General features: G+C 47.3%; 7 protein-coding genes across 7 annotated transcripts in view; all 7 read left to right on the forward strand.

Annotated features, from left to right (window-relative positions):
* The window catches only part of LOC102458893 (olfactory receptor 52R1-like), an 8,801-nt gene extending 4,284 nt beyond the window's left edge, over positions 1-4,517 (forward strand). Inside the window, exons 2-3 of the mRNA XM_075896963.1 lie at positions 3,187-3,242; positions 4,497-4,517. Of these exons, the coding sequence (XP_075753078.1) occupies positions 3,187-3,242; positions 4,497-4,517 (77 nt within the window). The remainder of the gene's footprint in view (positions 1-3,186; positions 3,243-4,496) is intronic.
* Positions 4,518-9,757: 5,240 nt separating this feature from the next.
* On the forward strand, positions 9,758-10,717 carry LOC102459375 (olfactory receptor 52M1-like). Its single transcript, XM_006116208.2, has one exon. It carries the CDS (start codon positions 9,758-9,760, stop codon positions 10,715-10,717), a length of 960 nt encoding a protein of 319 aa, XP_006116270.2.
* An 11,197-nt stretch (positions 10,718-21,914) lies between these two features.
* LOC142818306 (olfactory receptor 52M1-like) lies at positions 21,915-22,874 on the forward strand. Its single transcript, XM_075897147.1, has one exon. It carries the CDS (start codon positions 21,915-21,917, stop codon positions 22,872-22,874), a length of 960 nt encoding a protein of 319 aa, XP_075753262.1.
* Positions 22,875-31,301: 8,427 nt separating this feature from the next.
* LOC102453475 (olfactory receptor 52K2-like) lies at positions 31,302-32,261 on the forward strand. Its single transcript, XM_006113782.4, has one exon. The coding sequence runs from the start codon at positions 31,302-31,304 to the stop codon at positions 32,259-32,261; it is 960 nt and encodes a 319-aa protein (XP_006113844.4).
* A 14,594-nt stretch (positions 32,262-46,855) lies between these two features.
* On the forward strand, positions 46,856-47,815 carry LOC102453210 (olfactory receptor 52M1-like). Its single transcript, XM_006113781.2, has one exon. The coding sequence runs from the start codon at positions 46,856-46,858 to the stop codon at positions 47,813-47,815; it is 960 nt and encodes a 319-aa protein (XP_006113843.2).
* Positions 47,816-55,653: 7,838 nt separating this feature from the next.
* LOC142818332 (olfactory receptor 52L1-like) lies at positions 55,654-56,595 on the forward strand. The gene is made up of 2 exons (XM_075897392.1): positions 55,654-55,806; positions 55,963-56,595. Exons 1-2 carry the CDS (start codon positions 55,654-55,656, stop codon positions 56,593-56,595), a joined length of 786 nt encoding a protein of 261 aa, XP_075753507.1.
* A 9,485-nt stretch (positions 56,596-66,080) lies between these two features.
* LOC102451235 (olfactory receptor 52R1-like) lies at positions 66,081-67,022 on the forward strand. Its single transcript, XM_006113773.4, has one exon. It carries the CDS (start codon positions 66,081-66,083, stop codon positions 67,020-67,022), a length of 942 nt encoding a protein of 313 aa, XP_006113835.4.
* Positions 67,023-70,457: the final 3,435 nt, after the last annotated feature.

Raw genomic sequence — 70,457 nt, forward strand, 5'->3', positions numbered from 1 at the left:
AGCAGGACCCACCTCAACTCAATCATTCCAGCCAGGGCTTGGTCAAGCCAGGACTTAGACACTTCTAGGGTTGGAGATTCCACCCCCTCCCTAGGGGACCCATCCCAGTGCTTCCCCACCCTCCTAGGGAAAGAGTTTTTCCTAATATCCACTCTGCCCCATCCCTGTTTGGGCACTAAAGTCACAGGTCCGGAGCGTCGGCCATAGGCCCTTAGGTGCTGCAATGCACCCCTTGGCAACAGTAGCTAGGCCAGAGCCTGGAATCCCAAAGAGGGCCCAGTCCTGGCATCTGCTGGGCAGGATGCCATGGGGCCTGGTGGGTCCACAGCTCCTATGGGAATTCAGCACAGGAACAAGAAGCTGTCCAGGCTGCTGGGTTCCCGCTGCTGTAGGCCATGTGCCTTGTGCTCCCCTGATTTGACAACTTTGTAGCCTGGCCCTGCCGGACTCCTGAGACCAGACTCTTGGTTTGCCTCAGGCCTTTCTGGGACTCTGACCTTCCGGTATCTGCCCTGGCCCAACTCCAGCTTTCAACACTGGGCCTGAATGCCCAGAGGAGGCAGGTAACACCAGGTGCTGAGAGAGCAGAAGCTTGACCGCTTGATCTGTCTAATAATTTCATATTTTCTTTCTTACTGGTTAAATGAAACCATTCCCCCCAGCTGCAGCACTGGCAAAATGGCTCCAGTGCAATCTTGTAATTAACGGCGAGTTTCCATTGTTGTTTCACAGAAAGGTTTGCATTGAGCCAGGTGGCCCACGGGCCAAACAGTTTGAGAACCACAACCTTAAACATGCCCTTCTTTTTGCAAATGTCCTTGCTTATTGGAAGAAAACAGAAGAATGACCTCAGTCCTTTTCCTATGTGTTAATTTGTGAGGTGGCATACCTCAGTTTCCACGTTTATACCACAGACTCACTCTGCATTAGTTTCCCAACAATGCCGACCTTTAAGGTTAGTTACAGATAATACCTGAATTATAGTATTTCTATGAGACCGTTACACATGAAAATGTATTTTAATTACCATTGAAAGTAGGAATAAGAGATCCTCCGGAAAAGAGCTTATTTTCCGGAGGATCGCGTCCAGACTGGCGCTTTTCTCTGGCTTATCTACAAGCCGGAAAAAAGCGGCAGCCATGATAATGCAAATTCCGTGGGGGATATTTAAATCCCCCGTGGATTTGCCTATTCCAAAGTGCTACATTTGCATCCCTATTACGGAATAGGGGCCAATGTAGACACAGCCTAGTAGTTTCCTTTCTAGCTAGTTCACAGTATTGCTGTAACCATGTTGGTCTCAGGATCCTAGAGACACATTCTGGGTAAAGAAATAGAGATGAGATTTCATGTGTACTCATTGGAAGTACATCGTTACAACACCCCTAGGCTACGTCTACACTGGCCCCTCTTCCGTAAGGGGCATGTAAATTTCAGCAGTCGTCGTAGGGAAATCCGCGGGGGATTTAAATATCCCCCGCGGCATTTAAATAAACATGGCCGCCGCTTTTTTCCGGCTTTTAAAAAAGCCGGAAAAGAGCGTCTAGACTGGCCCCGATCCTCCGGAAAAAGCGCCCTTTTCCGGAGGGTCTTATTCTTACTATTTACTTCAAAGTAAGAATAAGACCCTCCGGAAAAGGGCGCTTTTTCCGGAGGATCGGGGCCAGTCTAGACGCTCTTTTCCGGCTTTTTTAAAAGCCGGAAAAAAGCGGCGGCCATGTTTATTTAAATGCCGCGGGGGATATTTAAATCCCCCGCGGATTTCCCTACGACGACTGCTGAAATTTACATGCCCCTTACGGAAGAGGGGCCAGTGTAGACGTAGCCCTAGAGTTCATAGAACACCTAGTGTTAATTTTCAAGGGTATGCCTACACTACAAAGTTAATTAGAACTAGGAAGCCTAGTTCGAACTACCTAGTTCGTGCCCCGTGTAGCCGCGCTGCACGGGGTTCGAACCAGTGGGGTTTTAAAAATGTCGGCTCCCCGCTTATGCAAATGAAGCCCGGGAAATTCAAATCCCGGGCTTCATTTGCAAGTGCGGTATGCCTACATTACCCTCCTAGTTCGAGAGGGTAGGCATACCCTCTAAGGGTATGTCTAGACTACATGCCTCTGCCGGCAGAGGCATGTTAATTAGACATACTGACATAGTCAATGAAGCGGGGATTTAAATATCCTCCGCTTCATTAAAATAAAAATGGCCTCCGTGCTGTGCCGGCTCAGCTGATCGTCGGCACAACGCAACAGTAAAGATGCATATTGGTCAGCAAGGAAAGACTTTGCTGAACGATCCCTTAAGCCTCGTGAAACAAAGTTTACAGGATCTATTGCTCCAGGCCTCAAACCTCACAGCAGGCCTGCGATACCTGGGTTTATGTGCCAGGCCTTCATGTGACAACACTAACCTGACTATAGGGAACCCGTTTCCATAGCAGCTCTGGGGGATGGGAGGCTTCTATCTCTTGGACAAGCCCCAGCTGCCCTCCACCCACTCTGTTGGAGCTGCATTTTCTAAGTCTGTTTCCCCGAGCAGGCCCCACTGGCAGTGACCAGTTGGCAGGTCTTTGGGCGGGAGCATATGTGAGACTGGGGAGCTCACAAACCCCAGCTAGTTCTTTAATTCACCTGGAGAGGATGGTTCAGGCTCAGGCTTCCTCATCCAGCCTTTCCTCAGCCTCCTTCCCAAGCACCAATCCCCACTGGCGTGGGAGTCCATTTCCCTCTCCACAGGACTGACAGAGCCTGGGTATGGCCGGGAAGGCAGGGCTCCTGGATTCTCTCTGTCATCTGGCCTATTTTTCTTTGGGTGACCTTGTTTAATTCACATCCCGCTGTGCCTAAGTTTTCCTATCTGTAGAATGGGGCCATATTCATACTGACATACAGACATTACTGCCGCTTCTTAAGATCCTACAGTGCAGGGGGCTGCACAGGATCATGATGGTTACTGATCAGTATTACTGATGTGTGATACCTTAACGAGAGCCCCATGTGCCTGCAGAAAGTCTTGTGTCTCCTGTCACACTTCTGTGTCCAGATCTGTGTCTCTATTATCTACCCATCCCTTTTGGCACTTACGGGGCATCACACTAAACCTTGTTATTTTTTTCCTAATCAACACAATTTTAAAAATACACAAATGCTCAGAGCAGACGATTCCTTGCTGACTCAGTGCAGAGCCCAGGAGTTCTCATCTACCTCTGGGAAGGTCCCTTAATTACTCGTTATGCCCACAGCTGGGTAAATAGCCCAGGGGCACAGACAGGCTGGTCTCCAGGCGGTTTACATTCAGGTCCCACTTCTCCTCTGGCATCTGAGCAAACCCCACGGGGCTGCCCAGAGCCGTGTTATAACCAGCGCCCACCCTGCCTCGGCACTTAGCAGAGGAAGCTGCTGCAGATGCCGGGCTGAGGGGAGGGGCACACACCTGCCTGAGGAAGACGCGTCCATCTCAGGACTCCCAGGTAACAATCTCGTGCTGAGGAGCTCCCCTCTGTTCTCTGCAGCCCGGCCCACCCCTGGTGACACCTCCAGCTCTGAGGTGGCTGCATGTCAGGGGCACCGGGGACCCTACAGGGTGACAGGTGTTTCTGGGTGTGCCGTACAAGGTGCCATTTTGAGCCCCAGGCCCATAGTTTACTCAGGTCATGCTGAGAGAGATCTGCCCTGGAGCCTCATGCAGCCTGAAGCAGACGCCCCACTTGGGAAATTTCACGCCATATGCTTAAAGTTTCGAAAATGTGCAAACAACTGGAAATTAAGTTTTCTCATTGAAGGTGTCAGGGATCCTTAACACAAGTCAGTCTGACTAGTGCCACCAGCCATGGCCAATCCATCAGTGAGTCCCTTTCAGCTAAGCACTTCAATCCAGTAATGTCGGTGGGAAGGAGTTCCACAGGCCAAATGTGGTTATGTAAATAGATTTCTTTTATCAGTGTTACATGTTCACTCTCAATGGAGCAGAGTGTTCCCTTGTTCACGTGGAGTGGGACAACGTAAAAACAAATGCCGGATCTACTTTTTTTATGCACAGATTCATAGGGTTTTAGATGAGATTAGACCATTAGATAGAAACATAGAAGAGAAAGGGACCAGAAAGGTCATCTAGTCCAGTCACCTGCCCTCACGGCAGGACCAAGCCCCGTCTAGATCATCCCTGACAGGTGTTTGTCTAACCTGCTCTTAAATTTTCAGCAGGGTAGGCATCTTAGTCTGTATCTAAAAAAGCCTAAAAAATAATTAGTGATCTCACAGCACTTTGGAGACTAAGAAGAATGTTGAGTTTTCATGAGTTTTCCTGGCCGCAACCCACTTCTGCAGTTGACAGGAGTTTAAGGGGTCTAATTTCCAAAGACATTTCAGAGAAAGGAAGAGGAAGGGGAAGGTAAAGATTTGAGAAAAAAATGAGTCAATGAGTGTCCGTGATAATTGAAGCTGACGGAGTGGGTTCTAAGTACCCTTAAGTATCTCGTGTTTGTCCCTTTCTGTCATTAGGAAGTGGGATATAGCGGGTAATCTGGGTAAGGTCTTTGTTTAAACCTCTGTTGTAGCCATCACACTTGTAAATGAACTTTGCAGGGTGTACAAAACAACAACAGAACTCCTGCTGTAAATGAAATTAAGCCCTGCAGCTTCCCTTTGCAGCGTTTTTTTTAATTGGCTTGCAATGATGTGATCACTTTGAGATCTGTTAGTGAGAGCCAGGATAAGTTAAAATGTTCCCCAACAGGTTTCTGTGTGTTGTCTTTTCGAATATCTGTTTTGTGTTCATTAATCCCGTTGCAAAGAGACTGTCCAGTTTGGTCAATATCTGTGGCAGAAGGGCATTGCTGGCACTTGATGGCATAGATCACATGGGTGAATGTGCAGTTATATGAGCCTCAGATGTGGTGGTTTATGTGGTTAGGTCCTGTGCTATTTATTGGGAACTTGGACCCCTTAAACTCCATTTATCTGATGAAGTGGGTAGTTCCCAGCAATACCATCTACATTTTTATTAGTCTCTATGGTGCTGCAAGAATATTTGTTATTTTTAAACTTTCTTCTGCTCTTAAATATCTCCCGTGATGGAGATCCCACAAACTCCCTGGGCATTTTAGTTCAGCGCTTAACCACCCTGACAGGAAGTTTTCCCCCAAGTCCATCCTAAACCTGCCTTCCTGCAATTTGAGACCATGGCTTCTTGTCCTAGACTCGGAGGTTAAGGGGAATACTTTTCCCTCTTCTGCTTGTAACCATGTTTTAGATACCTGACAGAAGATCTGCCTCAGGGATTGTCAACCCTGCCAAGGGAGGTGGTGGAATCTCCCTCTCTGAAGATATTTAAGAACAGGTTAGATAGACATCTGTCAGGGATGGTGTAGACGGAGCTTGGTCCTGCCTTAAGGGCGGGGGGGTGGACTCGATGACCTCTCGAGGTCCCTTCCAGTCCTATTATTCTACGATTCTATGATTCTATGACCCTTAAATGCCACCGCTTCAGTAGAGACAGGACACATCTCAGCAGCAGGGTGCTCCCTGCAGCACAGCCAACCCAACCCAACCCCCAGAGTGATGCGAGGCCAATGGGAACGTTCGGTTATTGCTCTCATGCTGCTGACACCGGCCTTAGGCTGAAATAGCCCCCAGCACTCAGGGTGTTTTGTTGCTGAAGGAACTGGTGGAGATTAAAGGATGCGTGAGAGCAGCCTGAAAATCCTTCTCTGACTGTATGTCCAGAGATGGGCAGTTGGAGAATCCACCACTTGCCTTTGCACTTGGTTCCATTAGTTACTCACCTTCCATGCCCTTGTTACTAAAAGCAACTTGTGAGATTTTAGCTCCTCCCTCCCCCCCCACCCCCCCACATTGCGTCATTTTCTGCTTTACTCGGCTAGATTCAAAGCCCATTTTCACAGTGTACGATAAATCGATGAAGTTCTTTCAGCCTCTCAGAGTCCAGAATCTTCCCCAGGTTCCATAATTTGTGTGGCTCTTTTCTGCAGCCTCTCCAATTTCTCAACACTCCTGTGACATGCCAACCCCGGGGCTGTACGCTCTTGGTTCCCCAGTGCCAAGTACCGAGGGAAAATACTCCCATTACTCCAACTCACCCCTCCCCTGTTTCTGCATCCTAGGATTGTATCCGCCCTTTGGCCCAGGCATCGCACTAGGAGCTCACAAGGAATTGGGTCTGCACTGTGACCCCAATCCCATTTAGGGTCCTTGCGTTCCGTAACTCAGTGCCCTGGTCCGTGTGTTTGTCCTGTATTCTCAGTTCATCCCCTCAGTCAATTTGCCAGCCCCGGCCTCAACGTTACACGACTGAGCCTGGCTTTCGGTCACCCACAATTTATCTGCAGTGAGTTTCTATTTTCTATTGACTTCTGGATAATTGATGAAAATATTGAACAACATTAGGCCAAGCACGGACCCCTGCCGAACTCCCCTAGGAACAGCCCCATTCACTGACAGTGGCCCATTGGCAATGGCTTTCTCAGATCTCTCTGTTAACCAGTTTTCAGTCCACTTTGCCCGTGCTCTATTGGCACTGTGCAGTGCGCATTCTCTGTGTGAATATTCATCCCTTGTACAGTGGAACCCTCCCAGGACAAAAAATCTGTTGAATTTGCCTGGTTCTGGGCACCAGATTTCAGGTATTCTGGGGCAGCACCAACGACACTCCTTGTAAAGATGAGATGTTACGAAAACCAATCCCATCAGATTAAAAAAGTTCTTCTGATTCCAAAGCACCAGCCACATTCCGAGGTCAATTTATGACTTTCCCACAAACCTGCTGGAGCCTTTAGGATCTCAATTCTAAATCTTTATGTAAAGGGAAAGAAAGAAAGAAAGAAAGAAAGAAAGAAAGAAAGAAAGAAAGAAAGAAAGAAAGAAAGAAAGAAAGAAAGAAAGAAAGAAAGAAAGAAAGAAAGAAAGAAAGAAAGAAAGAAAGAAAGAAAGAAAGAAAGAAAGAAAGAAAGCTATAATTGGTGTGTATGGGTGGTAACAAAATCTTCCTTGATTCAACAAGTGGTGGATGCTGAACACTTTTCCTCCCAGGCTCCAATGACTGTCGGAGTAGCCAATCTATCTTGATGTAGTGGGAATCTCTTGCACGACTATCCCATTCACAGAGAAAACAGCAGTACTTTGTGTATCCAGTCTTCAGACCAAGCAAGAAAGCAACAACCTTCAAATCATCACAAAGCTGCCACTAATGATGGTCATAGTGTATGCACCTCAAATTTGTTTCATGTTGTCACAGGTTTCCTTCATATGGACTGCATGACCAACTGGAATTGATGGCAAAACATTGCCATTGTGCAGCAAAACATCCATGACTTCTAGGAATAACATGATGCAATTCACATCGGCTGTGTCTACACTGGACCCCTTTTCTGGAAAAGGGATGCAGATGAGACAAGTCGGAATTGCAAATGAAGCAGGGATTTACATCTCCTCCGCTTCATTTGCATGAACATGGCTGCCGCTTTTTTCCGGCTCGGGGCTTTGAAGGAAAAAAGCGCCAGTCTAGACGGGGATCTTTTGGAAAATAAAGCCTTTTCCGAAAGGTCCCTTATTCCTGATTTTAAGAGGAATAAACCCGTGTCCAAACCCAGTCATTCATAGATCCAGTCAAAGATGTATTTTAGTCATTTCTGGTTTAAATTGAGATCCCTTCCCTTTATAACTCACTTATCCCCCACCATTCGCAAGTCAAGGGTCATATACTGACCCAATAGCACATCTTGAAAACAAGAGCCAATCAACAATTTTAATCATCATTTTTGTTCTCAGTGACCCAGAATTAGTAAAGTTTGACTACATTTATTTCAGAAGCATTTTGGCTGTAGAGCAGTGTAATTGGTGAAGGAGTCAATTACAGTCACCAATTGCAAAGATCTTGGTGCAGGCTTGTAGCAGGGATGGGATAAGCTGCTGGCTTAAGTCCTGTTCCCGGGGCAACTGGGATTGGTGGACAGTCCTTTGTTCAAAGCTTCAGGACGAATCCTGAAGAGGTGAGGAGCAGGATCCAAGGCAAATGGAGGGATTTCCAGGGTACTTTATGTATCCTCAGCCATGGGGTGGGAATCCCATTGTGCTTACTGTGCAAAGCACATCCCAAGGTGGGGTTCGGAGGCACAAGAGTAAGTCACTTTCCACGGGTAACACCAATAGGCAGAACGGACCCTGAGACTGCAGTGCATGAGACTGAGGCTGTAGAACAGACTCATTCTCATCTCTCTGGAAGTAACCTCAGTGCCACCCCATGGGCAGTGACCCACACCCAGTGGGTGTGTGGCTTCCACGTGCTTGGCTCCGTTCTCTGTGGGTGGACGCTTGGACCCACACTCCAGACGGAGGGTTTGCAGGAAAGTGTTTAGTCGAGTTGGCTGCCTCCCAACCTCCATTATCCATTGAATGTTTCTTGAAGGACCAATAAATCTGACTAGACTTTCCAAACACACTGGCTAATGATTCTGTTGGTGCTACTCCAGGATATAACCTCTGACACACAGACCCATAGCTAAGGCCTGTATCATCAAGGATATAAATATGCATAATATTTGCATAACATGCAAATGCTACAACCGTAACTAGGATATGAATAACACAGATAGGACACCCATAACCAGCCAACCATGAGCTCTTGGGAGACATCTCACTGGCAGACTTTGTGCTAGATTTCTTTCCAATATATTGTAGGGGTGTCAGCAGCGCTCTGCATGTTCCAATTACAACCCAAGGCTGTGTCTACACTGGCCTTTTATACTGGAAAATCAGTTCCTTTTCCGGAATAACTTGCCAGCTGTCTACACTGGCCCCTTGAATTTCCGAAAAAGCACTGACGATCTACTGTAAGAAATCAGCCGCTTTTCCGGAAATACTATGCTGCTCCCGTTTGTGCAAAAGTCCATTTTCCGGAAAACTGTTCCGGAAAAGGGCCAGTGTAGACAGCACAGTAGTGTTTTCCGCAAAAAAGCCCCGATCGCAAAAATGACAATCGGGGCTTTTTTGCGGAAAAGCGCATCTACATTGGCACGGACGCATTTCCAGAAAAAGTGCGTTTCCAAAAAAGCATCCTGACAATGTAGATGCACTTTTTCCGGAAATACTTATAACGGAAAACAGTTCCGTTTTAAGCATTTCCGGAAAATCATGCCAGTGTAGACATATCCCAAGAGTATCACAGAGGTATCTGAAGATTGTGTTTGCTTTGAACGCTATTTGTGTAACACTGCTATCACTAACAGCCAGGACTTTCCCCTGAAGTGTGTTCTAATTGGGGGCTTTCCCCTGGCACTTGACTTGTCAAAGTTTTGTATTATTTCTCCATTCTCATATTTTGAGTAACCAAGTCAATGGGGAATCTGTACGACATGATTGTCTCTCCAGGGTTTCTTTTCAGTAAGGGGCGATGAGGAAAACATGTATCCACAGCCCTGTTGCCCACTAGTAACTATTTTATTTTCTCTCATGATTCTGCATAGGAAATACTGACACATAAAATATAGAATTCTCATTAGTAGGGCCAGTGATTAATGATTCATATGTCCAAATAATGGAAATGTCTTTTTGTTGTGCAAAGAGCAGGGAATGTGCTTTACCCATGAAAAGAGTCTCCTGTAGTACGTGATGTTAACATTGTCTCTCCATCCAGGTACTGTGACCAGCCCACTAGAGCCTAGGCATATAAAGGAAGTTAAGGGAACGTACGGCACATGCAGGAGACACCGTTCTGCCTCAGCTTTGGATCCCTTCGCCCCTACTCCATGTCATATTCCAACGCAACCGACTTCACCAACCCCTCCACCTTCATCCTGCTGGGCATTCCTGGCCTGGAGGCGGCCCATGTCTGGATCTCCATTCCGTTCTCAGCCATTTATGCCATAGTCATCTTAGGGAACTTCACCATCCTGTTCATCGTGAAGACAGAGCCGAGCCTCCATGAGCCCATGTACTATTTCCTCTGCATGTTGGCCGTCACCGACCTTCTGTTGACCACGTCCACCCTCCCCAAGATGCTGAGCATCTTCTGGGTCAATTCCAGGGAGATCAGTTTCAGTGCCTGTCTCACCCAGCTGTACTTCGTTCAGTGCTTCTCAGCGATAGAGTCTGGGATATTGGTGGCCATGGCGTTGGATCGCTACGTGGCCATCTGCCATCCCCTGAGACATTCCATCATCCTGACACACCCTGTGGTGGCCAAGATTGGCCTGGCCGTGGTGCTGCGAAGTGGCATAGAGTCACTGCCCATTCCCTTCCTGCTGAGGCAATGGTCATATTGCAGAACCAACATCATCTCTCATTCCTTTTGCGCCCACATGGCTGTGGTGAAGCTGGCCTGTGGCGACACCCGCATCAGTAATTCCTACGGGCTCTTTGTGCTGTTTTGTGTGTTGGGTCTGGATGCGATATTTATTGCAATTTCCTACATGCAGATCCTCAGGGCCATCTTCAGCCTCCCCACAAAGGAGGCCCGATTCAAGACTTTTTGGACTTGTGGTTCACATCTCTGCACCATTGTAATCTTTTACATCCCAACTCTTTTCTCCTCCCTCATCTACCGTTTTGGACAGAACTTTCCTCTGCATGTCCATGTTCTCATTGGCAACATGTACCTCCTGCTGCCCCCCATGCTCAACCCCATCATCTACGGGGTGAAGACCAAACAGGTTCGGGGGAGGCTGCTTCGGCTCATTACTCAGAAGCAGTCTAACGTTTTCTCCTAGGTCCATGTCTTTCAGACAAAGCTCCTTGCTTTCCTGGCTGGTATGATGGCGCTGGGCCCCCTTCCCTAAATCACAACCTTTGCAGTCAGACTGATGTTGTTTCCTTCCCTTACTGTGTTGGATCAGGGTGACTCATGGTGGAATCAGTTTGCTTACGGCTCCATAACTCTCAGGGGGTATGTCTACACTACCGTCCTAGTTCGAACTAGGAGGGTAAAGTAGGCATACCGCACTTGCAAATGAAGCCCGGGATTTGAATTTCCCAGGCTTCATTTGCATAAGCGGGGAGCTGCCATTTTTAAAACCCCACTGGTTCGAACCCCGTGCAGCGCGGCTACACGGGGCACGAACTAGGTAGTTCGAACTAGAATCATAGAATCATAGAATAATAGGACTGGAAGGGACCTCGAGAGGTCATCGAGTCCAGCCCCCCGCCCTCAAGGCAGGATCAAGCTCCGTCTACACCATCCCTGACAGATGTCTATCTAACCTGTTCTTAAATATCTCCAGAGAGGGAGATTCCACCACCTCCCTTGGCAATTTATTCCAATATTTGACCACCCTGACAGTTAGGAATTTTTTCCTAATGTCCAATCTAAACCTCCCCTGCTGCACTTTAAGCCCATTACTCCTTGTCCTGTCCTCAGAAACCAAGAGGAACAAATTTTCGCCTTCCTCCTTGTGACACCCTTTTAGATATTTGAAAACCGCTATCATGTCCCCCCTTAATCTTCTTTTTTCCAAACTAAACAAGCCCAGTTCATGAAGCCTGGCTTCATAGGTCATGTTCTCTAAACCTTTAATCATTCTTGTCGCTCTTCTCTGTACCCTTTCCAATTTCTCCACATCTTTCTTGAAATGTGGCGCCCAGAACTGGACACAGTACTCCAGCTGAGGCCTAACTAGTGCAGAAATGAGCGGCAGAATGACTTCACGAGTTTTGCTTACAACACACCTGTTGATACAACCTAGAATCATATTTGCTTTTTTTGCAACAGCATCACACTGTTGACTCATATTCAACTTGTGGTCCACTATGACCCCTAGATCCCTTTCCGCCATGCTCCTTCCTAGACAGTCGCTTCCCATCTTGTATGTATGGAACTGATTGTTCCTTCCTAAGTGGAGCACTTTGCATTTCTCTTTATTAAACCTCATCCTGTTTACCTCTGACCATTTCTCTAACTTGCTAAGGTCATTTTGAATTATGTCCCTATCCTCCAAAGAAGTCGCAACCCCACCCAGTTTGGTATCATCTGCAAACTTAATAAGAGTACTCTCTATCCCAATATCTACATCATTGATGAAGATATTGAATAGTACGGGTCCCAAAACAGACCCTTGAGGAACTCCACTTGTTATCCCTTTCCAGCAGGATTTAGAACCGTTAACAACAACTCTCTGACTATGGTTATCCAGCCAATTATGCACCCAGAGAGAGGCTGAGGGCCAGGTGACCGGCTGAGACCAGAAGAGGCCAGGAAGGGGGTATAAAGAGGCCATGTGGTCGATGCCATTTTATTCTCAGCTCAGCACTTCATCCCAGAGGCAGCACTGCAGGGATCGAAGAGCCCGGAAGACCTGTGAACCCATCCTGATCTTAGGATGTGCAATAAGAACTTTTAAACCAGCAGCTGCAACATCTCTGCTAGAGCCTGCATCGAGAACTGGAAGATTCGGTGCATGTAACGTACTATTCTTTAACAACCTTACTCTCATGCTTTTCTTTATTGTAATAATAAACCTTTAGATATAGATTCTAAAGGATTGGCCCAGCGTGATTTGTGGGTAAGGTCCAGAGGGTAAATTGACCAGGGATCTGTGGCTGGTTTCTTGGAACCGGACAGAACTTGTTCAGGGTAGGTGGGATTGGGTGCAAGGACCCCCCCACCTGTGTATAGGCCCGGGGCCATCTGGGGCACGGATATTGCTGGGGTGTCGGAGGGGTTTTGCTTGGGAGGCTTCAGGCAGGTTGCTGAAGTGCTCTGTGGGACTGGTTTGTGGCCTGTTTGGAGAGGTCACCAGTCTGGGGGCTGTAAGGAGCCCCAGATTTGAGCAATTCGCCCTGAGCGGGCGCCCTCAGCTGTGCCCAGACACGGCCCGGTCCGTCACAACAGGGTCCAGAAAAGAGCAACAAGAATGATTAAAGGTCTAGAAAACATGAGCTATTAGGGAAGGCTGAAAGAATTGGGTTTCTTTAGATTAGAAAAGAGAAGACTGAGAGGGGACATAATAGTGGTCTTCAAGTGTCCAAAAGGGTGTTATAAGGAGGAGGGAAAAAATTGTTCTCCTTGGCCTCTGAGGATAGAACAAGAAGCAATGGGCTTAAACTGCAGCAAGGGAGGTTTAGGCTGGACATTAAGAAAAACTTCCTCACTGTCAGGGTGATTAAACACTGAAATGAATTGCCTAGGGAGGTGTAGCCAGACAGAAACCCCCCCTTGTAACATCCATTTTTGCTTGCCTGGAGCATACAGGGCACACAGAGCAGAAGGCCCAGGCTGCTGTGACCGTGAATGGCTGTAAACAGAGATACGCCAATTGCTGACCAAGAGGCTGCCAAGGAGTGCCCTTGACTCAAACCCATATTGATACGAACACACATCCATCCGCAGGAGGAGGAATCTCTCGCCCAGTAAAAAAATGTCTAGTATTCACAATTTAGTTATCTCTCTTGCAAGTGTAAATTAACTTGAAACTTGCTTGTAAGAACTGGCGCCACAAAATGGACCAGTACAATTCGGCATCTTAGATAAGAAAGAGAATACGGGCCCCTAGGGGTATATAGATGGGTCCAGCAGCACATTTTCTCTGAGTGTCAATCTACCATCTATCTGCTGGTCGGGTTAGGTGTTTGATCTCCCGAGGTTCCAAGGGGACGCCCACCTCGTATTCGTCTTTCCTAGGAATTGAGAGACCGGCCCTGGCCTGACACGCTGGAGTCGAGAGGCACAGAAAGGGGTAAAAATTGTACCTGGATGTGGTCCTTTGTAGAAGTATATATATACATAGTATTAGAGCTCTTTAAAGATTAAGCTGTCACTTGGTACCATTATTTCTATTTTCTATCTTTACCTTTTTCCTGTGATCATTTTTAAGACCTATATATATATATATATATATATATATATATATATATATATATATATATATATATATATATATGCTAGCATTTAAGAAATAGAGCAATAGCCATTGTAACCATATGCTCTTATAAGTCTTTTAATAAACCTGTAACTGTTTAAGCTTTAACCTGACTCCTCCAGTTGCTGTAACAGAACCAAGCACAATTTAAAAGAACTTCAGCCGGTCATAAAGGGACAGACATAGGGAGAGCTTGGGCGTTTGGATCTGTGTCACTCCCAGGTGACAAGATCCGTTGGGGAACCTTTCCAGCCTTTCCCAGGCTGCCCGCTGCGAAGGAACTTTGTGTTCTAGCAGTTAAAATCTAAGATGTAATAAGCTCTTCCTATATAACGGGGCATCTGTTGGCCTGCTGGCCACCCTCTGCGACGGGACCCCGGTCCTAGCAGTAAAGACACGGACGTTAAACCTTTTCTCGGAAGCATACACACACACACTGCCCTGACCGTCGGCTGACAGGAGGTTGTGGAATCTCCATCTCTGGAGATATATAAGAGCAAGTTAGATAGACACCTATCAGAGATAATCTGGATGGTACTGGGTCGTGCCATAAGGACCTTATCTTCCAGATGTTTGCAGACATATTCCTTTATTACTTGCTTCATTATCTTCATTATCAAATATGACAGACAACCACAAAATACCCATGGTAACAAACTGACGCTTACGATACTAAGTTGAGATCAATGACCTAATAGAAAAAGACACTTCACCATTAGTAAGGTGAGGAAATACAAATAAGGAGAAAAGGAAACATCCCCTACTGCATACGCATCCGATATAACACCATCAGAATAACAGATGATAAAATAGGCATCCCAGCCTCAGGGCAGGAGGAGAAGGAGACAGAGTCTTTGGGGGTGTGAGAATGAGGCTGTGGTGAGGACGGGGAAGGTTCCGGTGATGAGGAAGACGATGGCTAACACCTCGGTTGTTCTAGTAGGAGTGGTGTGAGTACTGGGTATGGAAATATTGATGGACATAACCTATTTAGCTTATGAAATTGAGGTGTTTGTGACTGCGTTAAATATGTTAATAAACTACATATATTCAGGAGTTTGTATAGTGTGAGTGTTGCATCTGTGCCCATCTGTGATCCCAACCACAGAATAATTGAATATTGGGCCTGACCCTGGGACAAAGAACCTGTCAGCCCTAAAGGAAAAAATTAAAAAACAAAGGGGGTATCCAAAAATATCATCAGCAGTCTCAGATCAGGCAACACGTTCCGTAATGGGCGGTGTAAACAGCAGGAAAGCTTCCCACAAGAGCTGGGCCATTCCCCCACTTCCATCTGTTTAGAATTCTTCAAAGACTTTTCTTACTGTTCCCTTGTGAGGTGCAACTTTTCCCTTTGGAAGTTTTGCTCTCACAGGATACACACAGCCCATCCCTCCCAGCCAGCCTCTGCCTCCCACGCCGGAAGGACGGTCACCCCTCCCCTCCTTCCCACGATGGTGTCGAGAACACAGCAAGCGGAGATCACCTCGGGGATTTTGTGTTCCACCACATTGAGGCTGGTCAGGAGGCACCTGAACTGCGCCATCAAGTGCCCAAAGGCGCATTCCCTATGCATGCAGGCCCTTCCCAGGCAGCCAATGAAGCAGTCATTGGACTGGTTCAGGTGGTTGCTTTATGGCTTCATCAGCCATGGCTTTATAGCTTTATCAGACCACGTCCCCCTTATGCACAGTGGCATCTCAATGTCCCTGACCCTGATGTTATGTTCAGGGAAGAAAGTGACAGCCAGGGCAGTGTGTGTGTGTTTGTGGTACAGGCTGGAGTTAAGGAAGACCTGGGCATCTTGCACCTTCCCTGACCCGCCAATGAAAATGTCTGTGAACTGTCGGCGGTGATCCACCAGGGCCTGCAGGACCGTAGAAAAGTATCCCTTGCGATTTATATAGTGTGCTGCCCCGTGGTTGGGGGCACAGATGAGGATGTGGTTCCATTAAGAGCACCACCCGCAGTTGGGGAAGACCTGGGAGGAAAATCCAGCCACAATGGAGCTCCGGGGCTCCCAGGTGGATGACCCTGTGCAGCAGAATGGTGTTTATGGTCCACCCGCAGAAGGAGACAAACAAAGATCCAAAACAGAGAATCAGAGGGGGTGCCTGAGCCCTTTGCAGGTCGCCGAGCCCTCCCCAAAAAACACCCCAGGACAAGCCCATTCCCCGCCCCGCCCCCAGCAGGGCTGTGTGAACGTGGGGCTATGTTCATACTGACATACTGGGCTTCTCAAGACTTGGGATTGGTCCTGCCTTGGGAAGGGGCTGGACTTGTTGGCCTCCTGAGGTGTCTTCCAGCTCTTTGATTCTATGATTCTAAGATCCTTCTTTGGAAGGGGCTGCACAGGATCATGCTGGTTCCTGATGAATATTACTGATGTGTGACATCTTAACGAGACCCACATGTGCCCACAAAGTCTTGTGTCTCCTGTCACACTTCTGTGTCCAGATCTGGGTCTCTATTATCTACCCATCTCTTCTTGGCATTTACATGGTATCACACTCCAGGGAGACCTACACATTAAACCTTGTTATTTTTTTTCCTAATCAGCACAATTTTAAAAACACACAAATGCTCAGAGCAGACAATTACCCCATGACTCAGCCCAGAGCCCAAGAGATCTCCTCTCCCCTGGGAAGGTCCCTTAATTACTCGTTATGCCTACAGCTGGATAAATAGCCCAGGAGCACAGATAGGCTTGTCTCCAGCCGGTTTACAATCGGGTCCCACTTCTCCCCAGTGTCTTATCAAACCGCACCGGGCTGCCCAGAGCCGTGTTATAACCAGTGCCCACCCTGCCTCAGCTCTTGGCAGAGGAAGCTGCTGCAGATGCCGTGCTGAGGGGTGGGGCACACGCCTGCCTGAGGAAGACGCGTCCATTTCAGGACTCCCAGGTAAGAATCTCTTGCTGAGAAGCTCCCTTCTCTTCTCTGCAGCCCGGCCCACCCCCGGCGACACCTCCAGCTCTGAGGTGGCTGCATGTCAGGGGCACCGGGGACCTGGGGTCTGGAGTGTCAGACAGCCTCAACCAGACACCCCACCTGGGAAATTTTTGGAAAATGTGCAAACAGCTGGAAATTAGGTTTTCTCATTGAAGGTGTCAGGAAGCCTTCACACATGTCAGTCTGACCAGTGCCACCAGCCATGGCCAATCCATCAGTGAATCCCGTTCAGCTAAGCACTTCAATCCAATAATGTCTGGATTAAGGAGTTCCCCAGGTCAAATACAGTTATGTAAATAGACTTCTTTTATCAGTGTTATATGTTCACATTCAATAGAGTGGAGTGTTCCCTTGTTCATGTGGAGTGGGACAAAGTGAAAACAAATGCCAGATCTACTTTGTTTTTGGACACATTCATAGGGTTTTAGATGAGATTAGACCATTATATAGAAACATAGAAGAGAAAGGGACCAGAAAGGTCATCGAGTCCAGTTCCCTGCCGTTAAGGCTAGACCAAGCCCCATCTATATCATCCTTGACAGGTGTTTGTCTAGCCTGCTCTTAAATTTTCAGCGGGGTAGCCTTCTTAGTCTGTAACTGAAAAAAAAGACTTGAAAAATTATGAGTAGTCTTGCAGCATATTAGAGACTAACAAAAAGGGAGATGGTATCTTGAGCTTTCATGGGCACCACCTACTTCTTCAGATGAATGAAGCTTAAGGGGTCTAAGTTCCAAATAAAGAGCAGAGAAAGGAAGGGGATGAGGAGGGAAAAGGTTGGAGAAAAAGATGGGAAAAGAATGCTCAATGAGTCTCCATGTAAATGAAGCTGACAGAGAGTAAATGAAGGACTCTGAAGTATCTGGTGTTTGGCATTTTATGTCATTAGGATGTGGGAGATAGCGGGTAATCCAGTTAAGGTCTTTGTTTAAACCTCTATTGTAGCTTTCAAACTTGTACATGAACTTTGTAGGGCCTACAAAGAAAACAGCAGAACTTCTCCTGTAAATGAAATTAGGCCCTGCCGCTTCCCTTTCAAGCATTTTTTTTTAATTGGCTTGCAATAATACGGTCACTTTGAGATCTATTAGTGAGTGCTCGGGTAAGGTAAAATGTTCCCCAACAGGTTTCTGTGACTTTCCTTTTCGAATATTGGATTTGTGTCCATTAATCCTTTCTCATAGAGACTGTCCAGTTTGGCCAGTATCCGTGGCACAGGGGCATTGGTGGCACTTGATGGCATAGATCACATGGGTGAATGTGCAGTTATATGAGCCTCTGATGTGGTGGTGTATGTGGTTAGGTCCTGTGCTATTTATTGGGAACTTGGACCCCTTAAACTCCATTCATCTGAAGAAGTGGCTTGTGCCCATGATTAACATCTACATACCATGAATGCAATTACCATCCTAACATCCAATGAAGGTGCAAACAAATCTTTATGCAGATTCCTGTGTTAGTATCCCCCCATCTATTGACTTTGATCCTTATCTGCTTCGTTTTCACTATCCAATCTTCAGGTACTTACTGATTGACTATTCTGTCTTCCTCTTTTTCCCTTTGATTTTCTCATGACCTCTGTTCCTTGTTTCCCATCCTCCCCCCTTCTTTTTTTCCTTCTCCCTTCTCCTCTGTTTATTTTGTGTCTGCACATCCGAAACTTAAAACTCCGCTCATTTGAAGAAGTGGGATGTGCCCACAAAAGCTCATGATACCATCTAAATGTTTTGTTAGTCTATAAAGTGCTACCAGACCAGTTTTTCTTATTTAAGTGTATCCTGTACAGACTAACTCAGCCACCCCCTGAAGCATCTACATTTTTGTTCGTCTCTAAGGTTCTGTAAGGGTATTTATTATTTTTATACTGTCTTCTGCTCTTAAATGTCTCCCATAATGGAGATTCCACAATCTTGCTGGGCATTTGATTCCAGTATTTCATCACCCTGACGGGTGGGAAGTTTTTCCTAATGCCCAACCTAAACCTGCCTTCCTGCAATTTGAGCCATGGCTTCTTGTCCTAGCCTCAGAGGTTAAGGGGAATACTTCTCCCTCTCCTGATTGTAACCATGTTTTAGATACCTGACAGAAGATCTGCCTCAGGGATTATCGACCCTTAAATGCCACCGCTTCAGTGGAGACAGGACCCATCTTGATAGCAGTGTGCTCCCGACAGCACAGGCAAATCAACCCCTGGAGCGCTGCTAACGAGATCAAGGGGAGCATTAGGCTGTTGCTTTCATGTTGCTGACACCAGAGTGAGGCTGGAATAGTCCTAGCGCTCAGGGTGTGGATTTGGTTGTTTTGTTGCTGTGTGTAACAAGGACAGCTGAGGGAACTGGTGGAGTCTCGTTGTGAGATGTAGAGATTAAGGGAGGCTTGAGAGCAGCCTGCAAATCCTTCTCGGTCTGGATGTCCAGAGACGGGCGGTTGGACAACCCACCACGTCCCATTGCACTTGGTTCCACTAGTCACTCACCCTCCGTGCCTTTATTACCAACAGCAACTTGTGAGATTTTAGCTCCCCCCGCCCAATTGGGTCATTTTCTGCTCTACTCAGCTAGATTAAAGACCCATCTTCACAATTTACGTTAGATCGATGAAGTTCTTTCAGCCTCTCAGTGACCAGAATTTTCCATGGGTTCTAATCATTTGGGTGGCTTTTTTCCACACCCTCTCCAGTTTCTCAACATCCCTTGTGAAATGCCGACCCCGGGACTGCCCAAGGTTGGTTTCCCTAGTACCAAGTGCAGAGGGAAAATTCTCCCCATGCTCCAACTCATCCCTCACCTGTTTCTGCCACCTAGGATTGCATCCGCCCTTTGGCCCGTGCATTGCACTAGGAGCTCAGAAGGAATTGGGTCTGCACTATAACCTTAATCCCATTTAGGGTCCTTGCGTTCCATAACTCAGTGCCCTGGTCCATGCATTTATCCTGAATTCTCAGTTCATCCCCTCAGTCAATTTGCCGGCCCCGGCCTCCACATTACACCACTCAGCCAGGCTTTGGGTCACTCACAATGTACCTGCAGTGAGTTTCTATTTTGATTGACTTCCGGATAATTGATGAAAATATTGAACAACATTAGGCCAAGCACGGACCCCTGCCGAACTCCCCTAGGAACAGCCCCATTCACTGACAGTGGCCCATTGGCAATGGCTTTCTCAGATCTCTCAGTTAACCAGTTTTCAGTCCACTTTGCCCGTGCTCTATTGGCACTGTGCAGTGCGCATTCTCTATGTGAATATTCATCCCTTGTACAGTGGAACCCTCCCAGGACAAAAAATCTGTTGAATTTCCCTGGTTCTGGGCACCAGATTTCAGGTATTCTGGGGCAGCACCAACGACACTCCTTGTAAAGATGAGATGTTACGAAAACCAATCCCATCAGATTAAAAAAGTTCTTCTGATTCCAAAGCACCAGCCATGTTCCGAGGTCAATTTATGACTTTCCCCAAAACCTGCTGGAGCCTTTAGGATCTCAACCCTAAATCTTTATGTAAAGAGAAAGAAAGAAAGAAAGAAAGAAAGAAAGAAAGAAAGAAAGAAAGAAAGAAAGAAAGAAAGAAAGAAAGAAAGAAAGAAAGAAAGAAAGAAAGAAAGAAAGAAAGAAAGAAAGAAAGCTATAATTGGTGAAGGAGTCAATTACAGTCACCAATTGCAAAGATCTCGGTGCAGGCTTGTAGCAGGGATGGGATAAGCCGCTGGCTTAAGTCCTGTTCCCGGGGCAACTGGATTGGTGGACAGTCCTTTGTTCAAAGCTTCAGGACGGATCCTGTAGAGGTGAGGAGCAGGATCCAAGACAAATGGAGGGATTTCCAGGGCGCTTTTCGTACCCTCAGCCATGGGGAGGGAATCCCATTGTGCTCACTGTGCAAAGCACATCCCAAGGTGGGGTTCGGAGGCACAAGAGTAAGTCAGTTTCCACGGGTAACACCAATAGGCAGAACGGACCCTGAGACTGCAGTGCATGAGGCTGAGGCTGTAGAACAGACTCATTCTTATCTCTCTGGAAGTGATCTCAGTGCCACCCCGTGGACAGTGAATCACACCTAATGGGTGTGTGGCTTCCACGTGCTTGGCTGCTTTCTCCGTGGGGGGAAGCCTTGGCCCACACTCCAAACTAAAGGTTTGCTGGAAAGTGTTCAGTTGAGTTGGCTGCCTCCCAACCTCCATTGTCCCTTTAATGTTTCTTGAAGAACCGATAAACCTGACTAGACTTTCCCAACACACTGGCTAATGATCCTGTGGGTGCTACTCCGGGAGGTTACCTCTGACACACAGACCCACAGCTAAGGTCTGTATCATCAAGGACTTAAATATGCATAATATTTGCATAACATTCAAATGGTATAACCATAACCAGGATATGCATAACACAGATAGGACACCCATAACCAGCCAACCATGAGCTCTTGGGAGACATCTCACTGGCAGACTTTGCGCTACATTTATTTCCAATGTATTGTAGTGGAGTCAGCAGTGCTCTGCGTGTTCCAATTACCATCCAAGAGCATCACAGGGGTATCTGAAGATTGTGTGTGCTTTGAATGCTATTTGCGTAACACTGCTGTCACTAACAGCCAGGACTTTCCCCTGAAGTGTGTTCTAATTGGAGGGTTTTCCCTGGCACTTGACTTGTCAAAGATTTGTATTTTTTTCCCCATTCTCATATTTTGAGAAACCGGGTCAATGGGGAATCTGTATGACATGAATGTCTCTTCAGGGTTTGTTTTCAGTAAGGGGCAATGATTGAAAACATGAATCCACAGCCCTGTTACCCTCTGGCACATGTTACATTTTCCCACATGATTCTGTATAGTAAATACTGACACATAAAATATGGACTTGTCATTAGTAGGGTCAGTGGTTAATGAATCATATCTCCAAATAATGAAAATGTCTTTTTACTGTGCAGGGAATGTGCTTCACCCATGAAAAGAGTTTCCTGTAGTGCATGTGATGTCTCTTGTTAACATCATCTCTCCATCCAGGTACTGTGAACTGCACCGTAGAGTCTGGGCATATAAAGTGAGTCAAGGGAACATACGGTATATGAAGGAGACACCATCCAGCCTCATCTTCGGATCCTTTCTCCCCTGCTCCATGTCATATTCCAACGCAACCGATTTCACCAACCCCTCCACCTTCATCCTGCTGGGCATTCCTGGCCTGGAGGCGGCCCATGTCTGGATCTCCATCCCGTTCTCAGCTATCTATGCTATAGTCATCTTAGGGAACTTCACCATCCTGTTCATTGTGAAGACAGAGCCGAGCCTCCATGAGCCCATGTACTATTTCCTCTGCATGCTGGCTGTCACCGACCTTCTGTTGACCACGTCCACCCTGCCCAAGATGCTGAGCATCTTCTGGGTCAATTCCAGGGAGATCAGTTTCAGTGCCTGTCTCACCCAGCTGTACTTCGTTCAGTGCTTCTCAGCGATAGAGTCTGGGATATTGGCAGCCATGGCGTTGGATCGCTACGTGGCCATCTGCCATCCCCTGAGACATTCCATCATCCTGACACACGCTGTGGTGGCCAAGATTGGCCTGGCCGTGGTGCTGCGAAGTGGCATAGAGTCACTGCCCTTTCCCTTCCTGCTGAGGCAATGGTCATATTGCAGAACCAACATCATCTCTCATTCCTTTTGCGCCCACATGGCTGTGGTGAAGCTGGCCTGTGGCGACACCCGCATCAGTAGTTCCTACGGGCTCTTTGTGCTGTTTTGTGTGTTGGGTCTGGATGCGATATTTATTGCAATTTCCTACATGCAGATCCTCAGGGCCATCTTCAGCCTCCCCACAAAGGATGCCCGATTCAAGACTTTTTGGACTTGTGGTTCACATCTCTGCGCCATCGTAATCTTTTACATCCCAACTGTTTTCTCCTCCTTTGTGTACCGTTTTGGACAGAACTTTCCTCTGCATGTCCATGTTCTCATTGGCAACATGTACCTCCTGCTGCCCCCCATGCTGAACCCTATCATCTATGGGGTGAAGACCAAACAGGTTCGGGGGAGGCTGCTTTGGCTCATTACTCAGAAGCAGTCTAACGTTTTCTCCTAGGGCTGTGGCTTTCAGACCAAGCTCCTTGCTTTCCTTGGTGGTAACATGGTGTTGAAGCCCCTTTCCTGAATCACAACCTTTGCAGTCAGACAGATGTTGTGTCCTTCCCTTACTGTGCTGGATCAGGGTGACCCATGGTGGAATCAGTCTGCGTATGGCTCCGTAACTCTCAGGGGGTATGTCTACACTACCCCCCTAGTTCGAACTAGGGGGGTAATGTATGCATACCGAACTTGCTAATGAAGCCCGGGATTTGAATTTCCCGGGCTTCATTAGCATAAAGCCGGCTCCGCCATTTTTAAAAGCCGGCTTGTTCGAACCCCGTGCCGCGTGTAGCCGCGCGGCATGGGGTTCGAACAAGCCGGCTTTTAAAAATGGCGGAGCCGGCTTTATGCTAATGAAGCCCGGGAAATTCAAATCCCGGGCTTCATTAGCAAGTTCGGTATGCATACATTACTCCCCTAGTTCGAACTAGGGGGGTAGTGTAGACATACCCAGGGTTACAGCCGTTCTCATTGTCAGTCATTGGTGCCCAGGGCTCTGCCTCCACCCACCTATTCCCCAGGCCCTGTGTCCTGGCTTGCTTCCTTTCCATAGCCCCTAACTCTGTCTCAGCTAGTCCAATGTGCCCCTCCCCTTTTGCCCCTTCCTCCACCATCACCCAGTCCTTGGCCACTTCTTTTCACTCCCCTCCTCCTGTCACTGGCTGGATCTTCCCCACCTCCATCCCTGCTGCAGCTGGGCTCCCTCTGCTCTGGGGCTGGAGAGGAGCTTCTACAGCCTGTCCAGGAACCTGCCTGCCTGGATGGTAGCATCTGAATAGGACAGTCCTGGGTTCATGACCCTATGTCTCTCACCTGCCTGGTGGGACAACAATGCCCCACTGCTATATACATCCGCCAAACAGGACAGTCCCTACGTAAAAGAATCAATGGACACAAATCTGATATTAGGAATGGCAACATACAAAAACCTGTAGGGGAACACTTCAATCTTCCTGGACACACAATTGCAGATCTAAAAGTAGCCATCCTGCAGCAAAAAAAACTTCAGGACCAGACTTCAAAGAGAAACTGCTGAGCTACAGTTCATCTTTAAGTTTGACACAATCAACTCTGGATTAAACAAAGACTGTGAATGGCTTGCTAACTACAAAAGCAGCTTCTATTCTCTTGGAATTCACACCTCCAGATCAGCTGCTAGAAGTGGGCCTCATCCTCCTTGATTGGATCCACCTGGTCATCTCCAGCCTGATCCTGGCCTGCATATTTATTCCTGCCTCTGGAAATTTCCACTACATGCATCTGACGAAGTGGGTCTTTGCCCACGAAAGCTTATGCTCCTACACTTCAGTTAGTCTATAAGGTGCCACAGGACTCCTCGTCGCTTTTGCAGATTCAGACTAACACGGCTACCCCTCTGATAGATGATAAAAGAGGCATCCCAGCCTCAGGGCAGGAGGAGAAGGAGACAGAGTCTTTGGGGGTGTGAGAATGAGGCTGTGGTGAGGACGGGGAAGGTTCCGGTGATGAGGAAGACGATGGCTAACACCTCGGTTGTTCTAGTAGGAGTGGTGTGAGTACTGGGTATGGAAATATTGATGGACATAACCTATTTAGCTTATGAAATTGAGGTGTTTGTGACTGTGTTAAATATGTTAATAAACTACATATATTCAGGAGTTTGTATAGTGTGAGTGTTGCAGCTGTACCCATCAAGGTTCCCAACCACAGAATAATTGAATATTGGGCCTAATCCTGGGACAAAGTACCTGTCAGCACTAAAGGAAAAATGTAAAAAACGAAGGGGGTATCCGAAAATATCATCAGCAGTCTCAGATCAGGCAACACGTTCCGTAATGTGTGGTGTAAACAGCAGGAAAGCTTCCCGCAAGAGCTGGGCCATTCCCCCACTTTCATCTGCTTGGAATTCTTCAAAGGACTTTCCTTACTGTTCCCTTGTGAGGTGCAACTTTTCCCTTTGGAAGTTTTGCTCTCAAAGGATACACACAGCCCATCCCTCCCAGCCAGCCTCTGCCTCCCACCCCGGAAGGATGGTCACCCCTCGCTCCTACCACGAAGTTGTAGAGAACACAGCAAGTGGAGATCACCTCGGGGATTTTGTGTTCCACCACATTGAGGCTGGTCAGGAGGCACCTGAACTGCGCCGTCAAGTGCCCAAAGGCGCATTCTCCGTGCATGCGGGCCCTTCCCAGGCAGCCAATGAAGCAGTCATTGGACTGGTTCAGGTGGTTGCTTTATGGCTTCATCAGCCATGGCTTTATAGCTTTATCAGACCATGTCTCCCTGATGCACAGTGGCATCTCAATGTCCCTGACCCTGATGTTATGCTCAGGGAAGAAAGTGACAGCCTCCAGCTTGTGGTACAGGCTGGAGTTAAGGAAGACCTGGGCATCTTGCACCTTCCCTGACCCGCCAATGAAAATGTCCATGAACTGTCCTCTGTGACCCACCAGGGCCTGCAGGATCATAGAAAAGTATCCCTTGCGATTTATATAGTGTGCTGCCCGGTGGTTGGGGGCACAGATGAGGATGTGGTTCCATCAAGAGCCCTGCCCGCAGTTGGAGAAGCCCTGGGAGGAAAATCCAGCCACAATGGGACTCCGGGGCTCCCATATGGATGACCCTGTACAGCAGGCTGGTGTTTATGACCCACCCACAGAAGGAGACAAACAAAGATCCAAAACAGAGAATCAGAGGGGTTAGGGTTAGGGTTAGCCCTTTGCAGGTCGCCGAGCCCTCTCCAAAAAACACCCCAGGACAAGCCCATTTCCCGCCCCGCCCCCAGCAGGGCTGTGTGAACGTGGGGCTATGTTCATACTGACATACTGGGCTTCTCAAGACTTGGGATTGGTCTTGCCTTGGGAAGGGGCTGGACTTGTTGTCCTCCTGAGGTGTCTTCCAGCTCTTTGATTCTATGATTCTAAGATCCTTCTTTGGAAGGGGCTGCACAGGATCATGCTGGTTCCTGATGAGCGTTACTGATGTGTGACATCTTAACAAGAGCCCCATGTGCCCACAAAGTCTTGTGTCTCCTGTCACACTTCTGTGTCCAGATCTGGGTCTCTATTATCTACCCATCTCTTCTTGGCATTTACATGGCATCACACTCCAGGGAGACCTACACATTAAACCTTGTTATTTTTTTTCCTAATCAGCACAATTTTAAAAACACACAAATGCTCAGAGCAGACAATTACTCCATGACTCAGCCCAGAGCCCAAGAGATCTCATCTCCCCTGGGAAAGTCCCTTAATTACTCGTTATGCCTACAGCTGGATAAATAGCCCAGGGGCACAGATAGGCTGGTCTCCAGCTGGTTTACAATCGAGTCCCACTTCTCCCCAGTGTCCGATCAAACCGCACTGGGCTGCCCAGAGCCATGTTATAACCAGCGCCCACCCTGCCTCGGCTCTCGGCAGAGGAAGCTGCTGCAGATGCCGGGCTGACAGGAGGGGCACCCGCCTGCCAGAGGGAGACGCTTCTATCTAAGGATTCCCAGGTAAGAATCCCTTGCTGAGGAGCTCCCCTCTCATCTCTGAAGCCTGGCCCACCTGGCTCTGAGGTAGCTGCTAGTCAGGGGCACTAGGGACCTGGGGCTTGGAGCATCAGACAGCCTCAACCAGACACCCCACCTGGGAAACTTTTGGAAAATGTGCAAACAGCTGGAATTTAAGTTTTTTCATTGAAGGTGTCAGGAAGCCTTCACACAAGTCGGTCTGACCAGTGCCACCAGCCATGGCCAGGCCATCAGTGAATCCCTTTCAGCTAAGCACTTCAATCCAAAAATGTCTGTGGCATGGAGTTCACCAGGTCAAATACGGTTATGTAAATAGACTTCTTTTAGCAGTGTTACATGTTCACATTCAATAGAGTGGAGTGTTCCCTTGTTCATGTGGAGTGGGACAAAGTAAAAACAAATGCCAGATCTACTTTGTTTATGGACAGATTCATAGGGTTTTAGATGAGATTAGACCATTAGATGGAAACATAGGAGAAAGGGACCATTAAGGTCATCGAGTCCAGTTCCCTGCCGTTACGGCTGGACCAAGCCCCGTCTAGATCATCCCTGACAGCTGGTTGACTAACCTGCTCTTAATTTTCAGCAGGGTAGCCATCTTAATCTGTAACTGAAAAAAAAGTCTTTAAAAATTATGAGTCGTCTTGCAGCACATTAGAGACTAACAAAAATGGAGATGGTATCTTGAGCTTTCATGGGCACCACTTACTTCTTCAGATGAATGAAATTTAACGGGTCTAATTTCTAAATAAAGAACAGAGAAAGGAAGGGGATGAGGAAGGAAAACGTTGGAGAAAAAAATGGGGAAAGAATAGTCAATGAGTCTCTATGAAAATGAAGCTGATAGAGAGGGTTGTAAGGACTGTGAAGAACCTCCTGTTTGTCCTTTTATGTCATTAGAATGTGGGCGATAGCGGGTAATTCAGTTAAGGTCTTTGTTTGAACCTCTATTGTAGCTTTCAAACTTGTACATGAACTTTGTAGGGCCTACAAAGACAACAACAGAACTCCTCCTGTAAATGAAATTAGGCCCTGCCGCTTCCCTTTCAAGCAGGTTTTTTTTAATTGGCTTTCAATAATACGGTCACTTTGAGATCTATTAGTGAGTGCCCGGGTAAGGTAAAATGTTCCCCAACAGGTTTCTGTGAATTTCCTTTTCGAATATCGGATTTGTGTCCATTAATCCTTTCTCATAGAGACTGTCCAGTTTGGCCAATATCCGTGGCACAGGGGCATTGGTGGCACTTGATGGCATAGATCACATGGGTGAATGTGCAGTTATATGAGCCTCTGATGTGGTGGTGTATGTGGTTAGGTCCTGTGCTATTTATTGGGAATTTGGACCCCTTAAACTCCATTCATCTGAAGAAGTGGGTTGTGCCCATGATTAACATCTACATACCATGAATGCAATTACCATCCTAACATCCAATGAAGGTGCAAACAAATCTTTATGCAGATTCCTGTGTTAGTATCCCCCCATTTATTGACTTTAATCCTTATCTGCTTTGTTTTCACTATAAAGTGCTACCAGACCAGTTTTTGTTTTTTAAGTGTATCCTGTACAGACTAACTCAGCCATCCCCTGAAGCATCTACATTTTTGTTGGTCTCTAAGGTTCTGCAAGGGTATTTATTATTTTTATACTGTCTTCTGCTCTTAAATGTCTCCCATGATGGAGATTCCATAATCTTCCTGGACATTTGATTCCAGTATTTCATCACCCCGACGGGTGGGAAGTTTTTCCTAATGCCCAACCTAAACCTGCCTTCCTGCAATTTGAGCCCATGGCTTCTTGTCCTAGCCTCAGAGGTTAAGGGGAATACTTCTCCCTCTCCTGATTGTAACCATGTTTTAGATACCTGACAGAAGATCTGCCTCAGGGATTATCGACCCTTAAATGCCACCGCTTCAGTGGAGACAGGACCCATCTTGATAGCAGTGTGCTCCCGACAGCACAGGCAAATCAACCCCTGGAGCGCTGCTAATGAGGTCAAGGGGAGCATTAGGCTGTTGCTCTCATTTTTCTGACACCAGAGTGAGGCTGAAATAGCCCAAGCGCTCAGGGTGCGGATTTGGTTGTTTTATTGCTGTGTGTAACAAGGACAGCTGAGGGAACTGGTGGTGTCTCGTTGTGAGATGTGGAGATTAAGGGAGGCATGAGAGCAGCCTGCAAATCCTTCTCGGTCTGGATGTCCAGAGACGGGCGGTTGGACAACCCACCACGTCCCATTGCACTTGGTTCCACTAGTCACTCACCCTCCGTGCCCTTATTACTAACAGCAACTTGTGAGATTTTAGCTCCCCCCGCCCAATTGGGTCATTTTCTGCTTTACTCAGCTAGATTAAAGACCCATCTTCACAATTTACGTTAGATCGATGAAGTTCTTTCAGCCTCTCAGTGACCAGAATTTTCCATGGGTTCTAATCATTCGGGTGGCTCTTTTCCACAGCCTGTCCAGTTTCTCAACATCCCTTGTGAAATGTTGACCCCGGGACTGCCCAAGGTTGGTTTCCCTAGTACCAAGTGCAGAGGGAAAATTCTCCCCATGCTCCAACTCACCCCTTTCCTGTTTCTGCATCCTAGGATTGAATCCGCCCTTTGGCCCGTGCATTGCACTAGGAGCTCAGAAGGAATTGGGTCTGCACTATAACCTTAATCCCATTTAGGGTCCTTGCGTTCCATAACTCAGTGCCCTGGTCCATGCATTTATCCTGAATTCTCAGTTCATCCCCTCAGTCAATTTGCCAGCCCCGGCCTCCACATTACACCACTCAGCCTGGCTTTGGGTCACCCACAATTTACCTGCAGTGAGTTTCTATTTTGATTGACTTCCGGATAATTGATGAAAATATTGAACAACATTAGGCCAAGCACGGACCCCTGCCGAACTCCCCTAGGAACAGCCCCATTCACTGACAGTGGCCCATTGGCAATGGCTTTCTCAGATCTCTCAGTTAACCAGTTTTCAGTCCACTTTGCCCATGCTCTATTGGCACTGTGCAGTGCGCATTCTCTATGTGAATATTCATCCCTTGTACAGTGGAACCCTCCCAGGACAAAAAATCTGTTGAATTTGCCTGGTTCTGGGCACCAGATTTCAGGTATTCTGGGGCAGCACCAACGACACTCCTTGTAAAGATGAGATGTAACGAAAACCAATCCCATCAGATTAAAAAAGCCAGCCACATTCCGAGGTCAATTTATGACTTTCCCACAAACCTGCTGGAGCCTTTAGGATCTAAATTCTAAATCTTTATGTAAAGGGAAAGAAAGAAAGAAAGAAAGAAAGAAAGAAAGAAAGAAAGAAAGAAAGAAAGAAAGAAAGAAAGAAAGAAAGAAAGAAAGAAAGAAAGAAAGAAAGAAAGAAAGAAAGAAAGAAAGAAAGAAAGAAAGAAAGAAAGCTATAATTGGTGAAGGAGTCAATTACAGTCACCAATTGCAAAGATCTCGGTGCAGGCTTGTAGCAGGGATGGGATAAGCCGCTGGCTTAAGTCCTGTTCCCGGGGCAACTGGGATTGGTGGACAGTCCTTTGTTCAAAGCTTCAGGACGGATCCTGTAGACGTGAGGAGCAGGATCCAAGACAAATGGAGGGATTTCCAGGGCGCTTTTCGTACCCTCAGCCATGGGGTTGGATTCCCATTGTGCTCACTGTGCGAAGCACATCCCAAGGTGGGGTTTGGAGGCACAAGAGTAAGTCACTTTCCACGGGTAACACCAATAGGCAGAACGGACCCTGAGACTGTAGTGCATGAGGCTGAGGCAGTAGAACAGACTCATTCTTATCTCTCTGGAAGTGACCTCAGTGCCACCCCATGGGCAGTGACCCACACCCAGTGGGTGTGTGGCTTCCACGTGCTTGGCTGCTTTCTCCATGGGTGGACGCTCGGACCCACTCTCCAGACGGAGAGTTTGCAGGAAAGAGTTAGGGCGAGTTTGCTGCCTCCCAGGCTCCATTATCCATTGAATGTTTCTTGAAGAACTTATAAACATAACTAGACTTTCCCAACACACTGGCTAATGATCCTGTGGGTGCTACTCCGGGAGGTTACCTCTGACACACAGACCCACAGCTAAAGTTTGTATAATGAAGGACATATATATGCATAATATTTGCACAACATTCAAATGGTATAACCATAACCAGGATATGCATAACACAGATAGGACACCCATAACCAGCCAACCATGAGCTCTTGGGAGACATCTCACTGGCAGACTTTGCGCTACATTTATTTCCAATGTATTGTAGTGGAGTCAGCAGTGCTCTGCGTATTCCAATTACAATGCAAGAGCATCACAGGGGTATCTGAAGATTGTGTTTGCTTTGAATGCTATTTCTGTAACACTGCTGTCACTAACAGCCAGGACTTTCCCCTGAAGTGTGTTCTAATTGGGGGTTTTCCCTGGCACTTGACTTGTCAAAGATTTGTATTTTTTCCCCATTCTCATATTTTGAGAAACCGGGTCAATGGGGAATCTGTACGACATGACTGTCTCTTCAGGGTTTCTTTTCAGTAAGGGGCAATGATTGAAAACATGAATCCACAGCCCTGTTACCCTCTGGCACATGTTACATTTTCCCACATGATTCTGTATAGTAAATACTGACACATAAAATATGGACTTGTCATTAGTAGGCTCAGCGGTTAATGAATCATATCTCCGAATAATGAAAATGTCTTTTTACTGTGCAGGGAATGTGCTTCACCCATGAAAAGAGTTTCCTGTAGTGCATGTGATGTCTCTTGTTAACATCATCTCTCCATCCAGGTACTGTGAACTGCACCGTAGAGTCTGGGCATATAAAGTGAGTCAAGAGAACATACGGTATATGAAGGAGACACCATCCAGCCTCATCTTCGGATCCTTTCTCCCCTGCTCCATGTCATATTCGAACGCAACTGACTTCACCAACCCTTCCACCTTCATTCTGCTGGGCATTCCTGGCCTGCAGGAGGCCCATGTATGGATCTCCATTCCCTTCTGTGCCATCTATGCCATAGTCATCTTGGGGAACCTCACCATCCTGTTCATTGTAAAGACAGAGCCGAGCCTCCATGAGCCCATGTACTATTTCCTCTGCATACTGGCCATCACCGACTTGCTTCTGACCACATCCACCCTGCCCAAGATGCTGAGCATCTTCTGGTTCAATTCCAGGGAGATCAGTTTCAGTGCCTGTCTCGCCCAGCTGTACTTCGTTCAGTGCTTCTCAGTGATCGAGTCTGGGATATTGGCAGCCATGGCGTTGGATCGCTACGTGGCCATCTGCCATCCCCTGAGACATTCCACCATCCTGACAAACCCTGTGTTGGCCAAGATTAGCCTGGCTGTGGTGCTGCGCAGTAGCGTAGTTGTTTTGCCCTACCCCTTGCTGGTGAGGCAATGGTCATATTGCAGAACCAACATCATCTCTCATTCCTTTTGCGCCCACATGGCTGTGGTGAAGCTGGCCTGTGGCGACACCCGCGTCAGTAGCTACTATGGGCTCTTTGTGCTGTTTTGCATGTTGGGTCTGGATTTGGTATTTATTGCCATTTCCTACATGCAGATCCTCAGGGCCATCTTCAGCCTCCCCACCAAGGAAGCCCGATTCAAGACTTTTTGGACTTGTGGTTCACATCTCTGCGCCATTGTAATTTTTTACATTCCAACTGTTTTCTCTGCCCTCATGTACCGTTTTGGACAGAACTTTCCCCTGCATGTCCATGTTCTCATTGGCAGCATGTACCTCCTGCTGTCCCCTATGCTAAACCCCATCATCTATGGGGTGAAGACCAAACAGATCTGGGGCAGGCTGCTCTGGCTCATTTCTCAGAAACAGTTTAAAGTTTTCTCCTAGGGCTGTGGCTTTCAGACCAAGCTCCTTGCTTCACTGAGTGGTAAGATGGTGCTGGGCCCCTTCCCTAAATCACAACCTTTGCAGTCAGACCAATGTTGTATCCTTCCCTTATTCTGCTGGACCAGGGTGACCCATGGCTGAATCAGTCTGCGTATGGCTCCGTAACTCTCAGGGTTACAGTCCTTCACATTGTCAGCCGCTGGTGCCCAGGGCTCTGTCCCCACCCACCTATTCCCCAGGCCCTGTGTCCTGGCTTGCTTCTTTCCCCATAGCCCCTACCTCTTCCCCAGCTAGTCCAATGTGCCCCTCCCCTTTTGCCCCTTCCTCCACCATCAGCCAGTCCTTGGCCACTTCTTTTCACTTCCCTCCTCGTGTCACTGGCTGGATCTTCCCCACCTCCATCCCTGCTGCAGCTGGGTTCCCTCTGCTCTGGGGCTGGAGAGGAGCTTCTGCAGCCTGGCCAGGAACCTACCTGCCTGGATGGCATTATTCTGAATAGGACAGTCCTGGGTCCATGACCCTACGCCTCCCATCTGCCTTTAGAGACCCCAACAAAGACTGGTCTCCTTTTCAGTGAGACTGTCCTGTTCAATGCCAAGTAGCTGGCAACCCTGCCTGGCACGCAGACAAAAAAGCCAACTGAGTGGGAAGTCTTGCTCTGTGCGAGTCACGGAAGTAGGGGTCCACTAAGGTAGGACAACGCCATCTCTAGACAGTGTCAGCGTCATGCAGGGAAGATGGAAGGAAGCCTCCTCAGAGGGAGCTTGGAGAAAACGGAGAAGGTTTGGCCAAAGGGTGGAACCCTCGTGCCTCAAGAACAGAATTTCCAGCCAGCTGGCAGAGACGGTAGAAGATGGGGGGTGACATCATCACTTGTCTTTGCCCCCACAATTCAGAGCACGAACGAAGCTCTGGGGGACGAAGGAAGTTGAGTGGGAGAGGGGAACATGGCCTGCAGCGTGGATGGAGCCGCTGCCTCAGGAACTTGTGAGCCTGCCTGTGTCATCAGCCAGGGAGAGACACTGTTGGTGCAAGTCCCATGTCATAGATGGTGAATTTGTTTGATCCCTTAGGTAACCAGCTTTGACCAGATTCCTGTCACTTCTTATCACTTGCAACCTGTCGTGCTGTACTTAATAAATCAGACGCATATTTTATCTCACCCAGTGGGGTTTTGAGTTAAATATAGGAGAATCTTAGCTCGGCTTGCTGCATGTCTTCTTCACATAAACGTTAGTTAATTATACATAACGAAGCTTTCAGGCAGCTTATAACACATTGCAAACAAAGTATAGAAAATGAAATTCTTATACACGTTTCATGTAAAAGTCAGAATTTCCTTTTAATCTTTCAGGCCACAGTTGTAGCAACATCCAGTATCCATCTGAGCATATGGTCTACATCTGACAATATATAAATAACCACAGACTGTTTGTATTAACTCCATTTCCCTAACAATACAGGATCCCAGTTCAAGGGTCTAGTCCCTGCACCATGAGTTTGTTAGCTGCTCATCAGTTCTAATCTCAGGTCATATAACAGGCTGGTCTGGGGGCACCATTGAGAGGGTCAGCTCTGGGCAAATTGCTTAGAACCAGGGCAACTTACAGCCTAAGAGCAGAGGTCCTCCTCTATAAGGTGCCAAACCATTTACACCCATGTTTTACCTCATCCGGTGGGTTTTTGAGTTAAATATAGGAGAATATTAGCTCTGCTGCATGTCTTCATCACATAACATTAGTTAATTATACATAACGAAGTTTGTAGTTGCAACCTTGGCTGGGCCAGACTTCACTGCCCTTCTCCAGTGTCTAAAGAAACCCCCACATCCAAAGCAGTACTGGAGACTCAGAGTTCAGACGAAAGAATTTTAGCAAGGATTGCCCAGGGTCAGCCTCCCTATATTCAAGTTCCAAAAGAAACTAAAATAATGAATTGAATTAAATAACTTTATAGAAATCTTATGACGAAACAAATAATCTAATTCTTACAACAGAACACAGGTATTTTATAGCCGGCAAATAATATCTATAATTACAGTAAACATACGTAAAGAGACAACCGAAAGTGAAATTTGAACAATTCCGTCCACTCAAACACAGTGGCTGTGTCTAGACTGGCATGATTTTCCAGAAATGTTTTTAACGGAAAAGTTTTCCGTTAAAAGCATTTTCAGAAAAGAGCGTCTAGATTGGCACGGACGCTTTTCCGCAAAAGCACTTTTGCGGAAAAGCGTCCATGGCCACTCTAGACGCACTTTTGCGCAAAAAAAGCCCCGATCGCCATATTTGTGATTGGGGCTTTTTTGCGCAAAACAAATCTCAGCTGTCTACACTGGCCCTTTTGTGCAAAAGGGACTTTTGCCTGAACAGGAGCAGCATAGTATTTCCGCGAGAAGTACTGATTTCTTACAGTAGGAAGTCAGTGCTTTTGCAGAAATTCAAGCGTCCAGTGTAGACAGCTGGCAAGTTTTTCCAGAAAAGTGGCTGATTTTCCGGGAAAACTGGCCAGTCTAGACACAGCCAATAAGAAAAGACTGAGAGTTCTCAGGAGCTTAGATTTGGTTCACCAATGTCTCCGTTTAAGCCCATGATATCAAATCTGTACCATATGCTGAGTCTGAACTCTCTCTCTACACTTGCTTGTAGGGAATCCTCAGTTGGAGTCCAGGCAGACTTTTCCTCTGCTATGGTCACTGCTAGGCAGGCAGCTCACTGATTAACTAGTCAGTTAGCTCCCAAGTGAACAGACTTCAAGAAACCCTGTTACAAGAAAATACAAAAAAACCCTGAGAACAACAAAATAGAAATGACTCTTTTCCCCGTTGCTACATTTACAGAGGAGATGAAGAACCCCACGGACTGAGAAAGTGAACTAGACCAGTTTGACGACAATCAAAACAGCATTTAAAGCCAACAATTAACACACGTTATTGCCCCTCCCAGGTTCTCGTAGCTCTAAGTAGCATTGCCCGTGATCACTGGTGCAGGGTTAACAACATCTCTACCTGCTGCCAAGTGCTGCAGAGTGAGGAGCAGCAGCCAGTTCGCTGCTCCTGGCTTAGCTTCTTCCAGCTCCCACAAGCCATAGAAAAGCATCTGCCCTGCCTGCTTGCTCATGACGTCTGACCTCAAATTACTGGACCCAACTCCAGAAGCTTCTGGGTGGAGGCTGAATCTGCCCTGCAACAGTAACAATCAACTCACTCCTACCTCCCCCACAGGGGTCTCTTAAAGAGATCGCTCCCGATTAAGTGCATTGGTTACACAGGCAGCTTATAACACATTGCAAACGAAGTATAGAAAATGAAATTCTTATACAATTTTCATTGAAAAGTAAGAATTTCCTCTTAATCTTTCTGGCCACAGCTGTAGCAACATCCAGTAACCATCAGAGCATATGGTCTACATCTGACAAAATGTAAATAACCACAGACGGTTCATAGTACCTCGATTTCCCTAACAATACAGGCTCCCAGTTCAAGGGTCTAGTCCCTGCACCGTGACTTTGTTAGCTGCTTATCAGTTGTAACCTCACGTCATGTAACAGGTTGGTCTGGGGGCACCATTGAGAAGGTCAAATCTGGTCAAATTGCTTAGAACCAGGGCAACTTACAGCTCAAGACGGCAGGTCCTCCTCTATAAAGCACCAAACCATTTACACAGAGTAGTTCAGCTGCCCTCTGGCCAGCAACCAAATCCCCTTAGATACCCCGGCTTTACCTGTGCCACAGCCAGTTCTGTTCAATAGCTTCATCAACGATTTAGATGATGGCATAGAGAGTACGCTTATTAAGTTGGCAGATGATACCAAGCTGGGAGGGGTTGCAAGTGCTTTGGAGGAAAGAGTCAGATTTCAAAATGATCTGGACAAACTGGAGAAACGGTCAGAGGTCAATAGGTTGACGTTTAATAAGGACAAGTGCAAAGTGCTCCACTTAGGAAGGAACAATCCGTTTCACACATACAGAATGGGAAGTGACTATCTAGGAAGGACGTGGGTCTTTGCCCACGAAAGCTTATGCTCCAATAAATCTTTTAGGGTATGTCTACACGGCATTCCTCTTTCGACAGAGAAATGCAAATGCAGTTGAGCAAAATTGCAAATGAAGCATGGATTTGAATTTCCCACACTTCATTTGCATAATCACATCTAGGCATTATTTTGGAGGGAAAACGTTATCTAGACACGGTTATTTCGAAAGAAAACCCTTCTTTCAAAATTACCCTTAAACCTCATTTTATAAGGAGTAAGGGTCATTTTGAAAGAAGGCTTTTCTTTTGAAATAACCACGTCTAGACAGCGTTTCTTTTTTCGAAATAACGCCCAGACGTGATTATGCAAATGGAGTGTGGGAAATACAAATCCACGCTTCATTTGCAATTTCACTCAGCTGCATTTGCATCTCTCTCTGGAAAGAGTGTGCAGGTGTACGCATACCCTTCAGTCTATAAGGTGCCATAGGACTTCTCGTTGTTTTTGTAGTTTCAGACTAACATGGATAGCCCTGATACTTGTCTAGGAAAGAGTCCTACAGAGTCTACGGGTCATAGTGGACAACAAGCTAAATATGAGTCACAAATATGACACTATTGTGAACAAAAGGCAAACATGACTTTGGGATGCATTAACAGGCATGTTGTGAGCAAGACACGAGAAGTCATCCTTCCGCTCTACTCTGCGCTGGATAGGCCTCAACTGGAGTATTGTGTCCAGTTCTGGGCACCACATTTCAAGAAAGATGTGGAGAAATTGGAGAAGGTTCAGAGAAGAGCAACAACAATGATGGAAGGTCTAGAGAACATGAGCTATAAGGGAAGACTGAAAGAATTGAGCTTGTTTAGTTTAGAAAAGAGAAGACTGAGATGGGACATGATAGCAATTTTCAAGTGTCCAAAAAGGTGTTATAAAGAGGAGGGAGAAAAATTGTTCTTCTTGGTCTCTGAGGATAGGACGAGAAGCAATGGACTTAAATTGCAGCAAGGGAAGTTTAGGTTGGACATCAGGAAAAACTTCGTCGCTGTCAGGATGGTTAAACCCTGTAATAAATTGCCTAAGAAGGTTGTGGAATCTCCATCTCTGGAGATATATAAGAGCAAGTTAGATAGACATCTATCAAGGATAGTCTAGATGTACTGGTTCCTGACATGAGGACCTTCTTATCTTCCAGATGTTTGCAGATGGATTCCTTAATTACTTGCTTCATTATATTCATTATCAATTGTGATAGACAACCACAAAATGCCCATGGTAACAAATTGACATTTACGATACTAAGTTGAGATCAATGACCTAATAGAAAAAGACACTTCACCATTAGTAAGGTGAGGAAATACAAATAAGGAGAAAAGGAAACATCCCCTACTGAATACGCATCAGATATAACACCACCAGAATAACAGATGATAAAAGAGGCATCCCAGCCTAGGGGCGGCAGGAGAAGGAGACAGAGTCTTTGGGGGTGAGAGAATGAGGCTGTGGTGAGGACGGGGAAGGTTCCGGTGAGGAGGAAGATGACGGCTAACACCTCGGTTGTTCTAGTAGGAGTAGCGTGAGTACTGGGTATGGAAATATTGATGGACATAACCTATCTAGCTTATGAAATTGGGGTGTTTGCGACTGTGTTAAATATATTAATAAACGACATATATTCAGGAGTTCCTATAGTGTGAGTGTTGCATCTGTGCCCATCTGGGATCCCAACCACAGAATAATTGAATATTGGGCCTGATCCTGGGACAAAGAACCTGTCAGGCCTAAAGGTAACATTTTAAAAACAAAGGGGGTATCCAGAAATATCATCAGCAACACGTTCTGTAATGGGGGTGTAAACACCAGGAAAGCTTCCCACAATAATTAGACCATTCCCCAATTCCCTCTGTTTGGAATTCTTCAAAGGGCTTTCCTGGCTTTTCCCTTGTGAGGTGCAGCTTTTCCCTTTGGAAGTTTTGCTCTCACAGGATACACACAGCCCATCCCTCCCAGCCAGCCTCTGCCTCCCACGCCGGAAGGACTGTCACCCCTCCCCTCCTTCCCACGATGTTGTCGAGAACACAGCAAGCGGAGATCACCTCGGGGATGTTGTGTTCCCTCACACTGAGTCTGGTCAGGAGGTACCTGAACTGCGCCTTCAAGCGCCCAAAGGCACATTCCTCGTGCATGCGGGCCCTTCCTAGGCAGCCAATGAAGCAATCTTTGGTCTGGCCCACGACAGCTCATCACCTAATAAACCATCTTGTTAGTCTTTAAAGTGCTACATAGTCCTGTCTTTTGTTTCATGATTTTGTGAGGCATTAACAGGAGTGTTGCAAGCAAAATGTGAGAAGTCATTCTTCCGCTCTACTCTGCGCTGGTTAGGCCTCAGTTGGAATATTGTGTCCAGTTCTGGGCACCGCATTTCAGGAAAGATGTGGAAATTAGAGGTCCAGACAAGAGAAACAAAATGATTCAAAGCTTCAGAGGGGAAGCCGAGTTAGTCTGAACAGGATAAACTTAAAAAACAAGTTATCTGGTTGCACTAATAAAACATGTAGATGGCATCATGAGTTTTTGTGGGCACAGCCCACTTCTTCAGATGACTGCATTTTCTAAGTGTGTTCCCCTGAAGAGGCGCCAATGGCTGTGACCGGTTGGCAGGTCTCTGGGTGGGAGGAGACGTGAGGTCAGGGAGTTCCTACCTCCCAGGCCCAGGGAGCTCACAAACCCCAGCTAGTTCTGGAATTCACCTTGAGAGTATGGTTCAGGCTCAGGCTTCCTCATCCAGCCTTTCCTCAGCCACCTGCCCAAGCACCAATCCCCACGGGACTGGGAGTCCATTTCCCTCTCCACAGCACTGACAGAGCCTGGGTATGGCCGGGAAGGCAGGGCTCCTGGATTCTCTCTGTCGTCTGGCCTGTTTTGCTCTGGGTGACCTTGGATAATTCACATCCCACTATGCCTCAGTTTTCCTATCGGTGGAATGGGACTGTGTCCATACTGACGCACTGACATTACTGGGGCTTTTCAAGAGTTGGGATTGGCCCTGCCTTGGGAAGGGGGCTGGACTTGATGACTGCCTAAGGTCTTTTCCAGCTCTATGATTGTATGATTCTAAGATCCTACAGTGCAAGGGGCTGCACAGGGTCATGATGGTTACTGATGAGCGTTACTGATGTTTGATACCTTAACGAGAGCCCCATGTTTCTGCAAAAAAGTCTTGTGTCTCCTGTCACACTTCTGTGTCCAGATCTGTGTGTCTATTATCTACCCATCTCTTCTTGGCATTTAGAAGGTATCACACCCCAGGGAGAGCTACACATTAAACCTTGTTATTTTTGTTCTTAATCAGCACAATTTTAAAAATACACAAATGCTCAGAGGAGACAATTCCTTGCTGACTCAGTGCAGAGTCTAGGAGTTCTCAGCTACCTCTGGGAAGGTCCCTTAATTACTCGTTGTGTCTGTAGCTGGGTAAATAGCCCAGGGGCACAGACAGGCTGGTTTACAATTGGTTTACATTCAGGTCCCACTTCTCCTCTGGCATCTGAGCAAACCCCACCGGGCTGCCCAGAGCCATGTTATAACCAGCGCCCACCCTGCCTCGGCTCTCAGCAGAGGAAGCTGCTGCAGACTCTGGGCTGACGGGAGGGGCACACGCCTGCCTGAGGAAAACGCGTTCCTCTCAGGATTCCCAGGTAAGAATCCCTTGTTGCGGAGCTCCCCTCTCTTCTCTGCAGCCCGGCCCAACCCCGGTGACACCTCCAGCCCTGAGGTGGCTGCTTGTCAGAGGCAATGGGGACCCTTCGGGGTGACAGGCATTCCTTCATATTCCAGACAAGGTGGAATTCTGAGCCCCTGGCCCATAGTTTGCTCGGGTTACCCTGAGAGAGAACGGCCCTGGAGCCTCAGGCAGCCTCAACCAGACACCCCACCTGGGAAATTTTTAGAAAATGTGCAAACAGCTAGAAACGAGGTTTTCTCACTGAAGGTGTCAGGAAGCCTTCACACAAGTCGGTCTGACCAGTGCCACCAACCGTGGCCAATCCATCAGTGAATCCCTTTCACGTAAGCACTTCAATCCAATAATGTCTGTGGCAAGAAGTTCCACAGGCCAAATACGGTTATGTAAACAGACTTCTTTTAGCAGTGTTACATGTTCACATTCAATGGAGCGGAGTGTTCTCTTCTTCACGTAAAGTGGAACAAAGTGAAAACAGATGCCAGATCTACTTTGTTTTTGGACAGATTCATAGGGTTTTAGATGAGATTACACCATTAGATAGAAACATAGAAGAGAAAGGGACCAGAAAGTTCATCGAGTCCAGTTCCCTGCCCTCATTGCAGGATGAAGCCCCATCTAGATCATCCCTGACAGGTGTTTGTCTAACCTGCTCTTAAATTTTCAGCGGGTAGCCATCTTAGACTGTAACTGGAAAAAAAAAAGACTTTAACAAATCTGAGTAGTCTTGTAGCACCATGGAGACTAACAACAATGTAGACGACATCTTGAGCTTTCATGGGCACCACCCACTTCTTCAGATGAATGAAGTTTAAAGGGTCTAAGTTCTAAATAAATTTCAGAGAAAGGAAGAGGATGGGGAGGGAAAAGATAGGAGAAAAAAATGGGAAAAAAATAGTCAGTGAGTCTCCATGTAAATGAAGCTGAGAGAGAGGGTTGTAAGGACTCTGAAGTATCTGGTGTTTGGCTTTTTATGTCATTAGGATGTGGGCGATAGCGGGGAATCCAGTTAAGGTCTTTGTTTAAACCTCTATTGTAGCTTTCAAACTTGTACATGAACTTTGTAGGGCCTACAAAGAAAACAACAGAACTCCTCCAGTAAATGAAATTAGGCCCTGCCGCTTCCCTTTCAAGCAGTTTTTTGTCATTGGCTTGCAATAATATGGTCACTTTGAGATCTATTAGTGAGTGTCCGGGTAAGTTAAAATGTTCCCCAACAGGTTTCTGTGTGTTGCCTTTTCGAATATCTGCTCTGTGTCCATTGATCCTTTCTCACAGAGACTGTCTAGTTTGGCCCAATATCCGTGGCAGAGGGGCATTGCTGGCTCTTGATGGCATAGATCACATGAGTGGATGTGCCGATATATGAGCCTCAGATGTGGTGATGTGTGTGGTTAGATTCTGTGCTATTTATTGGGAACTTGGACCCCTTAAACTCCATTCATCTGAAGAAGTGGGTTGTGCCCATGAATAACATCTACATACCATGAATGCGATTACCAACCTAACACCCAATGAAGGTGCAAACAAATCTTTATGCAGATTCCTGTGTTAGTATCCCCCCATCTATTGACTTTGATCCTTATCTGCTTCGTTTTCACTATCCAATCTTCAGGTACTTACTGATTGCCTGTTCTGCCTTCCTCTTTTTCCCTTTGAGTTTTTCATAACCGCTGCTCCTTGTTTCCCGTCCTCCCCCTTCTTTTTTTCCTTCTCCTTTCTCCCCTATTGATTTTGGGTCTTCACATCCGAAACTTAAAACTCCAGTCATCTGAAGAAGTGGGCTGTGCCCACAAAAGCTCATGATCCCATCTCCATGTTTTGTTTGTCTATAAAGTGCTACCAGACCAGGTTTTGTTTTTTAAGTGTATCCTGTACAGACTAACTCGGCCACCCCCTAAAGCATCGACATTTTTGTTAGTCTCTAAGGTGCTGCAAGAGTATTTGTTATTTTTAAACTTTCTTCTGCTCTTAAATATCTCCAGTGATCGAGATTCCACAACCTTCCTGGGCAATTTATTCCAGTGCTTCACGACCGTGACAGGAAATTTTCCCCCAAGTCCATCCTAAACCTGCCTTACTACAATTTAAGCCCACGCCTTCTTGTCCTAGCCTCGGAGGTTAAGGGGAATACTTTTCCCTCTTCTGCTTGTAGCCATGTTTTAGATACCTGACAGAAGATCTGCCTCAGGGATTATCAACACTTACGTACCACTGCTTCAGTGGGACATGAAATATCTCTGCAACAGGGTGCTCCCAGCAGCACAGGCAACCCAACCCCTGGAGCACTGCTATCGAAGTCAAAGGGAGCATTTGGCTGTTGCTCTCATGCTGCTGACACCGGGCTTAGGCTGAAATAGTCCTAGCGCTCAGGGCGTGGATTTGGTTGTTTTGTTGCTGTGTGTAACAAGGACAGCTGAGAGAACTGGTGGTGTCTAGTTGTGAGATGTGGAGATTAGAGGGGGCATGAGAACAGCCTGCAAATCCTTCTCAGTCTCGATCTGCAGAGATGGGCGGTTGGAGAATCCACTGTGTCACTTTGCAGTTGATTCCACTAGTCACTCACCCTCCATGCCCTTATTACTAACAGCAAAATGTGAGATTTTAGCTCCCCCCGATTGGGTCATTTTCTGCTCTACTCGAGTAGATTAAGAGCCCATCTTCACAATTTACAATAGATCGATGAAGTTCTTTCAGCCTCTCAGTGACTAGAATTTTCCCCGGGTTCCAATCGTTTGTGCGGCTTTTTTCCACAGCCTCTCCAGTTTCTCAACATCCCTTGTGAAATGCCGAACCCAGGGCTGCATGCTCTTAGTTTCACCAGTGCCACGTGCAGAAATTAAATTAATGAAGATCGCCAATCTCCTAGAACTGGAAAAGACCTTGAAAGGTCATCAAGTCCAGTCCCCTGCCCTCACACCAGAACCAAGTACCACCCCTGACAATTTTTTCCCCAAATGGCCTTCTCAAGGATTGAACACACAACCCCAGGTTTAGCAGGCCAAAGCTCAAACCACTGAGCTGTCCCTCATGATGAAAGCCTCTCCAAGTTTTAACTCACCTCTTCACAATTTACAATAAGTCAATGAAGTTCTTTCAGCCTCCCAGCGACCAGAATTTTCCCCGGGTTCTAATCATTCGGGTGGCTCTTTTCCACAGCCTGTCCAGTTTCACAACATCCCTTGTGAACTGCCAACCCTGGGACTGCCCAACGTTGGTTTCCCCAGTGCCGAGTGCTGAAGGAAAATCCTCCCCATGCTCCAACTCACCCCTCCCCTATTTCTGCATCCTAGGATTCCATCCGCCTTTTGGCCCGTGCATCGCACTAGGAGCTCACAAGGAATTGGGTCTGCGCTATGACCGTAATCCCATTGAGGGTCCTTGTGCTCCATAACTCAGTGCCCTGGTGTAGGGGTTTGTCCTACATTCCCTCTTCATCCCCTCAATCAACGTGCCGGCTCCGGCCTCAAGGTTACACCTCTCAGCCTGGCTTTGGGTGACGCACAATTTACCTGCAGTGAGTTTCTATTTTCTATTGACTTCCAGATCATTGATGAAAATATTGAACAACATCAGGCCAAGCACGGACCCCTGCAGAATTCCCCTAGGAACAGCCCCATTCACTGACAATGGCCCGTTGGCAATGGCTTTCTCAGATCTCTAAGTTAACCAGTTTTCAGTCCACTTTGCCCATGGTCTATTGACACTGTGTCGTGCGCGTTCTCTATGTGAATATTCACCCCTGGTACAATGGAAACCTCCCAGGAAGAAAAACCTCTTAAATCTGCCTGGTTCTGGGCACCACATTTCAGGGATCCTGGGCCAGCACCAGCGACACTCCTTGTAGAGAGATGTTACGAAAACCAATCCCATCAGATTTCAATAGTTCTTCTGATTCCAAAGCACCAGCCACATTCCGAGGTCAATTTATGACTTTAGGATCTCAACCCTAAATCTTTATAGAACCATAGAATCCTAAGGCTGAAAGAGACTTTAGGAGTCATCAAGTCCAGCCCCCTGCCCAAAGCAGGACCAATCCCAAATAAATCAACCCAGCTAGGACTTTGTCAACACGGAACTTAAAAACCTCTAGGGAAGGAGACTCCACCCGCTTCCTAGGGAAGCCAGCCCAGTGCTTCCCCACCCTCCTAGGGAAATAGTTTTTCCTAATATCCAACCTAGATCTCCCCCACTGTAACTAGAGCCCATTGCTCCTTGTTCTACAATCTGTCACGACTGTGAACAGCCTCTCTCCAGCCTCTTTAGAACCCCCCTTCAGGAAGCTGATGGCTGCTCTCAAATCCCCCCTCACTCTTATCTTCTGCAGACTAAACAAACCCAAATCCCTCAGCCTGTCCTCGTAGGTCATGTGCTCCAGCCCCCTAATCATTTTGGTCACCCTCTGCTGGAACCTCCCAATGTGTCTACATCCTTTCTATAGTGGGGGCCCCAGAACTAGACACACTACTCCAGATGTGGCCTCCCTAGAGCCGAATAAAGGGGAATAATCACTTCCCTAGTTTTGTTGGCAATGCTCCTACTAATGCAGTCCATTATGCTATTAGCTTGTTTAGCTACAAGGGTACCCTGTTGACTCATCTCCAGCTTCTCATCCACTGTAACCCCCAGGTCCTTTTGTGCAGAACTACTCCTTAGCTAGTCAGTCCCCAGCCTGTAACAATGCTTGGGATTCTTCTGTCCTAAGTACAGGACTCTACACTTGTGCTTGTTGAACCTCATTAGATTTATTTTGGCCCAATCCTCTAATCTGTCTAGGTTGCTCTGGACTCTGTCCCTGCCCTCCAGTGTATCTACCTCTCCTGCTAACTTAGTGTCATCTGTAAACTTGCTGAGGGTGCAATCCAGCCTTTCATCCAGGTCATTAATAAAGATATTGAACAAAACCGACCCTAGAAGAGATCCTTGGGGCACTCTGCCGGAAACCGACCACTAACCTGACATCGAGCCTTTGATCACCACCCGTTGGGCCTGACAGTCTCGCCAGCTTTCTATCCATCTTACAGCCCATTTTTCCAATCCATACTTCCTTAACTTGCTGGCAGGAATATTTTGGGGGACCATATCAAAAGCTTTGCTAACGTCAAAGGCTGTATCTAGACTGGCCAGTTTTTCCAGAAAATAAGCCGCTTTTCCGGAAAAACTTGCCAGCTGTCTACACTGGCTGCTTGAATTTCCGCAAAAGCACTGACTTTCTATTAGCCCTGATTTGAAATCAGTGCTTTTTGTGGAAATACTATGCTGCTCCCGTTCAGGCAATAGTCCCTTTTGCACAAAACTTTTGCGCAAAAGGGCCAGTGTAGACAGCTGAGATTTGTTTTCCTCAAAAAATCCCCGATCGCGAAAATGGCAATCGGGGCTTTTTTGCGGAAAAGAGCGTCTAGATTGGCCACGGACGCTTTTCCGCCAAAAGTGCTTTTGCGGAAAAGTGTCCGTGCCAATCTAGTCACTCTGTTCTGAAAATGCTTTTAACGGAAAACTTTTCCATTAAAAGCATTTGCGGAAAATCACGCCAATCTAGACGTAGCCAAAGTGTATCACATGCACTGACTTTCCCATGTCCACAAAGCCAGTTACCTCATCATAAAAGCCAATGTTGAAAGAAAGAAAGAAAGAAAGAAAGAAAGAAAGAAAGAAAGAAAGAAAGAAAGAAAGAAAGAAAGAAAGAAAGAAAGAAAGAAAGAAAGAAAGAAAGAAAGAAAAATTTGTAATTGTTCAAGGAGTCAATTACATTCACGAATTGCAAAGATCTGGTGCAGGCTTGTAGCAGTGGTGGGATAAAATGCTGGGCTAAGTCCTGTTCCCGGAGCACCTGGGATGTGTAGACAGTCCTTTATTCAGAGCTTCAGTGCAAATCCTGTAGACCTAAGGAGCAGGATTCAAGGCAAAATAGAGGGCTCTTTATATATCCTCAGTCATGTGCTCACTGTGCAAAGCACATTCCAAGATGGAGCTTGGAGTTACATAAGTCCGTCACTTTTCCATGGGTGATGTCAAGAGGCAGAACCAAACCTGGGATCTCAGTGCACAAGGCTGATGTTGTAGAGCAGACTCAGTCCCAGTTCTCTAGAACTGGCCTCAGTGCCACCCCACAGACAGTGCCCCATACCTAGTGGGTGCGTGGCTGACACATGCATGGCTCGGTTCTGTGCGGGTGGACGCCTTGGCTCACGCTCCAGACCGAAGGTTTGCAGGAAAATGTTCACTCGAGTTGGCTGCCTCCCAAGCTCCATTGTCCATTGAATGTTTCTTGACGAACCGACTAGACATTCCCAATCATATGTTCCAATAACAATCCAAGAGCATCACAGGAGTATCTGACGATTCTGTTTGCTTTGAACGCTATTTGCATAACACTGCTGTCACTAAAAGCCATGACTTTCCCCTGAATTGTGTTCTAGTTGCGGGGTTCCCCTGGCACTTGACTTGTCAAAAAAAAAAATTTCCGTTCTCATTTTTTGAGTAACCAGGTCAATGGGAAATCCGTATGACATGAATCTCTCTCCCAGTTTTCTTTTCAGTAAGGAGCATTGAGGGAAACACATATTCATAGCCCTGTTACTGTCTAGCACCTATTATATATTCCCTCATGATTATCCATAGGAAATACTGAGAGATAAAATATGGAATTCTCATAAGTAGTGTCAATTGTTAATGATTTATTTTTGAATAATGGAAATATCTTTTCACAGTGTGAAGAGGAAAGAATGTGATGCAGCCATTAAAAGTCTCCGGTAGGACATCTGATATCTCCTATTAACACCGTCTCTCCATCCAGGTACTGTGACCACCACTCTGGAGCCTGAGCATTAAAAGGTGAACGTACGTTACATGCAGGAGAAACCTTCTTCCCTGCTCCATGTCATATTCTAATACAACCGACTTCACCAACCCCTCCACCTTCATTCTACTGGGCATTCCTGGTCTGGAGGCGACCCACGTCTGGATCTCCATCCCCTTCTCTCTCATCTATGCCATGGCCATCTTGGGGAACTTCACCATCCTGTTCATCGTGAAGACAGAACCTAGCCTCCATGAGCCCATGTACTATTTCCTGTGCATGCTGGCCGTCACCGACCTCTTTCTGACCACGTCCACTCTGCCCAAAATGCTGGCAATCTTCTGGTTCAATTCCAGGGAGATCAGTTTCAGTCTCTGCCTCACCCAGCTGTACTTCATTCAGTGCTTCTCAGTGATCGAGTCTGGGATTTTCGTGGCCATGGCGTTGGATCGCTATGTGGCCATCTGCCATCCCCTGCGACATTCCACCATCCTGACAAACCCTGTGGTGGCCAAGATTAGCCTGGCTGTGGTGCTGCGCAGTAGTGTAGTTGTGTTGCCTTACCCCATGCTGGTGAGGCAATGGTCATATTGCAGAACCAACATCATCTCTCATTCCTTTTGTGCCCACATGGCTGTGGTGAAGCTGGCCTGTGGCGACACCCGCGTCAGTAGTTACTACGGGCTCTTTATGCTGTTCTGTGTGTTGGGTCTGGATGCGATATTTATTGCCGTTTCCTATATGCAGATCCTCAGGGTCATCTTCAGACTCCCTACAAAGGAGGCCCGATTCAAGACTTTTTTAACTTGTGGCTCACACATCTGCGCCATCGTAATCTTTTACATCCCAACACTTTTCTCCTCCCTCATGTACCGTTTTGGACAGAACTTTCCCCTGCATGTCCATGTTCTCATTGGCAATATGTACCTCGTGCTGCCCCCCATGCTGAACCCCATCATCTATGGGGTGAAGAGCAAACAAATACGGAACCAGCTGCTCTGGCTCATTACTCGGAAACAGTTTAAAGTTTTCTCCTAGGGCTCTGGCTTTCAGACCAAGCTTCTTGCTTCTCTTTCTGGTAAGATAGTGCTGGGCCCCCTTCCCTGAATCATGTAATTTGCAGTCAGACCAATATGTCCTTCCCTTACTGTGCTGGGTCAGGGTGTCTTATGACAGAATCATAGAATCATAGAACACTAGGACTGGAAGGGACCTTGAGAGGTCATCAAGTCTAGTCCCCTGCCCTCATGGCAAGACCCAGTACTGTCTAGACCATCCCTGATAGACATTTATCTAACCTACTCTTAAATATCTCCAGAGATGGAGATTACACAACCTCCCTGGGCAATTTATTCCAGTGTTCAACCAGTCTGACAGTGAGGAAGTTTTTCCTAATGTCCAACCTATACCTCCCTTGCTGCAGTTTAACCCAAGTGCTTCTTGTTCTATCCTCAGAGGCCAGGAAGAGCAAGTTTTCTCCCTCCTCCTTGTGACACCCTTTACCTGAAAACCTCTATCCTGTCCCCTTTTAATCTTCTCTTTTCAAACTAAGCAAGCCCCCTTTTTTCTGTCTTCCTTCATAAGTTATGTTTTCGAGAGCTTTCATCATTCTTGTTGCTCTTCTCTGGACCTTCTCCAATTTCTCCACGTCTTTTTTGAAATGTGGCGCCCAGAACATTTTTGCCTAACCAGCGCAGAGTAGAGCGGAAGATGATTTCTTGGGTCTTGCTCACAACACACCTGTTAATGCAGCCCAGAATCAGAGAAGCCTCTGCCAGGCTGAATTCTGTGAACCTGCACCATAAACAATCTTGCAGCTCCTATTGGGTGGAAATCCAACTACACTTGGCCTCCGGAGCTGCTACAGGGGCATGGAAGGCAGGGACCTTGGCTGAGGAACCAGCTGGGCTCCAGCCGAACGCTCCTTCTCCCCAACCTTCTGTCCCCCTCCTGCAGCCTTATCCCATGAAACCAAATTCTGCTGCATCCCTGCTCTTGCACCCATACCCCTCCCAGTGCAGACCCTGCATTCCCTCCTACACCCATTCTTCAAGTCAAAAACCCCTCCCACACCATGCACCCAAATCCCCTATCCCCAGTCACAAGCCAATCCCTGCTCCATCTCTTACCCTTCTGCCCCAGGTCATAATCCCCACCTGCTCTGCTCCTAACCCCCTTCCAGACATTCCATCTGCTCCTGAACCTCTCCTGCATCCAAACCCACTTCAGGACCCTGGACACCTCCTTCTCCCCAGTCTCCTGCCTCAGGTCACAGCCTAGGTTCCCTGTTAGCTGCCCAGCCTTGCAGCCATGGAATGATCCCCATCCAGAGGATAAGATCTCCCATGCAGGCAGGGAGCTCAGCTGGTCGGTTGTGGAAGGTGCATCTCTCTGAGCAGCAGCTTCAAACAGAGCTGCCTGCTTCAAACGGAGGAGCTCAGACAGCAGGTAGGGAGGGGAGAAAATGCAGAGAAAGAGTGAAAAAGTGGCTGAGAGGGACATGTGTAGGGCAGGGCATTGTAGGTAGAAGAGGAGGGAGGGTGTAATTGGCTTAGGGGACTCAGAGAGGAGGGGAGTTTGGGGATGCCTTTCTCTGCCAGGAGTGGGGCTAGAGGCAGAGGTAGAGGCAGAAACCCAGCATCCTCCTCTATCCTTCTGGGCTGGGAAAGTGAGGGAGAGGAAGCTGACTGCATGGGGTAGATAGGAGACATAGGGGGTGGGTAGGTGCTGGATTGGGTGAGGTGGAAGAAGGGTTTGTGATAGCTTCCCTTGCCCCGATGCTTTATGAAATGGGCGTATGGACATAAAGGGTATGTCTAGACTACATGGCTCCATCAACGGAGCCATGTAGATTTGTTTACTCGGCAAAGGGAAATGAAGAAGCGATTTAAAGAATCACCATTTCATTTAAATTAAAATGGCTGCCACGCTGTGCCGATCAGCTGTTTGGTGCTGTAATCTGGATGCTCCGTGGTCGACATCAAAGGCATTTGTCGACCTCCCCAGTAAATCTCATCCCATGAGGCACAATGAGGAGGATGACAAATGCCCTGGATGTCGACCGCGGTGCGTCCAGACTACGGCGCTGTGTTGCCAAACAGCTGATCAGCACAGTGCGGCAGCCATTTTAATTTAAATTAAGCGGCGATTATTTAAATTGCTGCTTCATTTCCCTTTGCCTACCTCCCTAATCTACATGGCTCCGTCTACGGAGCCATGTAGTCTAGATGTGCCCAAATATACACAGCTCAAAGGTGCTTTGCTTCAGGTAATCTATCAATCTTCATGACATAATCCGCTGGATCTCTGTATCTTATTTTGCTGTGTGTATCATTCTGGTGTGTAAAGTTAGACACGAGGCATGCGGAATGTATCATGGTTTAAATATGTGATGGAAAGCCATCAAGGGTGTTTCCAATGCTGGGACCTCTCAAAAACTGGACAAATCAAATCATATGTAAAAAGGTTTTTGATCTTAATTCTTAGCTGTGCTTGGTCTTAGGAAGTCAAGTGACTGCCCCAGCTGGCAGTGAGTGGCCAGGTAACTTCTCAGGGAAAAGTGGGAATTGTTAAAACAATAGGAAACTAGCAAGTCTTGGTCTTTGGCTGGCACACCGGGGAGAAGGGAACCGGAGTCCCTACGGAAGGGGAGATTCCTCTTGTCTTGGAGCCTTAGCTGCATAAGAAAAGTTTTAGGGTGAGTTTATACTGACTTTGTACTGAGGTTTTAGTGTTAGAATTTGCTACATGTTTTCTGTTATTTTACGTCTGTAAACTACTTTGCTCGGCCTGTTCTCACCGATAGCTTGTTATACCCTACTGCTTGTATTTAATAAAATCACTTGTACAAGCCCAGTGTATATAATTGTTACCTGGGGGAGAAACCAGTGGGCACATTCTCCCTGTGATTGCTATAGGGGGCTCACCCAACTAATTCATTGGGATCTGATTCCATTTGGGGAGGGGGATCCCAGGAAGCTGGGCCCAAAACTACACTCGCCTTGGACCTGAAGAGACTCAGTGTCTGTACTGCTCCTCGGGGGATGGGCAGTGATTTCACCTGGGGGCCTTGGTTGGGGCAGACCAGGGAGCAGGCCCTGCAGGACCGTGTGGTGAGGCGCCCCAGAGAGAGGGAAGGCGAGTGGCAGTGAGCTTGCCAGCAACATGACAATCCCCCCCCCAGGGGTCTATAGTGACCGTCCCCTGTCACAGGCTGATATGAAGTGGCCATCGTCGCGAGGGGTGGTCTGTGTGTCACAGCCCCTGAGAGCTGCTCCAGCTGGGCCAGAGGCAGGACACATGAGTCTGGTCAGTCACCCAGGGAAAACTCAGTCCCTGGCCAGCCCCCTCCAGCCGCCTGCAGCTGCAAACTGCACCCAGCTCCCTGTGAGCCTGTCTGGGGGGTTGCTGGGCAGAGGGAGCTTCACAGACAGGGCTGGAGGCTGCTCCAAAGTCGTGGGGCTGGTACGGCCGCAGCTGCTGCCCGGCTCCCTCCCACAGCCTGTGAGGGGGACTCATCGCAGTGGAGTGACTACTGAGCTGGAGATCCCTGGAGAAACGGGCCCCAGTTCCCGGGGATGGGAGTGGTACAGAGGGGTGGGGAGGGCTTTTCAATGCTCTGACCGGCCTACAGGGCCCCTTTTCTCATAGCAGCATCATGGGAGGGGAGGTCGTCCCCTGAGGCAGGTCCTGGCTGCCCTCCACCCATAGGAACACTCTGTAGGAGCTGCATGTTCTATGTCTGGTCCTATCAAGTGACCCTCCTGGCTGTGGTCAGTTGGCAGGTCTCTGGGTGGGAGCAGATGTGAGGTTGGGAAGTTCCCACCTCCCAGGAGCAGGGAGCTCACAAAGCCCAGCCAGTTCTGTAAACCTCAGATGGTCCCTCATCCAGCCTTTCCCCTGCCTCCTGCCCAAACACCAATCCCCGCGGGAGCGGGAGTCCATTTCCCTCTGGCCAGCAGTGGCAGAGCCTGGGCATGGCCGGGAAGGCAGGGATCCTGGATTCTCTCTGTGGTCCAGCCACTTTTTCTCTTGGTGATCTGCTGTTCTGCTTATAAGAATCTTTTTCAGGGGAAAAGGCAACACACTGGCTGTGTCTACATTGGCAAGGTATATATGGTCGTGCCAATATCTTCCACTATTTGATCTGAGGAAGTGGGTCTGGCCCACGAAAGCTCATCACCTAATGAACCATTTTGTTAGTCTTTAAAGTGCTGCATAGTTTTTCCTTTTGTATTATCTAATCATGAGAAACAGAGAGAGAAATAGTAGCTACAGAACGTATAAGCAAGTCATTACATATGAAATCATGATGCATCTTGCTTATAGTCTTAAAACCAATACTAACCAATATGAAAATCTACATTTTTTGCTACAGTTGGTTAATTCACATACTGCTGTGCCTCAGTTTTTCTATCTGTAGAATGGGGCGATGTTCATACTGACATACTGACATTACCAGGGATTCTTAAGAGCCTTCAAGGCAAGGGGCTGCACAGGATTATGGGTGTTACTGATGAGCATTACTGTTGTGTGACATCTTAACGAGAGCCCCATGTGCCTGGAGGAAGTGTTGGGTCTCCTGTCAGTTTTCTGTCTCTAGATCTGTGTCTATCATCTACCCATCCCTTCTTGGCACTTAGAGGGAATCAGACCCTCGGGAGAGCTGCACGTTACTCATTGCTATTTTTTCCTTAATGAGTAAAATTCTTAAAAATACACAAATTCACAGAGCAGACAATTATTCCAGAGCCCAAGAGATCTCTTCTCCCTTGGGAAGGTCCCTTAATTACTCCTTGTGCCTACAGCTGGGTAAATAGCCCAGGGGCACAGACAGGCTGGTCTCCAGCTGGTTTACATTCAGGTCCCACTTCTCCTCAGTGGCTGAGCAAACCCCACTGGGCTGCCCAGAGCCATGTTATAACCAGCGCCCACCCTGCCTCAGCTCTCAGCAGAGGAAGCTGCTGCAGATGCCGGACTGAGGGGTGGAGCACACGCCTGCCTGAGGAAGATGCGTCCCTCTCAGGACTCCCAGGTAACAATCTCTCGCTGAAGAGCTCCCCTCTCTTCTCTGCAGCCCGTCCCGTCCACGGTGACACCTCCAGCTCTGAAGTGGCTGCATGTCAGAGGCACCGGCGATCCTTTGGTGTGACAGGTGTTCCTGGATGAGCCGTACAAGGTGTCATTTTGAGCCCCTGTCTCATAGTTAGCTCGGGTCACCCTGAGAGAGAACGGCCCTGGAGCCTCAGGCAGCCTGAACTCCCGGGGGTGCGACCGCCCCTTGGAGTGAGACGTGAGCACAGAGCGGAGGAGCCGGCTGTGTGTGAATGCTCAGAGACTGCCCCTCCCCCTCCGGCATGTCAGGGCTCTGGTGTTAGGTAGTGGAGGGTGGGTGGCTGTTTCCTGACCTGTACAAACTAACAGATTTATCTTTCGTGGGTAAACCCCTCTTCATGAGAAGAAACAGAGTGGAAATTACCGAGGCAGTGAGCTATAGAATCACATGTCTTCCATTTTTCCCCACCCACAAGGCTTGTTACCCTGTCAAACAAAAGCTTTCAGGCTGGTAAGTAATTTCTCAGTGTTTGCAAATGGATTCCTAAATATTTCCTCTGTTACCTTTCCTGGTGCAGAAGTTCAGCTAATTCGTCTGCAAATCCCTGATTTGTCTTTAATTCCCTTTTTATAGATGGGCACTCAACATGACATGTTCCAGTTTTCTGGACTCTCTAACATCTGCCATGATTTTCAATGATAATACCTAGCGACTTAGGGTATGTCTACACTACCACCCTAGTTCGAACGAGGGTAGTTAATGTAGTCATACGAACTTGCAAATAAAGCCCGGGATTTGAATTTCCCGGGCTTCATTTGCATGTTGCCAGGTGCTGCCATTTTTAAATGTCCGCTAGTACGGACTCCGTGCCCACGGCTAAACGCGGCACGAACTAGATAGTTCAGACTAGGCTTCCTATTCCGAACTATCGTTAGTCCTCGTGGAAGGAGGAACGTGGAAATTCAAATCCCGAGCTTCATTTGCAAGTTCGTATGACTACATTAACCACCCTAGTTCGAACTAGGGTTGTAGTGTAGACATACCCTTAGATATCTCCTCAGTCAGTTCCTTGAATGTTCTCAGATGCATTTCATCAGGCCCCTGTAACTTGAAGACATCCAAGTTGTCTACATAGTGTTACCTTTGTTAAGAATATAAGAACAGCCAACAGTCCATGTAGCCCAGTGTCTTGTCTGCTCACAGTGGCCAATACCAGATGCCCCAGAGGGAGGGATCACAACAGGTAATCCTCATGTTTCCTATTTTAGCTTCTGAACCTCTCCCATGTTCCCTGGTATTCACTGTGGCTACGTCTGGACTGCCGATTTTTATTGGAAAAGGGTACGCTCCACAATTTGAGTACCTTTTTCTGATAGTTTTGTGGGAAGAGGCTTTTCCAAAATTTGGCTCATCTACACTGGGCCAAATTTCTGAAAAAACCCTCTTTCAGATGAGCCCTTCTTCCTCATGGTATGAAGAGGACAGTGCATCTGAAAAAGCGTGTCTGCTCTTCCGCAAAAGATGTCGGAATTCTTCCAGGTCTCATTCTCATGGGTCCAGATGATGAAGATGTCATCAATGCAGCATAGGTAGAGAAGGGGTGTGAGTAGATCGGAGCTGAGGAAGCATTGTTCTAGGTCAGCCATAAAAATGTTGGTATATTGTAGGGCCATGTGGGTGCCCATAGCGGTGCCACTGGTCTGGAGGTATATATAGTTACAAAAATATGTACAAACACAGAGTACAACCATAACCAGAAAAGCATTAGTTTTTTATAGACATCTCACTTGGCATGCTTTATGCAAGTTTATGGCTGAAATAATCCTCTTCCTGTTCCAATTACAATCCAATAACATCACAGGTATCTGAAGCTTTTATTTGCTTTGGGCACTGTTTCAATGGAGTTGCTATTAGTGATGGGCAGGACTTTCCCCTGAGGTGTCTTCTAGTTGGGAAATAGGTCAATGGAGGGATGATAGGAGTTACTATAGAGAACTTTCTGGGTGTCTGGCTGATGAGTCTTGCCCACATGCTCAGGGTTTAGCTGATCGCCATATTTGGGGTCGGGAAGGAATTTTCCTCCGGGATAAATTGGCAGAAGCCCTGGAGGTTTTTCGCCTTCCTCTGTAGCATGGGGCGCAGATCACAGCTGGAGGATTCTCTGCATCTTGGGGTCTTCAAAGTATTTGAAGGCTTCAATATCTGAGATATCAGTGAGAGGATTATTCTAGGAGGGGTGGGTGAGATTCTGTGGCCTGCGCTGTGCAGGGAGTCAGACTAGATGATCATAATGGTCCCTTCTGACCTTAAAGTATGAGTCTAGGAGTTGGGAGGTTTTCTATGGCACTTGTCCTGTTAAAGATTTTAATTTTTCCCCCGTTCTCGTACTTTGAGCAACCAGGTGAATAGGGAATCCGTACAACATGAATCTCTATTCTGGTTTTCGTTTCAGTAAGGGGCGATGAGGAAAACATGTATCCACAGTCCTGTTCCCCACTAGCACCTATTACATTTTTCCACACGATTCTGTATAGGAAATATTGACTCATAAAATACGGAATTCTCCTTAGTAGTATCGGTAGATAATGATTCGTTTCTCTGAATAATGAAAATGTCTTTTCTCTGGGCAAGGAGCAGGGAATGTACTTCACCCATGACAAGAATTTCCAGAGATGCGAGGTATCCTGTTAACATCGTCTCTCCTTCCAGGTACTGTCACCATCCCCCTAGAGCCTGGGCATATAAAGGAAATCAGGGGAACATACGGTAGATGCAGGAAAAAACGTTCTGCCTTGGGATTGGACACTTTCTCCTCCACTCCATGGCACATTCCAATACCACCGACTTCACCAACCCCTCCACCTTCATCCTGCTGGGCATTCCTGGTATGGAGGCAGCCTATGTCTGGCTCTCCATCCCCTTCTCTGCCATCTATGCCATAGCCGTCTTGGGGAACCTCACCATCCTGTTCATTGTGAAGAATGAGCCGAGCCTCCATGAGCCCATGTACTATTTCCTCTGTATGTTGGCCATCACTGACCTGGTTCTGGCTACATCCACCGTGCCCAAAATGCTGAGCATCTTCTGGTTCAATTCCAGGGAGATCGATTTCTGTGCCTGTCTCACCCAGATGTTCTTCATTCACTGCTTCACAGCGATTGAGTCCGGGATATTGGCAGCCATGGCTTTGGATCGTTATGTGGCCATCTGCCATCCTTTAAGATATTCTGCCATCCTGACAAATCCTTTGGTGGCCAAGGTTATCCTGGCCGTGGTGCTGCGCAGTAGCATGGAGACACTGCCCTATCCCTTCCTGGCGAGGCGATGGCCATATTGCAGGACCGTCAGCATCAATGCGCCGTACTGTGTGCACATCGCTGTGGTACAGCTGGCCTGTGGCAATACCTACGCCAGTAGTTACTACGGGCTTTTTGTGCTGTTCTGTGTGTTGGGTCTGGATGTGGTATTTATTGCCATTTCCTACATGCAGATCCTCAGGGCCATCTTCAGACTCCCCACAAAGGAGGCCCGACTCAAGACTTTTTGGACTTGTGGCTCCCACCTCTGCGCCATCATAATCTTTTACATCCCAAGTGCCATCTCGTCCCTCATGTCCCGTTTTGGACAGAATTTTCCCCTGCATGTCAATGTTCTATTTGGCAACACATACCTCCTGCTGCCCCCCATGCTAAACCCCATCATCTATGGGGTGAAGACCAAACAAATACGGGGCCGGCTGCTCAGGCTCATTGCCCATAACTAGTCTAAAGTTTTCTCCTAGGGCACTGGATCTCAGGCCAAGCTCCTTCCTTCACTGGCTGATAATACAGTGCTGGGCCCCCTTCTCCGAATCACGTCCTTTGCAGTCAGACCGATGCTGCATACTTTCCTGACCTTACTGTGCCAGGTGAGGTGACCAGTTGAGGAATCAGTCTGTGTACGGCTCTGTAACTCACAGGGTAACCACCTTTCTCATTGTTGGCAGCTGGTGCTCTGGGTTCTTCCCCCACCCACCTATTCCCCCAGGTCCTGTGTCCTGGCCTGATTCTTTCCCCAAGGGCCCTCCTCTGCCCCACCTAGTCCCTTGTGTTCTAGCCAGTTCTGCCCCTTCCTCCACTATCACCAAACCCTTGACCATTTCTGTTCTACTCCCCTCCTCCTGTTACTGGCTGGATCTTACCCACCTCCATCCCTGCTGCAGCTGGACTCCCTCTGCTCCAGGGCTGGGACAGGAGCTTATTCAGCCTGGCCAGGAACCTGTCTGCCTGGATAGCCCCAGAGGAATGGGACAGTTTTGGGTTCATGACCCAAAGTCAAAGGGCAAAGTCAGGTCCCCTTCTCAGTGAGACTGCCCTGTTCAAAGCCAAGGAGCTGGTGACCCTTCCTAGCAACCAGACAAAGAAGCCAGCTCAGAGACCTGAGTAGGAGATCTTTCTCTGAGCAAGTTACTGAAGCATAATGAGGAGGTTGAGAAATGCCCTTGATGTCGACCACGGTGCGTCCAGACTACGGTGCTGTGCCGCCAAACAGCTGATCAGCACAGTGTGGCAGCCATTTTAATTTAAATGAAGCGGCGATTATTTAAATTGCTGCTTCATTTCCCCTTTGCCTACCACCCTAATCTACATGGCTCCGTCTACGGAGCCATGTAGTCTAGATGTGCCCAAATATACACAGCTCAAAGGTGCTTTGCTTCAGGTAATTTATCAATCTTCATGCCATAATCCGCTGGATCTCTGTATCTTATTTTGCTGTGTGTATCATTCTGGTGTGTAAAGTTAGACATGAGACATGCAGAATGTTTTGTGGTTTAAATATGTGAAGGAAGCGATCAAGGGTGTTTCCAATGCTGGGACCTCTCAAAAACTGGGCAAATCAAATCATATGTAAAAAGGTTTTTGGTCTTAATTCTTAGCTGTGCTTGGTCTTAGGAAGTCATGTGACCGCCCCAGCTGGTAGTGAGTAAATCTCTTCCGTGAGCCTGGGAACACTCCAATCAGCCAAGAAGGTAGGACAACACCATTGCTGGACAGTACCAGCGTCATGCAGGGAAGACGGAAGGAAGCCGCCTCAGAGGGAGCTTGGAGAAAATGGAGAAGGTTTGGCCAAAGAGGGTGGAACCCTTCTGCCTCAAGAACAGAATTTCCAGCCAGCTGGCACAGACGGTAGAAGATGGGGAGTGACATTGTTGGGGAAATCTCACTCCCCTGGGGTACAGAGTCCCCAGAAGGATCTGAGGCTGGAGGACAAAGTAGTGAGGCAGGAGAGAAATCTAGAAGGAAAACTTTATTATGCAGGCTGACAGCTACCAGAGTGAGAGCAGCAGCAGCCCTGAGAGACAGTTTCAGGGATTCTTTATACAGTATGTTCAGACAGATTTGTTGTTGATTGTTTTCTTTAACATCAAAGTCTCAGCAGAAGTAAAATACAGGACAATGTAGCACTTTAAAGACTAACAAGATGGTTTATTAGATGATGAGCTTTTGTGGGCCAGACCCACTTCCTCAGATCAAATAGTGGAAGAAAATAGTCACAAAGACCTTTTACATCTGCACTTGAAAGGGAATCCTCTGAACTGTCATTCATGTTAAAATTCGACACTCTCCAAAAAGGAATGAACAAACACTCGAACTATCTTACCCATTACCAAGATAGCTTCCCCAATTATCACCTCTAATACCATTAACTCACAAACATCCCACTCTCCCCACCTCTAATATCATCAATTCACAGACACTTACCTTCCTTCCCCCCCCCCCCTGTATCCCCCTCCTGTTCTGAAATGTGATTTGTCCTTTTCATATGTGTTCATTTTTTTAAATTGTATCCTTTGGTATACATGGTTGTGACTATTTTCTTCCACTATTTGATCTGAGGAAGTGGGTCTGGCCCACGAAAGCTCATCACCTAATAAACCATCTTGTTAGTCTTTAAAGTGCTACATTGTCCTGCATTTTGCTTCAGCTACCCCAGACTAACACGGCTACATTTCTATCACTATTCAGCAGAAGTACTCTGAGAGGTTTCTGTTCACACAAGAAGTGCCAGGAGTCAGTTTTACAGTACAAAGGCACATGAGAACCTGAGTGAGGAGTCTACAAGGCAAACTGTGACAAAGATAAGGGTTTACATGACAACTTGTGACAGACTAGGAGTCTCCATGAAGTTGAGATAGGAGGCATTGTAAGGGTCTTGATTAGAGTTAATTTGATTTCTCTCTGTTACAGGGAGAGAGGCCTGGAAAACTTTTAACCCTTACAGCAGTTTTCTTTTAGAGAGTTTTGATTTCCTCCACAGTCCCCCCTTAGACACAATTGGAGTTATTGGATTTTTCTCCTGCAACGTCATCACTTATCTGCACCCCCGACAACTCAGCACCCAAAAGAAGCTCTGGGGGACAAAGGACTTTGGACGAGGAAGGAGAAAAGGCCCTGCAGTGCAGATGGAGTTGCTGCCTCAGGAATTTGTGAGCCTGCCTGTGTCATCACCCAGGGAGAGCCACTGTTGGTGCAAGTCCCATGTCTTAGATGGTGAGTTTGTTGGATCTCTCAGGGGATAGCTACACAGTAGAGCGGAGGTCGAATTAAGTTAGGCAACTTGAGCTAGGTCAATTGTGTAGGTTAAGTCAAAATAGCTTAGTTCGGGTTTTGGCACTGTCTACACAGCAGGAGGTCGAAGGAAGAACGCTCCTTCTTGGCACTTACACCCCAGGAAGAGCTACAAGTAACACATTGCTATTTTATCTTAATGGGTAACACTTAAAAACACACAAATGCTCAGAGCAGACAATTACTCCACGACTCAGCCCAGAGCCCAAGAGATCTCTCCCTTGGGACGGTCCCTTAATTACTCGTTGTGCCTACAGCTGGGTAAGTAGCCCAGGGGCACAGACAGGCTGGTCTCCAACTGGTTTACATTCAGGTCCCACTTCTCCCCAGTGTCTGAGGAAACCCCACCGGGCTGTCCGGATCCGTGCTATAACCAGCGCCCACCCTGCCTCGGCTCTCAGCAGAGGAAGCTGCTGCAGATGCCGGGCTGAGGGGAGGGGCACACGCCTGCCTGAGGAAGACGCGTCCATCTCAGGACTCCCAGGTAAGAATCTCTTGCTGAGGAGCTCCCCTCTCTCCTCTGCAGCCTGGCCCACCCCCGGTGACACCTCCAGCCCTGAGGTGGCTGCGTGTCAGGGGCACCAGGGACTCTTCGGGGTGACAGGCATTCCTGGATGAGCTGTACAAAGTGCCATTCTGAGCCCCTGGCCCATAGTTTGCTCAGGTCACCCTGAGAGAGAACGGCCCTGGAGCCTCAGGCAGCCTGAACTCACAGGGGTGCGACCAGCCCTTGGAGTGAGACATAAACACAGAGCGGAGGAGCCGGCTGTGTGAAATGCACAGAGACTGCCCCTTCTCCTCTGGCACCTCAGGGCTCTCACTGTTAAACACAGAGATGGAGGCTTCTCACTTGACCAACGTGGGCCAGACCCATTTTCTCCCGGCTCCAGGGATGTAGTGGATCCTTCTCTGCCTTCCCTGTCTTGTTTGGGTCGCCAGCGGCTCTCAGCAAGGCTGTGTCCTAGTTATATCTCAGCCACAGAGCAAGCACCTGTGTGTTTAATATAGAAGGGAAAACCTCCTCCCTTTTCCCCGGCCCGTCCTTCCTGAGCCAGCCGGGCCCTTTCTGCACCAATATTCCAGCCCTGCGTATTGTCCCCCCAGTCTCTGTGAGGCCACATGACCCACGCTGACCCGCTGAGCTAACATTAGACACAGTCGTTGCCCACTGCCCATTGACAGCGGCTTTCTGAGATCTGTCACGTAGGCCGGTTTCAGTCCACTTGGCCGCTGCTCTACCAAATCTGTGCAGGGCGCGTTTCCTGTCAGGGTAGTTATCCGTTGGATAGTGGGAGCCTTGGGAGGGGGGAGGGAGAAGTCCGATGAATCTGCCTGGTTCCCTGAAACAACCAAACATGAACTTTCATTACAGCCCTGTACGAAGTTCTGTAACCCATCCCAGCCGTTCCAGAGCCATGACTTAAGCCAGCTGTTTATTGCATCCCTGCTACAAGCCTGTGTCAAGAACTTTGCAGCTTGTGTGTGTAACAGATTCCGTCAACAATTTTCAGTTTCTTTCTTTCTTTCTTTCTTTCTTTCTTTCTTTCTTTCTTTCTTTCTTTCTTTCTTTCTTTCTTTCTTTCTTTCTTTCTTTCTTAACACAATGCTTTAGGTTTTAGATTGTAAAGGTTTGGCTACAGCATGTTTTTGGTAAGATTCTGTGGTTGGTGCTTTGGGATCAGAAGAACCATTTTGTCTGGTGAGAATGGTTTTTGTAACCACTTATCTGCACAAGGAGGGTGTGTCTAGACAGCACCCCTCTGCCGGCAGAGGGATGCAGATTAGGCAGGTCGAAATTGATAATGAAGCGGGGATTTAAATACCCTGCACTTCATTAGCATAAAATGGCCGCCACTTTTTTTCAGCATGGAGCTTTGTCGGAGAAAAGCGGCAGTCTAGAGGCTGATCGTTCACTAAAGAAAGCCTTTTCCGGTAGATCCTGTATACCTCATTTTACAAGGCATAAGGGATCTATTGGAAAAGGCTTTCTTTAGTGAACAATCAGCCTCTAGACTGCTGCTTTTGTCCGACAAAGCTTCAAGCCGAAAAGAAACGGCAGCCATGTTTATGCTAATGAAGCACGAGATATTTAAATCCCTGCTTCATTAGCAATTTTGATACATCTAACTTACATCCCTTTTCCAAAAAAGGGATGTAGTCCAGATGTACCCCGAGAGTCGCTGGTGGTGGTACAGGTGACCTGGAGTGGTGGAGGAAATTGCCTTTATGGCTTCTTGTTAGTGGGTGTGGGGCATAGACGTGCTCTCTGGGACTGGTTCTGTGCCTTACAGTGGAGGATCCTCAATCTTGGGCTGCAAGTAGCCCTGTCTCTGATTAATTCACCCTTTATTGATATTCTCAGCAGTCACTGATTGATAGAAGCGTAGGGTTGGAAGAGAGCTCAGGAGTCACCAAGTCCAGCTCCCTGTGCAAAGCAGGACCAGCCCCAATACGATCAGCCTAGCCAGGGCTTGGTCAAGGTGGAGCATAACACCTCTAGGGATGGAGATTCCACCATCTCCCTAGGGAACCCAGCCCAGTGCATCCCTACCCTCTTAGTAAAGTAGTTTTTCCTGATATCCAACCTAGATTTTCCCCATCGTGACTTGAGACCATTGCTCCTTGTCCTGCCATAAGTCACCACTGAGAACAGCATCTGTCCCTCCTCTTTGGGACCCCACTTTAGGAAGTTGAAGGATTCTACCAAATCCCCCCTCACTCTTCTCTTCTGCAGACTAAACAAACACAACTGCCTCAGCCTTTCCTCGTACATCATGTGCTCCAGCCCCCTCATCATTTTGGTTGCCCTCCACTGGACCCTCTCCAATGCGTCCACATCTTTTCCATAGTGGGGCCCCCGAGTTGGATGCAATACTCCAGATGTGGCCTCACCAATGCTGAATAAAGGGGAATAATCACTTCTCTGGATCTGCTGAAAATGCTCCTCCTAATAGAAACTAATATTCCCTTAGCCTTTTTGGCTACAAGGGCGCCCTATTGACTCATCTCCAGCTTCTCATCCTCTGTAACCCCCAGGTCCTTTTCTACTGAACTGCTTCTTAGCCAGTCAGTCCTCAGCCTGTAACAACGCTTGGAATTCTTCCGCCCCAAGTGCAGGACTCTGCATTTATCCTAGTTGAATCTCACCACGTTTCTTTTGGTCCAATTCTCCACTTTGTCTAGGTCACTTTGGACCCTATCCCTGCCCTCCAGCGTATCTACCTCTCCCCCCAGCTTAGTGTCATCTATGAACTTGCTGAGGGTGTAATCCATCCCTTCATCTAGGTCATTAATAAAGATGTTGAACAAAGCATGTTACAGTGGTTGCAATAGTGCTCTGCATGTTTAAAATACAATCCTTGAACATCACATGGGTATATGAAAGGTGTCTTTGCTTTGGACATTCTTTCCAGTGACAGACAGGAGTGTTCCCTGAAGTGTATTCTAGTAAGCAAGTTTCTCCAAGCACTTGTCAAAGATTTGTGTTTTTTTCCCATTCTCACATTTTGAACTACCAAGTAACTGGGGAACTCTGTACAGCATGAAATCTCAATCCTGGTTTTTCTTTCATTAAGGAACAATGAGGCAATGAAGTGTCCACATTCCTGTTCTGCTCTTGTGGCTATTCATAGAATCATAGATCATAAGAACTGGAAGGGTCTTCGAGAGGTCAACGGGTCCTCACAGAGGATCAAGACCCTCCTTGACAGGTGTCTATCCAACCAGCTCTTAAATATCTCCAGAGAGGGAGATTCCACAAACTCCCTAGGCAATTTATTCCAGTGTTTAACAACCCTGACAGGTAGGAAGTTTTTCCTTAACTCCAACCTGAGCCTCCCTTGCTGCAACTTAGGCCAATTCCTTCTTGTTCTATCCTCAGAGGCCAAGGAGAAAAAATTTTCTCCCTCCTCCTTGTGACACCTTTTTAGATACCAGAAAACTGCTCTCATGTCCCCTCTCAATCTGCTCTTTTGCAAACTAAACAAGCCCAATTCCTTCAGTCGTCCTTCATAGCTCATGCACTCTGGACTTTTAATCATTCTCGTTGCTCTTCTCTGGACTTCTCCAATTTCTCCACATCTTTCTTGAAATGCGGTGCCCAGAACTGGACATAATACTCCAACTGAGGCCTAATCAGTGCAGAGTGGAAGAATAACTTCTTGCTCATAACACTCCTGTTAATGCATCCTAGAATCATGTTTGTTTTTTTGCAATAGTGTCACTCTGTTGACTCATATTTAGCTTGTGGTCCGCTGTAACCCCTAGATCCCTTTCTGCTGTTCTCCTTCCTAGACAGTCGCTTCCCATTCTGTATGTGTGAAATGGATTGTTCCTTCCTAAGTGGAGCACTTTGCATTTGTCTTTATTAAACTTCATCCTGTTTACTCAGACCATTTCTCTAGTTTGTCCAGATCTTTTTGAATTTTGAATGTTTCCTTCAAATCACTTGCAACCCCACCCAGCTTGGTATCATCTCCAAACTTAATAAGTGTACTCTCTATGCCAATATCTAAATCATTGTTGAAGATATTGAACAGAACTGGTCCCAAAACAGACCCCTGCGGAACCCCACTTGTTATGCCCTTCCAGCAGGATTGTGAACGGTTAATAACTATTCTCTGAGAATTGTTATCCAGATAGTTACACACCCACCTTATAGTAACCCCATCTAAGTTGTATTTGCCTAGTTTATTGATAATATTATCATGTGAGACCGTATCAAATGCCTTACTAAAGTCTAGGTATATACCATGTCCACCACCTCTACCTTATCCACAAGACTCGTTATCCTATCAAAGAAAGCTATCACATCGGTTTGACATGATTTGTTCTTTACGAATCCATGCTGGCTGTTCCCTATCACCTTATTATCTTCCAGGTGTTTGCAGATGAATTACTTAATTGCCTGCTCTATTATCTTTCCTGGCCCAGAAGTTAAACTGACTGGTCTGTAGTTTCCTGGGTTGTTCTTATTCCCATTTTTATAGATGGGCACTAGATTTGTCCTTTTCCAGTCTTCTGGAATTTCTCCTGTCTTCCATGATTTTTCAAAAATAGTGGCTAAAGGCTCAGATACCTCCTCTGTCAGCTCCTTGAGCATTCGAGGATGCATTTTATCGGGCCCTGGTGACTTGCAGACATCTAACTTTTCTAAGTGATTTTTAACTTGTCCTTTTTTTATTTTATCTTCTAAATCTACTCCATTCCCACTAGCATTCACTATGTTAGGCATTGCTTGATCATCAGACTTCTTGGTGAAGACTGAAACAAAGAAATCAGTAAGCACCTCTGCCATTTCCAAGGTTCCTGTTTCTGTTTCTCCCTCCCCACTGACCAGTGGGCCTACCCTGTCCTTGGTCTTCCTCTTGCTTCTAATATATTTCTAGAAAGTCTTCTTGTTTCCCTTTATATCTGCAGCTAGTTTGAGCTCATTTGGGGCCTTTGCCTTTCTAATCTTGCCCCTGCATACCCATATTGTTTGCTTATATTCATCCTTTGTAATTTCTCCTTCTTACCACTTTTTATGAGACTACTTTTTTATTTTTAGATCATGCAAGATCTCCTGCTTAAGCCAAGGCATTATTTTGCCATTCTTTCTATCCATCCTACGCAGAAGAATAGCTTGTTTGTGGGTCCTTAATAATGTCCCTTTGAAAAACTGCCAACTCTCTTCAGTTGTTTTTCCCCTTAATCTTGCTTCCCATGGGACCTTACCTACCAGCTCTCTGAGTCTACTCAAATCTGCCTTCCTGAAATCCATTGTCTCTATTTTACTGTTCTCCCTTCCACCATTCCTTAGAATCATGAATTCTATGATTTCATGATCACTTTCACCCAAGCTGCCTTCCACTTTCAAATTCTCCACCAGCTCTTCCCTATTTATTAAAATCAAATCTAGAACAGCTTCTCCCCAGGAGCTTTTTCAACCTTCTGAAATAAAAGAATTTTCTTCAGTGCAGTCCAAGAACTTATTGGATAGTCTCTGCCCTGCTGTGTTAGTTTCCCAGCATATGTCTGGATAGTTGATGTCCCCCATCACCACCAAATCCTTCGCTTTGGATTATTTTGTGAGTTGTTTTAAAAAAGCCTCGTCCACCTCTTCTACCTGGTAGGTGCTCTGTAGTTGACCCCTAGAGCATGACATCACTGCTGTTTTTTACTCCATTTAAGGTAACCCAGAGACTCTCAACATCACACCATTACATTTTCGCACACCATTATGCTGAGCATGGTCCTGCACTGGGCAGTGGGTGGGACTCCTTTACTCCTGAGGTCTCTTCCAACCATCGGATTCTATGTTTAGGAATTATTGACACATAAAATATGGACTTTTCATTAGTAGGGCCAGTGGTTAATTATTAATTTCTCTAAATAATGGAAGTGACTTTTCTATCTATAGCTTTTAGCAGAGGGTTGGATTAATGATTCCTAAGGACTCTTCCAGCCCTAGGAGTCTATAAACCAATGTGCTTCACCAATGAAAGGGGCATCTGGTAGAGCATGTGATGTCTCCTGTTAACATCATCTCTCTATCCAGGTGCTGTGATCATCACCCTATATCCTGGGCATGTAAAGGAAGACATTGTTGATGTAGAAGCTATCATTCTGCCTCCAACTTGAATGCTGTCTTCCTAGCTCCATGTCATATTCCAACACAACCGAGTTCACCAACCCCTCCACCTTCATCCTGCAGGGCATTCCTGGTCTGGAGATGATCCATGTCTGGATCTCCATCCCCTTCACCACCATGTATGCCATAGCTGTCTTGGGGAACTTCACCATCCTGTTCATTGTGAAGACAGAGCCAAGCCTCCATGAGCCCATGTACTATTTCCTCTGCATGCTGTCTGTCACCGACCTGGTTCTTACCACATCTACCCTGCCCAAAATGCTCTCAATCTTCTGGTTCAATTCCAGGGAGATCAAGTTCAGTGCTTGCCTCACCCAGCTGTTCTTCATTCACTGGTTTGCAGCTATTGAGTCTGGGATATTGGCCGCCATGGCGTTGGATCGGTACGTGGCCATCTGCCATCCCCTGAGACATTCCACCATCCTGACACACCCTGTGGTGGCCAAGATTGGCCTGGCCGTGGTGCTGCGCAGTTGCATGGAGTCCCTGCCTTACCCCTTCCTGGTGAGGCAGTGGTCATACTGCAAAACCAACATCATCGCTCAGCCCTATTGCACACACATAAGTGTGGTGAGATTGGCCTGTGGCGACACCCGCGTCAGTAGTTACTATGGGCTCTTTGGGTTGTTCTGTGTCTTGGGTCTGGATGCAATATTTATTGCCATTTCCTACATGCAGATCCTCAGGGCCATCTTCAGACTCCCCACAAAGGAAGCCCGGCTCAAGACTTTTTTGACCTGTGGCTCACACATCAGTGTCATCATAATCTTTTATATCCCAACGCTTTTCTCCTCCCTCATGTACCGTTTTGGACAGAACTTTCCCCTGCATGTCCATGTTCTCATTGGCAGCATGTACCTCTTGCTGCCCCCCATGCTAAACCCCATCATCTACGGGCTGAAGACCAAACAGATCTCGGGCCGGCTGCTCTGGCTCATTACCCGGAAATAGTCTAAAGTTTTCTCCTAGGACTCTGGCTCTCAGACCAAGCTCCTTGCTTCACTGGTTGGTAAGATGGTTCTGGGCCCTCTTCCTTGAATCACGTCCTTTGCAGTCAGACCGATGTTGGGCCCTTCCTTTATGGTGCTGGGTCAGGGTGTCCCACAGCAGAACCAGGCTGTGTACAGCTCTGTAATTCTCAGGGTTACGGCCCTTCTCATTGTTGCAGTTGGTGCCCAGGACTCTGCTCCCTCACCCACCTTTTGCCCCAGGCCCTGTGTCCTGGCGTGCTTCTTTCTCAAGGGCCCTTCCTTTAACCCATCTAGTCCATTGTGTCCCTGCCTCTTTCACTCCTTCCTGCACTATCCCACAGCCCTTGACCATGTCTTTTATATGACCCTCCTCCTGTCGCCGGCTGGATCTTCCCCATCTCCATCCCTGCTGCAGGTGTCCTTCTGTAGCCAATAAATCACTTTGATGTTTTATCTCACCCACTGCCTTTTTGAGTGAAGTATTTTGGAATCTTAGCTCTGGTGCACGTCTTCCACTCCCCAGCAAATGTCTACTATATATTGTAGAAAATGTGTCTCTTTGGGTATGTTCCACAAAGAGTACAGGTAGTTCGGAATAGGAAGCCTAATCCGAACTACCTAGTCTGTGCCGCGTGTAGCCGCGGGCACAGAGTCCAAACTAGCTGGCATTTAAAAATGGCGGCGCCCGGCAACATGCAAATGAAGCCTCGGGAAATTCAAATCCCGGGCTTCATTTGCAACTCCGGTTGCCTACATTAACCACCCTAGTTCGAACTAGGGTGGTAGTGTAGACATACCCTTTGTCTGTCTATTTGATCAAGAACTTCTCCTAAATCACTGGTTCTGAAACTTTTCGACATCATGACCCCTTTTTGAGTTTTGAAAAACCCTCATGCCTCCTCACCTCTTCTTTACCATCACCCAACACCCCTTGTAACAAAAAATTCAATTTGTAATTGAAAACTAAAAATAAACACAAAAAGTTATTTAAAATTAAAAATAAGCACAAATAGTGGGGGTCTGGGCAGGAGGGGCAGGGTACTCATGGGGGTCTGGGTGAGGGAGGGTCAGGGACAGCTGGCACCTAGGGGTCCCACAGCTGTGTGCCAGGTCCGGATCTCAGGAAGCATGTGTGCTGCTTCCCCTCCCCCCAAAATCAGGCGAATTTCCTGAAAAGCTGGGTCTGTCATGCCACCAGGGACTTCCTTCCCCCTGCTGCCTGCCTGCACAGAGAAGAGGGGAGTAGGAATCCCGGGACCGCACCAGCTTCAACTGCTCGGGAAGAGCATGGCCTGCTCCTTCACTCCCCTCAGTAGCCGTGCACTGCCTGAGCAGTTGGAGCTGGCGTGGTCCCGAGATTCTTACTCCCTCCCCGCGCAGGCAGGCAGCAGGGGGAAGGAAGTCCCCGGCAGCATGACAGACCCAGCATTTCAGGAAATGAACCAGCTGTTTGGGGGACAGGAAGCCACGCACTTGCTTCTTGAGACAATAGCTCTGGCGTGCAGCTGTAGGACTTCCCCACACCTCAGGAAGGCGGCGCTACAGACAATTTCACAGGAGGTAGTGCCAGTACGGGCTCTTTCTTGGGGTGGGGGTGAATTATGGGAGGGCTGGGTTGCTCTGTGCCCCCCTTAGAATTTCTTCATGCCACTCCGGGGGGGTTTGCCTCCCAGTTTGGGAACCAATGACCCAAATGCTAAGAGCTATGGCCACAACAATCTATAGACACCTTCCTCTTATCATACCTTAAAACAAAATAACGTGTTGGTTGGATCAGGAAAATGGGCTGTACCTCGAATGGGATTGTGCCCCATACAACCAACCAGAAAAGAGGCAGAATTCCTAAATCTAGTACAGTCCTCAACATTGACCTAATGAAGAAATGCTGAAGAAGACTGAACGAAGCTGAGCCAGAATAAAATAGGATGGACCTGGAGTAGGTGGGCTTCTCAATAAACCTGAGATCAAAAAGAAAAAATAGAGGAATTTGGAGTAGTGCTTTATTTTGGCACCGTTCAGTTCATGCTTAAGGTTTCAAAACTAGAAGCAAATGTTATTAGAAACAAAATTAACTAAAGCCCCTTTCCAGGTTCAAACATAGCAAGAGTTCAGAATTTACACCAATGAAGAACAAAATACATTTCATGGAATTCCCATTTAAAAATTATTTTTAAAAGGAACGTTCAAACTATCCTTTTTTCAAGAATTCCAAAATAAGAATTAACGTAATAAAATAACACCGTGTTTTTGAAAAATAAAATCATTTAAGTAAAGCCTGTGCATTTTCCTTTTATTTCAAAAATAAACCCCGTACTGAAGTGAAGGTCCAAGAAACATTGGGTAAAGTAGCTAGTTAATCACGGCACATTATGGGAAGCACAGATTAGATCCTAGTCTACATCTCAAAAATAAATACGTTGGTCATTAAAGACCAGCAGCACCTATAGAAATACAGCCTGGATAGAAGACACGAGTGACTGAATCCTAGATAAAGCCAGTTTTCTCCAGCTTCTCAGCTCCATGAGGGGTGTAGATGTAATGGAATCCCCCACCCACCACCAATACTTGTAAAATGCAGAAGCAGGATAGGTTAGATTGGAAGAAGCGGGGGCAGGAGAAAGGCATAAGGTTGGCAGAGGGCGCTCTTTCACAGGGCGGAGGGGTGGCTCAGTTGTTTGAGCATTGGCCTCCTCAACACAAGGCTGTTAGGTCAATCCTTGTAGAGGCCTTTTGCAGCAAAAATTTGTCAGGGATGGTACTTGGTCCTGCTGTGAAGTCAGGGACTGGACTCAATGACCATTCAAGGTCCCTTCCAGTTGTAGGAGATAAGCAATCTCCAATAATTTTTAAAAAAACTTAATTTATTGCTGGGATGTGACATAGAGGCAGACGCCGGTGGGAGGGGAAGCCAGAAGTGGGAGAAGATGGACCTGGGACATCCCAGAGAACTCTGACCGAATCCCAAAGAAAGCCCCAGGGCAGAGAGGCAGGCAATGGGGTCCACATGTCATTATGTTTCCCGGTATCTGGGTGTCCCTTGTGCTGTGGAAAGCAGCGGAATTGTTCTAAGAACCCCAGTTGCAGAGCCGGGCTGTGTTTGCTGTAAGGACCGTGCGCCCCGACAGAGACACGCTGGACGCAGAGGGCTCCCAAAGGGGAGCTCCGGGGAGGTTTTGTTGGAGGCTGAACCAGAGCGCATCCCAGGAATGTGGTGTTTGGCGTTATGGTCTCCGCCCCCAGAGGGAGGGGCCGGAATGGAAGCTGCCCCCTCTGTGTAGGTTTGACCACCGAATGCCTCACGGGCTCAGAATGCGAGAGGAAGCAGGAAGAGCCTGTGAGCAGCCAGCCCAGCCCTCTTGGAGCCGCTCTGCGGGGGCTGGGGAGTGGGGCTGAGGGTGTCGGATGTTCCTGACAC

The sequence above is a fragment of the Pelodiscus sinensis genome, chromosome 1, assembly GCF_049634645.1.
Source record: "Pelodiscus sinensis isolate JC-2024 chromosome 1, ASM4963464v1, whole genome shotgun sequence".
NCBI classification, from domain to species: Eukaryota; Metazoa; Chordata; order Testudines; family Trionychidae; genus Pelodiscus; species Pelodiscus sinensis.

What these genes read in the sequence shown, in the direction of transcription:
- LOC102459375 (XM_006116208.2), top strand. Translation starts at nt 9,758, where the DNA reads ATGTCATATTCCAACGCAACCGACTTCACCAACCCCTCCACCTTCATC.
- LOC142818306 (XM_075897147.1), top strand. Translation starts at nt 21,915, where the DNA reads ATGTCATATTCCAACGCAACCGATTTCACCAACCCCTCCACCTTCATC.
- LOC102453475 (XM_006113782.4), top strand. Translation starts at nt 31,302, where the DNA reads ATGTCATATTCGAACGCAACTGACTTCACCAACCCTTCCACCTTCATT.
- LOC102453210 (XM_006113781.2), top strand. Translation starts at nt 46,856, where the DNA reads ATGTCATATTCTAATACAACCGACTTCACCAACCCCTCCACCTTCATT.
- LOC142818332 (XM_075897392.1), top strand. Translation starts at nt 55,654, where the DNA reads ATGGCACATTCCAATACCACCGACTTCACCAACCCCTCCACCTTCATC. An exon ending in ACCTCACCATCCTGTTCATT is followed by an intron (nt 55,807 to 55,962) that starts GTGAAGAATGAG and finishes TGTCTCACCCAG; the next exon opens with ATGTTCTTCATTCACTGCTT.
- LOC102451235 (XM_006113773.4), top strand. Translation starts at nt 66,081, where the DNA reads ATGTCATATTCCAACACAACCGAGTTCACCAACCCCTCCACCTTCATC.